The sequence below is a fragment of the Lethenteron reissneri genome, chromosome 38, assembly GCF_015708825.2.
Source record: "Lethenteron reissneri isolate LAM-NWPU_2019-01 chromosome 38, ASM1570882v1, whole genome shotgun sequence".
NCBI classification, from domain to species: Eukaryota; Metazoa; Chordata; class Hyperoartia; order Petromyzontiformes; family Petromyzontidae; genus Lethenteron; species Lethenteron reissneri.
Genome location: NC_083816.1, coordinates 12,740,070 through 12,808,725, shown reverse-complemented (window position 1 = coordinate 12,808,725; position 68,656 = coordinate 12,740,070). Strand labels below are relative to the sequence as shown.

Genomic DNA, 68,656 nt, shown 5'->3' with positions numbered 1-68,656 from the left:
CAGTGATCGGAGAAGTCTAGGCTATTCCTAATGCGTGGTAAATGAACATTCGGAAGTGACTGAATTCTGTTAACAATTAATATTAAAAATGTTCGTGGTGTTCATAACTAATTGGATACATTATATGTTCCTTTAGTTTAATTATGGGTCGTGTTAGGGTATAGGAAGTGCAGAGCGTATGTACAGCGATACAATACAGGTAGTGATAGAAAACAGACACCAGCACGATACAGTACCGAGAAAAAATGAACGAGTAATCAGGTAGGGGAATCAACTATTTCTGGCTATGGGATTTTATCTTGATTTTTGGGGGAAATTCTTCAGTTTCTGACATACGGTAAATGCGGGTTATGTATCGTTCTCGGGAACCTAACCCTTCCGTAACCTGGAAACTGCATGTATATATAATATAATTAAGATATCCATGATGTAAGAACAAGGAAGAGAGAGTTGCCACTGTCACATTTCACAAAAGCACGACACCAAGCAAATTAGTGCAAGAGAGCGATGCCAACGCCGTAAAGCATGGCACTTCGACCGTCCACACCTCTTCGCGCAAAGCTCGCCACCCATCAACAGCTTCTAACCCGACCCCTCGTGGCGAGGTATCAATCAGTGGCTGCTTTCCTCAAACGCAATTAGTATCAGCAAAAGAGCAAAAGAAGATTACCCCAGATGGCCACACAGATGGCAGATCTAATGATGCCGCATGATAAGAGACGAATTGCACAAAAGTGTAACCTTGCACCCACGGAAACCTGGGTGTGCGCCAAGTGTTGTTGAATGTTTGTCAGCGACTTTTATGATCGACGACGTTAAACGCGGTTTATCACCCCAGACCGAGTATGCGGAGTGCCCTGGAACATTGACGCTGCGTCCCACGGCACGCGTAGAGCGGCAGCAGTGGCGCACAAGCATCACGACAAGGAGGGAGCTGCTGCCATTCAACCTCGAAGCTGCTGGGGTAAGCACTGGTAAAGTCAGTGTCTCTGCTCATCTGAGCCTGTGGCAGTGCACGTCTCCTTTAGCGGCCGTAAATGGCTAAACCGGTGTTAGGAATTACACGTTCCCATGCCAGGGGCCAGTCTGTACATTGGAACAGCTGCTATAAAGGTCCCGTAAAGCGTGACCGATTTTCTGCGACGATAGGTGGTGCCAACCATCGGCTTGGAATTTGAACTGGGAATTGTCAGGTTGCAAAGGCAAATCCTGTAACCACGTCACCCAGAAAATGTTGTTAGCAAGCACAAGGTTGTTCCAAAACGTTGGTGCTGCAAAGGCAAGGGCTTGGTCACCGATTAGATGGACGTCTTAGGTTTCTTGGGTTTGACAATGGGGTTCATGGATTAGCTACGTGTAGTGAGTTCAACTGAGTCGCAGACGTACTCTTTGGAGGCAACACATTTATTGATACTAACACAAAGGGGTAACTGCCCCTTCACCAGATAACAACCTATGGTGATGGACCACCAGGCTAACTACACTAATTACACTGGGAGTAGCTACAAAGGACAGGACCCCAGCTTGGGTCCAGGTCCACGTGTTGGTGACTCTTCTCGGACGTAGAACGTAGGACGTAGATTCTTCAGGATAACCACAGCAGCCGGTCCCTCTCGGGGACCTGGCTTATATCCTCCGTGGTGTGTCTGGCTCCACCCTTAGCCACGACTACCTTCGAGAACCCTCGAGCAGGATCTCGGCCTTGACACGTGACCACCCCTAGCCCCCACCTGGGGGCCATGTGTAGACTTTACCGGTCACGTGTCCTTCGGGGTCAACCAGAGTGCCATGGCCCTTAGTAACCCCATTCCCATGGCCGGCACTCTCACACCCTATCCTGTAGGGTTCGGCACTGCACGCAGAGCGTGGTGCCTTCCAGCACTACCAGTCAGCGCTCACCGAGCCCCTCTTGGGCCGGTACTACACCCACATACACGTGGTGCCACGATGTCAAACATCGCACGCCGTGCCTCTCTAGGGCTGGCATTACACAGTGACATCCACAATGTCACTACATAAGTAAAGCACTTATTTATCATAACCACTGTGCCACCCCCCGGCTACATAAGGGTCTCAATAATAATTATAACTAATTATTTGTAACCGTTTATCAACCTACTGCTGGATGAGGGCCTCCTCACACCATGTCGGTCATAAAAGTTGAATCACCAGACTTAATTGGTCAAGATGGCATGCTGAAGGGTTCAGGGTGTGAATAAGCAGGAAACCCCATTCAAATCAATCATGATACAGTGCAAGCACTTGGGACAATAAAGGACGTAGTGAACTTTAAAGTCGTGCGTAGGAATCCAGCACACATTGTCCACATCCCTCGTGCCATTGTGTGGGAAGCCCAAAGCAATGAATACAAATGCCTTGACACTTGGCTAGCGTTCAGTGCACTCCATCGGTCACACCCAGCACGAACAGCTTGGGAGACCTGTTTCACATCAACACGTGTGGGGCTACAGAGTAAAGGCACCTCCCCGTGAGGCGACTGCTTCACAACAGACGTTCAAGATCCCGCAACGTAATTCGAAAGAATAGGCCATTGTGTGTTCCGGTCCAGGTTTGCCCATTTTTTTGTATTGTAATCCAAAGCAAACGTCGCCCACTACTTGACAGGATCCTCCTATGAGTCATGAAACTCAGCGAAGCTTTCCTGGGTAAACAAGTAGAATAAAAATTATTCGAGTCATTGTCGAGCTGTGGGAACCCAGAGCCAATGTGGATTGACACGTAGTTCCAGGTTCTGGTTGTGGTATGGGCAGAATCGGTCAGAGTTGTCGATAACTACCAAGAGGTGTCCCAATAGAAGCAAGAGAAATTGCTCTAATAAAAAATGTTTTTGTAATCTTTCACTTTATTCCAAAAGCTTATATGTGGAAAAATAGAAAGTAGCAAAACTAATGGACGTGTAAATATAAATCTTGAAATGGCATAGATTTAACCTGAGAAATAAGAGCTCTTCTACGAGCGTAGGCTTGTATATGTAGAGAGATCTGTTTGCATTTGGAGCTGCTGTTCTCACATTCACGAAGCTGCTGACACAATCATTTCTCCTTTTTAATTGGTCTTGGAAATATATTCAAACTTAACAAAAACATAATCAACTAGCACGTTGTAAGCAACAGGAATCTTATTATTGTCTTCAAATCTGCAATTGTCTGGAATGCACAGCCTCTGGATGGATGGTCTAGCTCCTCATGTCCGCTCCATGCGCTGCGACGGAGAGCTCCTGACGGCACTCCGAAGCACGTGGATCAAATCGTCGGACATCATTTTGAACAACCCCATGGCACAACCTAAAAACACATCAGAGAGCTTTACAAATTCAGAAATGTATCGTGCATCATTACCATCTGATGCCGTGTACTGGCAGAAATAGTCCAATTAACTGCGCCATATAAAAGCCATATTCGCCAACACAGAGCATCACAGTAGAGTCTGTTGGACAGCATAGCGTTGCTGCTCCATATAATGAATCTCAAGTATAAAAATACGTCAACACTATGTTATACATTTATGCGTTTTGAATTTGTTTAAATGTTCCATAGCTGGATTTTTTTTATGGGATTTGAAAATGTTGTTTAAAGCGTATTGACATTGTACGCTCTATATCGTGATTGTTACCATAGCGCAATATATTTCAAATTATTTTTAGTGAAGAGAATGTTTGGGTACATTTGCGGATATAACAGCATGACTCGTTTCTTTAAGCGAATTATATTTTATTTCCCCCGTTTATCTTCCAAAACATATCTCCTCTATATTCACATTCATTTTTTGTAAGAGAGATATAAGAACCTGTTATTATAACACGTAGGCTTTCGTGACCAATATCATCCATAATACAGTTTTTTAGGATTAGATCACGTAACTAAATAAATGTGCGGTTAAACCTGCCACCACCCGACACAGACAACTAGGAAGGTTTGTCACGTAAACAGAACGTGCCAATTCGTCACTAGTACAGCACTAACCGGTGTGTTGGAGAGCCAAGCCACAACATTTACAATCTGAGAACGACATTTCGCCACTAATTACAACCAGCTTCATCAGGCGACAGCCAGATTTGTGGAAAAGTTCACCTGTTTTGTTCCTTATTTCGAGGCGTAGATGTAATGACAACAGCGTACATTATGCATGCGCTGATGCATTAATCCACCCATCCCCCACTTTGCGCAAGAAGAGCGCACAAGCGTTGTCACCACATCTACGCCTCGATAGAAGGAACTAAACAGGTGGACTTCTCCACAAATCTGGGTGTCGCCTGATGAAGCTAGTTGTAATTACTGTAAAAATTTCGTACTCAGATTGTAAATGTTGTGGCTTGACTCTCCAACACACCGGTGTGCTGTACGAGTGACGAATTGGCCACATTCTGTTTACGTGACCACCCTTACTCGTTGGCTGTCAGGTGGTGGCGGGTTTAACGACACATTTATATATTTACGCGATATAACCCAAAAAAACCTGTATTATGGACCTGTTATTATGTATGACCTGGTATTTCATATAAATAAATACTACTCCCTAGAAAAACATTGTACTTGCATGTCATTTTAAATGATAGGACTTGCGTTGAGATACTGACAATGACCTGCGTTTGTGACTGATCTCGCAGTGTTTTTGACATCCATCCACTTCCCATAAGGCAGTAATGCAGTATTGTGTTTTCCCTGTAGAAATTACCAGGTAAAAGTGGGAATTAAATCTCTTCCCTCTATGCAAACTGGTTCAGGCTCAGGGCTTGCCAGGAGGAGACCCTCGGGGTTTGGTTCCATAGTGGATGCTGCTACATGCTGCTGTCTCTGTGCACGCTCTCAGCACTCACATACAGGAGTCAAATTAAGGTCAATGTGTCTCCGTATCTCAACGAGTAATGGAGCGGCAGCATTCATCTCTGTTGTTGACCCTGGGTTCGTTGTGGAAATTCCAAAGTTCTATGGCGCAGACCAATTTCTTCTTAGCACAATCGATGTTGGCTTCCCACAAAGTGATAATCTTTTTTTTATTACATGTGCACGAATGTGTCTTAAATAGCAAAGCAACAGGAATCTCGAGATGCTTTGCATGTCAAGATGGCTTTACTATTCTTTTACTGAATTAATTCTGTGCACAACGTCGTGATGGCCACCAGCTCAATGAAGCCGAGATTGAATTTTTCATTTAGGCAGCAGAAGGACAAAAAGGCAACTGTGTTACCATTTTTACCCTTTTAAGGATTCATGAGAAGAATATTTCCATCATTGCTGACTCTGTCAATTGTGGCTGAGGATTTTGTGTTTGCAAGCCCTGCTTCCAGATCGTGGGTGGGTAGGTGAGCTGCAATTCACCAACAAAGCAATAGAATGGCTACATCACTCAACTGAATCTCTTATTTCTTGCTCAGCCACATTCAAGCAAGTGTGACCCTGTGTTAAATATGACCACTACAATTGACAGCTAAAGATAAATTAAATATAATTAAATCAGGATACATTCTTGGTTCACTTTAAGGTTTTTGCCAAGCACATATATGAAAACTGATAATAATCGTGCATACTCTTTGGTTCTTTCGGTAAAGTCACGTAGGTAGAAAAATAATAAATCACGACGTTTCAATCGCAACACAAGCAATGGTCATCAGGTGGGACAACTACAGCAAAAAAAAACTGCTAAAGTAGACGAGAGATCTGCCATGGCACGAGGTTATATAGGCCTCGGCAGTAGGGGGGGGGGGGAGAGAGGGGGTGGGGGGAGAGAGGGGGTGGAGTAGAAAGTGGACCCCCGCGCAGCGCTTGAGTCAACGGGAGCAAGTCCTTATTTATTAACAACTCCTATCATTTTTCATTGCTGGAGGGGTTGCCCCCAACTTCCTGAAAATCCTGCCTCTGCCATTGACTTCAGGGTCATGTGTTTATTTTATAAAATCGGCTAAAAATTACACAATGAATAATTCCAATGGTTTGGGACAGCATCAACTACCCCATTGCTCCACCATTGGAACCTCCAGAGCCAAAGGAGTAACGAAGGCAATTAGAAGAGAGGTTTAAAAAAATAGATCAACACTGTTCAAGAGTCTGATCTCCAACGGTATGGAGCTCCACAAATGGAGGTGGGGCTCACAATAAATGCCCAAACACCACAAGAATGTAGCCGAGCAGATCGAGGTGTAGCCCTGTCCTGCCTCTGGCCTGTCTGCTATACAAAATTTCATTTGAGTCCATTTTGTGTGCCCATTCAGATAGTGATAAGTGGATTAAATTGTGTCGAGTCAAGTGTGTGTTTTTGTCAATTACCATAAGTGTGTGTAATTGTTCACTCCCATTATGTGTTTACCCTGTCAGATTGCGTCCCACACCCACGTGCAGACCAACAACTCACAGCTGGGTGTGGTACAAATGATGCACTCGCTGAAGGCCGCGTGGCTCATGGCAAAATGTTCAGCAGCTAGATGCCAATGTCGAGGTATTCTGCCAACAAAGAGAGGGCTCCAGGAGAGAGTTTGTGTATTTTTGCTGTTTTTCCTCACCCGTTGAAGGAGTGCAGACTACAGTTGGCTCACTATATGGTCACTATTTTCGGTTGCATGGCCACAATCAGGACAGATCATAGTCATAATGATTGCTGTTGATAGTGCCCTTTACGCCAGGGCCCTTTACGCCGGGGCGTAAAGGGCAGTTTGCGTACCATAAGCGACTTATAAATACATAATGCTAATATCATGGTCATCATCATTATCAATTTAGTGTCCATAATTCCTCCAGGTATAGGCCTTTTCTGCAGCTTTAATCCTTTGTAAAGACGTACCTCCACCATAGGAATGTGGACATTCCACCATCAGTTCATGGCCTCTAAAAACTTGGAAAACCAACTCACGGTCATGGGCAGAGGCGGCTAGTTGAAGTGGACATTTGAAGATCAATCCCATTGGAATCATCATCTCTTTATCGAGAGACTGTGTTAACATGTTTAGGGAGGGACTGTATTCTTCAGCTTATCTATTTAGATGTTGCTGTGATGTAACAGTCGGCACGCTGGACTTACAATTCTAAAGACATGGTTTAAATTCGATCTCCCAGCACGACAGTTGAAACAACGGGCAAATGTTGCCCAAATCTCCCCGCCTCTGTCCACCCAGAGCTGGGCAAACCACACCACAGTTCGTAATTGGTAGGTCATATATGGTGGGACAAAGTGTGGGTAATCTCACTTCTTGCAAGACGTCTGGCCAGTCTGGAAAAGTAGGCCAAACACCCAGTAAAGAGAGTCTCCAAAGCTCCTCTCATGGAAGCCCTTCCGCCAACAGTGGCACGAGTAATTAGTTGCAAAGCTGCGCCTTACAACTCTGGGTCATTTCCTTCACCAATTACCAGATGTCGACGGATATCAAGCCCACAACCCCTTGAAAAACTGGCACTATTCTGTTCGTGCTGATGGATGTGCTACCCAGCCGCCTGCACTCTGGTCCATTTACTGCCACCGTTATATCGCTATATGCCAACCCCAAGCATTATTAAACCTCTGGCAGTTGTGATTACCCCATGGCTCTCCCTCCAGGTCAATACTTGACAGACTTATGAGCAGCAGCAAATAGGTTTTGGAGTTAGAGTTAAGGATAATTGAAGTGCTCGCACGCCAGTTCATTATTTTTCAATATGCCGTGCTCACCCGTCTCTAACACGAGTGCCCTTATGTTTCCATTAGTCCTTGTAGGTGAGACCTGCATACCCTTTTCTATAACACTGCACACCGACACTCGCTGTGCGAGGGGTTATAGCCTCATGACAATTATAAGGTATAACCGTCTAATTAGCGGGACGTTTTTGCCTAAGAAGACTAAAATATTTATATACATTTTGTTTGTAATTGTAACTTTTTACAATTTTCTTCAAAAGTACTGCCATGGTTATAACTTTTTAAAATCCAGAGGTTGCCGATGCAATTGGATCTCTCGGCACGGCAGGTGAAACACTGGTGCAGTTTCCTTGAATCCACCCACCTCTGCGGTATGAATGGGTTCATCACCGTCAAATTGGCAGATCGCGTGTCGTGGGGTAAAGTGTAGGTACTCCCGACCTCTTCTAAGACGTCTGGTTAGAATGTAAAAATTGCTCAACTACACTATGGAGGGGCTCTCTGAGCTTTTTTCAGTAGAGACCCTTCCACCAGCAGTGACATGAACAAGCAGTTTCAGGGCCTGTGCCTTTTTGTAGGCACTTTAAGTATTGCAGTGGAAAGATGGTTAATTGGGAGACAGACTCATTAACTTTACATCATAGCTGCAAAGTATGCGATCGTTATACATTTTGTATAAACTATCACGAAATCTCTTCAGTTGTTTCTTTATAAATTATAAAAGGCCGTTAATCCAGACGTACGTTTATGACACTGTATGCACGGTATTATATCCAAAACTTTATTTCTGTCACCAACAATGAAGCAGCAAGTTAAACACATCCAGGATTAATGGATGTCATTTGTCGGCTAAGATGAAGGAATACAAATTCAAAGGAAGCATATGTGATGCAGCTTAGGCAGAAGACGTCTAAGCTAAAGTGATTGACCCTCAAGCAGAAGGTTGTGAGTTCAAATCCCAGCTGGGGATCAACTCAGGCCCATCTTCTTTTCAGGGATGATAAATTGAGTACCACTTTGTGGGAAGCCTACTGTGTTTGTCCTGTGAGAAGAGACCAGCACTTGTCATAAGCATGTGTAATGTTCACCATAGAACAGTGGTTGTTCTATGGAGAGGCTGGGTCGCTTTTCAGGAATGTGGAATTTACACTGCTGACTTAGGGTGGCAGACATGTTGCCGCTCCTGCTCTGCTCCACTCACTTTTGTCTTTAATCTTCACTTTCTTTTTAAGTTCAACTTATTTAAACATTCGAATGACTTAAATTAAACTTTTGTTTTAAAGTCGGCTTGTAGTTCTCGAGTTTTGCGCTGTCGAGTGGTTGTTTATAGGTTAATCAGGGGCCTGCTCAGGCCTCCTCGCGGAGAGCTTCCACAGCCTGTACCTTACAGTGCGGTATTGTACAATCCGGCACATACATGTGTCGTGTGGTGAATGACGACTCGGAGGCAGGTTTCCAGGTAAGGGCTTGCGCCGGTTTATTAACACAAGGGAGCAATGACTGCACCAGAGGTAGGTGCCCCTACACTGGGTCCTTCACGGGGAGCTCGGGCTCTATCTGCTGCTAGCCCAGCGATCTCGCCTCACCTAACCCTCGCTGGCTCGTGCAGACGTCTCCCAGCCTTACCCCTGGCTATCTCTCCAACCCCTCTCTATCCCGGGCTCCCACAACGACCCCCCTTTCGTCACGGCGCCCCCCTTAAGTACCCCCTGGTGACATGACATCCTCGCACCTCACCGCGCGTATGACGTCACGTCTCCATACTACTCTACACATGCAATACGTTTTCACTACTTTCAGTAACACTGCACATCATGAAAAAATATTTAAACAACACATCTACTCCTATACATTACAGTACTATTAGTGTCGAAAAAACGGCAGCCATGTCTGTACCTTGGATGGTGGGGCACTCGTGGGCGCAGGATCTGGCTTGCTCGTCAACCGAACAGCCTCCCCAAGCCACCCTCCTCTGCAACGTCAGCGCCACTGCCGTGAGTCAGCCGGGTTGCCTACCTGTGGCTGCCTCAGCGCTGCTCTCTGGAGGGCGTGCGGCCTCCGCGGGTTGTGCCTCCTCGCGCGCCTTGGCAGGGGCGCGCCATCTGGTCGGCAGAGCATTGCTGAGCTCGGTGCGGGACCAGCTCTGCCAGCCCTTCTCTCCCGCGGTCTCCTGTGCATCTCCTATACTCCAGCTGCATGTCTCGATTCCACATGGTCAGCGCTCTGGTGGTTATGCACAGCGGTGTGTGAGCCAGAGCACTGACCTCTTTTTCAGCTACCTTGGTACTGTTCAGCTCACCTGTGCTTGTGAGAGAAGCCTGCTGTTCAGTCGTCGTGGGAACTACAGCAACGACTGCTAAAACTACAGTAACTTCCAATTCTCAGCCCTATGTTGCACACTCGAGATGAAGGACGTGGGCAGGTGGTCCAAATCGAGGGCAAACACATTTATTGTGATCAATCTGTAAAACTTAACAGCAGCACGTGTGTCACAGCAATCCTCAACCGACGAGTCGCCATTAACCACGTGACTGGTGTACAAGTCCGGTTAATCAATAACCCTGCCAGCCACCCCCAGGCCCATCTCAGTCACAGTCATCGCATGCTGGTGTACACACGTGCATTAATGTACTGCACAGCACATAAGGACTTTCACAAAACCACACTTTACTCTCTTGCTGCTGAGGAAATAATTAAACGTCATTAACAAAAACTCTTACCTGAGCATTGAGTGTTCTCCTCCACCAAGAGACACAGGCTCACAATCTGCCATTCATGTACTTTATTTTATATTGTCATCGTAATGGTTTTACGATACGCATCTCTGTTTTTATCAAGCTTGCAATGTAGTACCTTTGTGACCACCATCCCATCTGGTACGCTGCTACCACTGTCAAGGACAAGAGCAGACTGCAGAGTATCATCCGCACTGCTGAGAAGGTGATTGGCTGCAATCTGCCTGCCCTCGAGGACCTGTACACCTCGAGGACCCTGAGGCGAGCGAGGAAAATTGTGGCCGACTCCTCCTACCCTGGACACTCTCTGTTCCAGCTACTCCCCTCCGGCAGAAGGCTGCGGTCCATCAGGACCAAAACCTCACGCCACAAAAACAGTTTCTTCCCATCCGCTGCTGGCCTCTTCAACAAGGCCAGGGGCTCAAACTGACTTTAACACTCAAACTGACTTTAACGCTCAAACTGACTTTAACACTCAAACTGACTTTAACGCTCAAACTGACTTTAACACTCAAACTGACTTTAACACTCAAACTGACTTTAACACTCAAACTGACTTTAACGCTCAAACTGACTTTAACGCTCAAACTGACTTTAACACTCAAACTGACTTTAACACTCAAACTGACTTTAACACTCAAACTGACTTTAACACTCAAACTGACTTTAACACTCAAACTGACTTTAACACAATATCTGCACAATGACACCCTGCCATATTTGCACTATGTTACCCTATTTGCATTTTTGTAATTTTACATTGTATATTATAGCCATTGTATATTTTAGATTTTATTTTATTAAATTTTTACATACTTTAGCTCCTTAGTATTAGTTAGACTTTGTACCTTTAGTATAGTTAGACTTGTAAACCACTTATTTAAGATTTAAGATTCCTATATGTTGAATGTATGCACCCTCCTGCCAAAGTAAATTCCTTGTCTGTGCGAACTTTCATGGCGAATAAAACCCTTTCTGATTCTGATTCTGAAAATTACCAATGGTATCAGAAAACGTGGTCTCTTACGCAGACTCTAGATTTGAAGCTTTCGTGACTGCAAGGATTCATATTCTTAGGTTTTTTCGGTAAAGTCACGTAGGTAAAAAAAATTAATAATAGTAAAAAAAAATCACGACGTTTCGGAGGCAACACAAGCTTCCGTCTTCAGGTGGAACCGTCACAGCACGATAGCTGTATCAAGTAAATGAGAGATTACAAGAGATACCATTCCGTATATATAATGGTTGAGGGGGGAGGGGATGGGCCAGGAACGGCCCACTTTTTATTATTATGGTAAGGTGCGGCTTGAGACTACGGCTAGACTACATAACAAATGACTGAGCCTTTATTATGGTGAGGTGCGGCTTGAGACTACGACTAGCCTACATAACAAAATGCTGCAAATGAGACCGAGCCTCTGCCATGTAGATGGTAAAAGCACAAAAGCAGGTCAGGAAGAAACAGCCTCCTGCTATGTTGTTTAGTGGGTAAAACTTATAGCAGGAAACCAGTGTGTGAAAAAAGAAGCTAAACCTGGTAAAACAAAACTGGCTGTCTATCAGTAACCTGTACAGTAACTCAAGAATAGTTGTCTGTCAAATAAGATGGTCCAAATAAGTGTAGTTAAATCTTTTTTGCATGGTTAATCACATCTTTCCAATGATTACTCAGTTTGTAACCATCATCACGGTTGAAATTATGTCTGTGTTTCTATATTTGTATGGCTTCGTGTACAACCCTTTGATGGTAGCCAGGAGGTTTGCAGAGCACCTTGGTCTCGGAAAAGACAATTTCATGACTCAAGTATGTTCACAGGGACTCTGATCATGGTTCTATTGATCCCTTTCCGGGCTCCATTCAGAGGATTCAGCGGGTCCCCTTTTGTAAACTGGTTCCCAGGTACAGAACACCGGACTTTATCTACAGTCTCACTGGTTGTTGGGAAATCCGTTCTTGCTATTGTAATGAGAGAGCGCACTGACGGGCGACGGAGGGCTGCATAGGCACTGCTGAATCAGTCATAGCCAATTAGAGCTAACGGTTCCATCTGGGCCAAAGTTAATGGGCGGAGCTCGTGGGTACATGCGGGAACCATCGGGAAGGTTCTGAGGGGGGCCGTGGCTAGAGGCGGAGCTTAGCTCCGCCGAGAGGTGTCTGTTCCGTCACCACTGCTTTTCAACGTATATGTTTAGGTGCTGGGGGATATTATCCGGAGGCATGGCCTATGTTGCCACCAGTATGCCGATGACACGCAGATCTACGTCTCGCTTACTGACAAACTTGAGTTGCATGTCTCTGCATTGTCCGAATGTCTGTCCGAGGTAGCAACATCGCTGGAACAAAATTGTTTAAAGTTAAACTTTACAAGATCGAGGTAATGATAATTGCCTCTGATGCTCGATTCAGGCTGGGCCAGTGCCAGATTAAACTTCCGCTTTTTACCAGAGTTCAGCTTCGCACCTTGGCCAACGTATGCAACCTCGGGGTTCTATTTGACCACAGCCTAAACATGCATGCGCAGGTGGCGGCTGTGGTCAAGTCTAGTTTATTTCATCTCTGCCAACTCCACGGTTTGCGCCCTTTCCTGTCAGCCCGTGACCTTGAGTCATTAACTCATGCATTCGTATTGACTCGTCTTGATTACGGTAAAGCCCTATATGCATGGCTTCCACGTATCTTGTTGTGGCAGCTTCAGTGCAAAATGCGGTGGCCCGAATTCTGAGGCGTGTAGCCCACATCGAGCACATTACTCCCACTGCCCACGACCTGTACTGGCTCTCAGCTTTCGCATCCAGTATAAGTTAGATATTCCAGTCTATAAAGCTCTGCATGGTCTTGGACCAATGTACCTGCTCGCCCGACTTATCTGTAATACGACTGGGGTTTATACACTATGCTCTTCAGAGCAGGACCTACTACTCTCCCAGCCTCGGCTCTTACGCTCGAAGCTGGAAGGTCGGGCCTTTTCAAATGTTACCCCAAGGATCTGGAATGCCTTGCCGGCAGTGATCCGGCACACTACGAGCCTCAGTGTGTTTAGGAGAGAGTGCAAGACTCACTATTTTATCATGGCTTTTACTTAAACATTGTTTGATTGTCCTTGCATTTTATTTTAGTGTACAATGTTTGAATACCTCCTTGAGTGGAGGTGAAATTGCATTTAAAATACGGTTATACGGTTAACCATACCGACACGTGTATTTAATAAGATGCTTGTTTTTAACTTTGCAAAAGACAGAACATTTAAAATTGATTTTATTTTTTACACAGGTATACAATGTAATTCATTCTCTGCTAGCATTTGAAAATGGTTATTATAGATAAATGTCCATGTTTTTTTGGGTTGCTTGGCTAGTTTTTGTGACCTTGACAATGCCCAATTTTGGCTTTCCAGACACACACCCTACCAGCTCAACAACAAAGAAGTCACTTTTTATTATTTATAATGCACAAGTGCTGCATGTTCTGATGTATTACACAGCCTACAGCTTAGCACCTGATTCATGGTGTGGCCATTAAATATTCTGAAATTCTGCAAGCACAAGATTTTTGTAAGATATCTAATTTTTGTTATTTTGCTTTACCAAGTGCCTCATAACGATTACCACTGGCTCTCCAAACAGCCATGTGTCGCGTAGAAAGGAATATTTTTCACTTCGAATATAAGCAATTGTCGGCGGTTAGGATAGCTGAAAAAGAATCATAAATTGAATGTTCATTTACCAAGTTAAAGAATTATATTTCGGGAAAATCGAAATGGTTAAAATGCACCGTACAATGCATCGAGCACCATTCAGAAAATGAAGTTAAAATAAAACGGGTTTTTATGGCAACAAATCAAATAATAATAATAAATGTTGATTTAATGAATTAATTCATCATTGAACTTAAAAAGGACATTCAGAGGCTCGGAGAATAAATTATTCATGGCCGGGTGGATCAGGAGGATAATATCTGTATTATAATGCAACCAACAGTGGTTACCTTGGGAGTGTGGAATTTCCGAAATTGTTACAGCTACTAATATAGACGACCAGTGACATTAGTCCAGAGCTAATTTGAATATGGGCTTACGACTTGAGTAGTGTCTTTCACTTGGCTGAGATCTCTGTGATGTTTACATTCATACCACTGTGGATTGGCCAACTCTTGCAAATTATGTCACATGATCTTAGATGTCCATTTTACAGTAGATGTTGGGTGCACGTTGCCAAGTCAGACATTGTCCACCAGATGTGGGAATTGAACCATTGACTCTGCGCGGACTGGGTTTGTGATGAGCACTGTACCACTTGGCTATTTGGCCTCATAACCAATTATAGGCTTGAACGATTTGATTTGGACACAGTGCAGATTTGTTGTAATTTCAAAATTCTGTACACAAGCATGAAATACATAAGCGCGTAGAAATTCAATAAATAAACAGGTAAAGAAATTAAACCAAACAGCTTCTGCTTTACCCATAATTTCGCTTGTTTGGATGTACATTGTTGTTGAAGTCCGTTTATTTTATTATATCACTTAAATGCGTTTCAAGTAATGTTTTGAGAAGATATGTGTTGCATTAAGGCAGATGAATGGGCCCCAGCTGAAGCGTGGTAGCAAGACCAACTCTGAACAACTGCAGATATCGCTTTCATGCGGGGTAATATTGGATGTACGCTCCGCTCGCTTCACACCGCAAATGCAAACACACGTTTTTCACGCCTGTTCATTTACACACTCATCTAAAGCTGCTCCATGAATGACAAGTCCATAAATCTGCACTGCCAATGCTGTACAATTCCATAAAGGCAAAGCAGTGTAATGTTGTTAGATATCCAAATCCCATTCTATGACCACTGGGCCAGAAAGACTGAGGAAACGCTATGATTGCTTGTAGTGCATTCGCTAAGCAGTGGCCAACTTCTACCAGTATTGTGAATGATCAGGAATGGAACTCAGGCTGTCGCAGATGTAGTATAATAAGACCTGTAGTGTTGTGGGGGGTGGGGATTTGGATGTGGCTGAGCCCCCCCTCACACCCATCTGAAGTCTTAACCCGCCTCCCATCTGAATGTATATAATCAAGGCCGATCGCATCGTTACTCATTCTCTTTAGCGTTGAACATTTGCTTAAGAGTTTGGTTAACATTGACTGTGTTGTGCCCCCCTCCTCCCCCCCCCCCCGAGGTTTATATGCTCCCCCTCTATTACACAAGGTCACACTACTGGGTTGAGTGCAATGCTCTTACCACTAAAGCACAGCACCTATGTACACAAATGCATCCACCATACATGCATAAATACACTGGCACGTATACATACTGTAAATACTGTGACTGTATAAATGAATGAACATAGAAGGATATGTTTTGTTAGCATTTAAGTCAACCGATTGGCCTTGTGGCCCAGTGTGTACCCGCAGTATTCGTGTAAGCAACAAGCCCTGCACTCAGCATACATAAACTAGCCTCCGTTCTACATCTCCATGTAGTTAACATGTTTTTAGTCAATTTATCTATTGGCTTTCCAGATCAACGTTAATCTGCAGCATCAGTTTAAGTAATCAAACTCTGGGCCGGTATCAACTTCGGTCTGATCGGAAAAGTCAGACTCGTAGAACAGATATTGGCAAGACTGCTCAGCCCCACATTTTCAAAATCGGTCCAAGAGTTTGCATGCCTCAAACAAATGCTGCTGGATGATATTGATTTTGGCACCCAAGAAGCTGTACGTGGAAACACATTACGGAGATCTGCTTATAACTGCCATTACCCGTGGCTCCACAACAAGGCAAGATTAACTTGGATACAACTCTGGACTGGTTTGCCTGATTTTGTTGGGACACGCTCTGCCGAGGCACATCAGCAGTGTGTGTTCCATTAACATCCCACTGCAATTAGTACAGAAAAAAACAGCTATTGGAGATGCGTACCTCTGGAATAATTTATCTTGATGATCACTCGTCAGATTTTTCGTAAAATAAAGTAAACAAAAAATCCCACTCCTCTCAACACCAGTGGAACTGCCGACACGTATTTACGACAATTCTGACAAAAACTAGCAGTCATTAAAGATGGGAGCGATAGCCCGAGTCTACGTATCCCGGTGCAGTTTTTGAGATTTGTAAGAGAAACATATATATTAGGTCATCCTCTGGAGCGCTACTATATAGGGTTGCCACCTGTCCGACTTTTCCGAAGATCGTCTTCTTTTGAGGCAGCTACTGTCCTGGAAAACTGTCAGTATTCCCAGAACATTATAAGTCCCGGTCTTCCCAGTTGTGAAATGAGACACCACTCAAAACAATGATTTTACTTCCCGTCTTGTGCGATACGCTTACTCTTACCCTGACACATCCCAGTCTTCTGCATCTCAGAGGTGGCCACGTTACTGCTGCCATAGCATGCTCTCATCACGTCACTGCAGCAGTGCAATTCGTCTGCGTGGTGATGCAGCGTGGGAGCGCTGCGCTTCGGGTTATTTGTGACTCGCCAGTTGTTTAGCCACTGGATGTCGATGCCACCACGGAATTCCAACGCAGAAATGGCTTTGTCCCAGCTGCGCAGTGATTAGGCTTGGTTTCTGGAGTAAATCGGCAATTTCCCATTGACACAACAGGGGAGTTTTAACTGGCGCACTCGTGGACAGGATGTTCTTTTTATAACGAAATATAAGCTATAAAACAAGTCTGTTAAGAGAGCCTTCATTTGTTTGGTGATTTGACCGTACAAATGTAAATTCGTAAGTACGCAAACGTGCTTCCGAACAAGAACATACCCATTAATTGCACAGGTATGCAGCAATACAGATGTCTCGTTTAATGAGCAAAATACGTTCCGCGAAGATTTTTAACGATCACCGTGTTCTCATTGAATCCCATGTGTAACATCCTCAAAATGTTCCACCCTTGAACAACGTGAGAAATACCAATTGTAATTTTCAAATAAAGTAATAACACATCAAATGTAACACTTACCACACGTGAAGAACCGCAGTGCTTGCAGGTGCCTGTCCTCAGCGTCTGCAATTAGCGCCGCCGCCACCCCACACCCATTACAGTACCACCACTAGACCCCCTCCCCATACGACGAATCATGCGGGAGCACAGCACAGGAGAGCTGGTAAACAAACAGCTGCGGGCAGCCGTGCCGCCCCCTGCCACCACGGGACGCATTTAATTGATCGGTCTCCTCTCGCAAAGCGAAAATTTTGCTCGTTTTGCGAACAAATTGGTCTAAATTTAAATTGCTCATTATGGGGAATTCTCGTAGAAAGAACGCCTGTTAAGCAAAATACACCTGAATGTATTTTAATGCCACTATTTGCCAAAAATGGTAAATATACGGACCTTCGTATTGGTACGTTGTTTGATATGTTTCATGGCAATTGGTTTATCGGTTTTGTTGCTTTCGTGAAATCACCATCGCCTTGATCGTGTAATAGTTAGTACCCCACCTACCATGCAATGCGTCTCGTGGCGGCTGAGAAATTTGGAGATCCTTACTCAGTGGGGAAGCGATTGCCGACCAAATACAACGTTCAAATTTTTTTTTATATAGACAATACACGTGATAAACGAGAGGACAACATTTTTATTCTAAAATGTGCTTGAGTCGTCTCTATTTTTTCCACTTCATTTGAATTATTATCTGAGAATAATTACTGTTTGTGGGTGAGCTGCTTCACAACTTTGGTGCCAAAACAACAAATCCCCTTTCAGTAATTGTCAATCTGGTCCAAAGATTTAACAATAAAAACGTTCTACCACGAGAAAACATATAAAGTGTCCTGGGATACTGGACTGATAGACGGGCAGAAAATGGACAAAATGCTTCCCGAGCATAGGAATCAGCAGTCATTAGATTTACAAACAAAGCACCTCCAGTTACGTAGCACCCTATTGGCAGAGCAGCTCGCCTACCCATAACCCCTTGCACGACACAGACGCAGTGGCGGTTCCTCTGTGGTGAAGCAATGGGGAGAGATCTCCCCCCACCCCCAAAACTAAAAAAAGAGACATTTTATCGATACTTTTAAAGTTTGGATAAAAAAAAAATCTTGAAAGTTCAGGAAAGCCCCCTGGGAAATTTCTAGACCCGCCTTTGCACAGATGCTTTAATCGTTTCCTGTTCTTAGTATAATTTGTTTGTTAATGAGTTGTCCGTCTCCAACCCGTATTGACCAAACAAGCTCCATGACTGACAATGAGCTGTACATTATTAGTGACTATTATATACAGTAATGTACGGGAAAAGTAAATGTATTTATGATTACAGGCATACCTCTTAGAGCGCTGCCTCTTATAGTGCTGATAAGCGCACACATGGAACTGGTGATCAGGCCGCGCGTGAATAGCCCGACACCCTGAAGGCGATCATCCACCAAGGCAACTACAGGACGTAACTTACTTTTATTTTTATGCCATCATTAAAAGTTCAAATTTTCATTCATAATATGCTTTAATACATTTATCATGTATACCGTATCATTAAGGCTGTTACCGATACACCAATGAAGCTCTCATATATCGCTCATAGTTAAAAAAATAGCACTGTCGTAACGCATCTCCTTTGGAACCATGTTATAGTGACTTCCTATAGTGCTGTTTCGTGTAGCGCTCCATTTATCAAGAATGCATCCTGAGCGCTGTAAGAGGTATGCCTGTATATACTATTTACCTGGATATACTAATGATAATTTAAAGCTTTCGTCACTGCAGGAATTCATATTATTTGGGTCTTTCGGTAAAGTGAACCTATCTACGTGACTTTACTGAAAGACCCAAAGAATATACTAATGATACAAATACAAAATAAATTTGGAAATGCGTACATGGCTACTCAAGCGGAGAGAGGTCTTGGGCCTTTAAAATTAAGGAGATGATGCACAGATGCAGGAGACAGTAGAGTAGATATAAACGTGTGCCCGGTGTTACAGGAAAAAAGAGCCATTCACGAGCATCGAGAGTGAACGGCTGAATTAGGTGGACCACACACAGGAAATTAGGTGGACCACACACACAGGAAATGTCAAATGGCAGCTTACCACTGGGGTCCCATGGGGCTCGGCACCACTCGTGCAATCGCAAAAGGGGAAGAGAAAAAAAACTTGACAAACCTGACCTGCCCATTCAAAATATTACACACTGCTTTCCACACAGCCCTTTCCCCATCCCCCCCTCTCCTTTCCCAACCATCGTGGGTTTCTAGGCCGGCCAACCGGCCGCCACTGCATTCGTCCAACGTCCATCCGAATTCATGGTCCGCTCAGGTCTCCGCTCCCAGCCAACAGCTCGGACAAAACTAGCAGCATGAGCCAGATGACGGGGATGACGCGGCGGAAAGCAGGCGAGCCGGAGCCCACGTGGGTCTGGCTCCGCTCGTCCACGCTGCAACGCGTGCCCACCCAGCCGCTGAAGCAGCGGCACTCGAAGTTCATCCTCCAGCGCGCGACGTCACGAGCCGGGAGTCTCCCACTCACCACGAAGCCACCCCTGGCTCGTGGGACGTCGCCGGCATCACCACCTCCATCCTCCCATGTCCACGGCCGCTGAACCTCAAAAGCGTCGTCGCTCAGATGCAGAAGGGCGCCACTGTCCGGGTCTTTGCGAGCGCAGCGTCCGTTCCTGCGGCACAGCGTCTGGCCACAGAGTCGCGCCGCGGATGTCACATTCACCACGTATGGGCCCAGCCGCTCTGCAATGTAGCTCCGTAGTTTCTCGCAGTTTGCCTGCGAGGGGGCACACCGGCAGACGGGGCATCGCCAGGATCATTAGGCGTGAGAAAGGAGTGGTAAAGGATGCGCTCGCTGCTGCCCGTGATGTAATGGTCAGCACACTGGACTTGCGATCTAGAGGTCGCTGATCCGATTAAATTAAAACAATTGGGCCACTTTCTTAAACCGCCACCCCCCCCCACCTCTGTCCACCCAGCAGTATAAATGGGTTCACCACAGCTAGTTTATCAGCAGATCACGAGTGAAGGAGTAGAGTTTGGGTTTTCCCAATCCGTTCAAGATGTCCAGCCAGCGTATAAAAGTTGGCCATAAATACCTTCCAGAGCGGCTCTCTAGAGCCCCCTCTAGTGGGGGCCCTTGTGTCAGCAGTGGCGTAAACAATTAATTGCAGGGCTGTGCAGTTTCCTTGAACTGTAATTATAATGATGCCATTTATTTGGAAAGCCTAACTGGGTATCAAAGCCTCCTTTTCAGGATGGTCCTCAATTGGGATGTTCTCCCAATGCCCAGAGAACATCCCACTTGCTGTGCTGCCCACTCAGATGGGTTCACCACCACACCTGCAGTACTGCCATCTCCTGGCCACCTCAACCCTAGCAGGTTGGGGAGTTGCACAAACCTACGTGATCAACCAATACTTGCCTACAAATGACCGGATTGCATCCGCCACTGCCATACCACATTCCAAAATGATTCCAACACTTTTATTCCGCGTCTTTCAGTGAAAACTCACCCCAAGGCACCTTACGTTGATGCACATTTTGCACAAGTTTCTTATCTGCTCATTATGACTGCATTAAACAACTCACCACACATACACTGTGCACAATGAACATTCTTCACAACAACAGCCAGGTTTCGAAATGAGACTTACAATTCGACAGCTTTGCATCACCATAGGAGTATTTTGGGAGCACATTTGACAAAGATTCACCTGTACCAGCCAAGTGGTTTGGTGGAAATGTCAGGCGATAAAAGTCTGACCGTATCAGCCTTGATGGGTTGTGCAGTGTAATACGTTGAATGATATTTGCAGGTGGAAGGCCATGGGTTTCCTTAAACCTTAGGCATCAAGATCGTCAAATTGATGCGTGCTCTCACAGGGAGTCATCACTATTCCTGAGTAAGTGGTGTGCCATGCTTTATTACTCTGAAAAATATTGGAACAGCTGGATTTTGAACAAGCCGCAGCGTGTGCAAAGTTGACATTAAAAGACGAAAACAAATGGCGTCTACTTCATGAGAAACTTAATTTGTCTGTTTGAGTCGGTCGGTCGCAACGCTGGCGTGATTCGCGTCGTACAGAGTTGAGTTCAGGTTCCTTCTGACCAGGAGGAACCCATTAATAATTAGTTACACATCGCCAATGATTTTTTACTTAAGTAAAAAAGCCGTGTGCAACTTTTTTTCACGAGTAATACAATGAAGTTTTATAATTGCCTAGATGTTGCTGTTGCTACGTGTGTTTACCAATTTATTCATTTGCGGGTAATTTTTGTGTTAGGATGTTTTGGCCGATACATGTCAATTTGTTTTTTTAGCTATAGGAGGAAACCGAGAGAACCTGGAGGAAACCCATGCAGAACACTGGGAGAACATACAAACCCCACACGGAAAAGTTCCCGGGTTGGGAATTGAATCCAGGTCCTTATTGCTGAGAGGCACCAGGATCGTTACAACTACGCCACCCTGCCGCCCACTCATCTATCGCTGTAACGGTTCGAGTTGGGAATTTGTTTGTGGACGCACCCTGGAGCGAGCGTACTTGATGTCTCCCCACAGGATGACTCCAGCTGCCCCCAGTGCTGCGCTCTCCCCGATGCTGTGCTGCAAGTCGACCTGTAAACACAGAGAGAGATCGGCCGTTCACAAGAGGCTCCAGTGAAACGGATTCTATGCATTGCAACAGCTCTCTTGACTCGATGACAGTCCCCCACCCCACAAAAGTTCGTCCGAGACGAAGGATCAACCAGAACAGCCCCGTAGAGTCCCCCTGCTGCAGGCTCAGTGCCCCTTTATTCTGTTTAGTGTTTGACATTAGTTTAAACTTTGTTTGGTGTTGACTGTCAAGCCCCCCACCCCCACCTAGTGTTTCTACGTGCCCCCTTTAGACAAGATCACGCCGCAGAGTTGCAAGGCACAGAGGGCTGCGCAGCGTGCGAGCGGAGCCACGGGAGAGGCAGATCTCTCGCCTGCTGGCCCCGTGCCGCTGCTGCTGGGGTGACTCGCGAATTCACTCAAAAGAAAAAATTAATACTTATAAAATATTTATTTTATTAAATTAGTGTGTGATCTCTGCTATGAAGGAAACGGCCAACACACAGCCTTAGGATATATCTATAGTAGGCGAAATTTCGCGCAATCACGATTATATATATGTTTTCGTTTCAGACACTGTCCTTGGCGAATGTGTTGAGTTGTTTTGCAATTTGTGCCAGTGCACCACTACCAACGTAGTATCGAGTCGTTATTGGTGCGGTCCAGTCACTCACACGAGCGTAGTCGGCTCTGAGATAAGTGGTGAAGATTTCCCATTCCCATAAAGCGTCTGTCTTAGTGTTGTGTGGTAAAAGACGACGCTGAGGCAGGTCTTCAGGTAAGGTCTTGCGCCGGTTTATTAACAAAGGGAGTGAGTAACCACCAGGGGTCGGTGTCCTACACTGGGTCCTTCTCTTGGACCCTTATCTCTCTCTACTGCTAGTCGGCTGGCCGTCTCTTCGGGCTCTCTCGAGCCAACACCTACCTACCGACCGAGGAGAGCAGCACCTTCCGTAACTACAGCCACTTCTTCAGCTCTACCCCTAGCTGTCTCTCCAGCTCCCTTCAATCCCTCTCAATGCAGGACTCCCCCAACGACCCCGCTTTTGTCACGGGGCCCCCCTTAAGTACCCCTAGGTTACATGACGTCATCGCACCTCACAGCACGAATGACGTCACGTCCCCATATTACTCCTCTACATTACCCCCCCGTGAAAAAAATCAACCGACCCGGCTGTGAATGATATGGAAGCAGAGCCCCGTTAACCTGAAGAGGAGACAACAACGGATAACAATGATAACAAACATGTGAAGCGCATGCGAAGGTGAAGTCGTCTGCGGGGAAACCGAACAAGAACATTAGGGCAGCACGACAATAAGGAAGGCCATCATCACGGCGATGGCTGGAGGCCGATGACAAGGGTCCCAATGGCCATCATCGGAACCGAACGCTCCTTGACCGCGTGTGAACTGCAGGTCCGCTCCCATGTGCGGTGTCGGTCATAGGGAGAAACAACGCGCCAGTTGGCGACTGGCTCGATGTCGGGGCCTCCACAGGAAGAGGCGTCGCCTCAGGAACTACTGGTGGGGGCTCTGTCGGCGCACACACAGGGCAGATATTGTGCTCAACATCAAGACCCGTGCGGCCCGATGTGTCGGACGAATCAATCACCGGCCGCTCAGGAAGTGGGGATGAATCAAGGAGGCTAGGTGGTACATGTCTTTTCAGCCACGACGGGTGTACGATTCAGTGCCGGTGACAGAAACGAATGCGAATACATTGTGGGTGTCGGACCTCCACGACCTCAACAGGGCCTTGCCAAGGGCGGTGCAATTTAGGGGATGTGCCAACAGGTACTTGGGGGCAGGGGAGCCACGTCTCTGCCCCTTTTCCCATGGAAGGCCGGAGGCCTGATGTTTCGGCAGGTGCTTGTTAGCCGCCTGCCGGCTGGCCGAATTATACACAGCTGCCTGCTGTGCCTCGCGCAGCCGGTTGAGCGTGGCCTTCATTCGAGCGGCCACTGCAGACCCCTTCCTCGAGGATCCCAGGTCCATCTGTACCTGAATCGGGGGTTCCGTATCTCGGCCATACATTAGATAGAAGGGCGAGAACCCCATTGAGGCATGAGGGGCCATCCTGTACGTGGCCAGGGCCCCCGGGACGAACAGGTCCCAGTCCAACTGGGACGTGCTCACCTGATGGCAAAGCATAGACGTGAGGGTGCGGTTTAACTGTTCAACCATGCCATTGGACTGAGGGTGATAGGGCGATGTACGAATTTTCTTGGTGCCAAAAAGGTCACAGACCTCCTCAAGCAGTATTGAAGAAAAATGTCGGCCCTGGTCCATTAATAGTTGTTCTGGCGCACCCTTGTCCAACACATAACCCTGCACAAAGGCCTCGGTGATGGACGAGGCCGACTGGTCTGGCAAAGCCACGCCATAGGCCAGCGCGTGAGGTATTCGACCCCAACTAAAAGATATTTGTGTCCCCATTGGGACATCGGAAAGGGGCCCAAAATGTCAATTGCCACGAGTTCATTTACACGAGCAACCCGGATGGACTGCAGCGGGGCCCGATCATGGCCAACCGGGGCCTTCCACCGTGCACAATCATGGCAACCTTTCAAAAACAGTGCCACATCACTCTCCACACCTGGCCAGTAGTAGTCCCGTTTAAGGGTCAACAAGATCTTATGATAACCCAGGTGCATAAGTTTCTCGTGAATGTCAGGAGTCAATTTTCCTCACAAGCCAGTGGGTACCACCACACAATAGCGCTCCAATTCAGTATCTCAACACATGAGGAGGCCGTCATGCACAACCGGACCCGCCGACGAAGCTGAGCCCCGGGCGTTTATCCCAACACAGCGTCATAACTCCAACAAAGAGGAGTCATCTATCTGCAAGTTGGACCACACCTCTTGGGAGAGACCCAGGCCAATGTCCGGAGGGGGGGCTGCTTCGGCCGTTGCAACCAACTAGGCCGCGGTGTCAACCGGGGTCCTACAGCGACTGGAACCCAGGGTACACGCGCACCCGCCCTCCGTAGGCAATCTGGACGAGCCATCTGCGTTTCCATGCTGTGTCCCCTTCCTGTGGATGACATTGAAGGAATATTCCTGCAGCACCTCAAGCCAGCGGGACAGCTGACCTAAGGGCTGATCTATCCGCAGGGAATATTTCAGGGCCACATGGTCAGTTCGAACGGTAAACCGCTTGCCATACATGTAGGGCCTATACAGCTGCACAAAAACCACAATGGCCAGCAGCTCTCTCCGGGTCACACAATACCGCTGCTCAGCGGGGAACAACACGCGACTGCCGTATGCAACGACCGCAAGCACATATACATGCCCGTCTGAAGTTTGCCAATGAACATCTGAATGATTCAGAGGACAACTGGGTGAAAGTGTTGTGGTCAGATGAGACCAAAATTGAGCTCTTTGGCATCAACTCAACTCGCCGTGTTTGGAGGAGGAGGAATGCTGCCTATGACCCCAAGAACACCATCCCCACCGTCAAACATGGAGGTGGAAACATTATGCTTTGGGGGTGTTTTTCTGCTAAGGGGACAGGACAACTTCACCGCATCAAAGGGACAATGGACGGGGCCATGTACCGTCAAATCTTGGGTGAGAACCTCCTTCCCTCAGCCAGGGCATTGAAAATGGGTCGTGGATGGGTATTCCAGCATGACAATGACCCAAAACACACGGCCAAGGCAACAAAGGAGTGGCTCAAGAAGAAGCACATTAAGGTCCTGGAGTGGCCTAGTCAGTCTCCAGACCTTAATCCCATAAAAAAATCTGTGGAGGAAGCTGAAGGTTCGAGTTGCCAAACGTCAGCCTCGAAACCTTAATAACTTGGAGAAGATCTGCAAAGAGGAGTGGGACAAAATCCCTCCTGAGATGTGTGCAAACCTGGTGGCCAACTACAAGAAATGTCTGACCTCTGTGATTGCCAACAAGGGTTTTGCCACCAAGTACTAAGTCATGTTTTGCAGAGGGGTCAAATACTTATTTCCCTCATTAAAATACAAATCAATCTATAACATTTTTGACATGCGTTTTTCTGGATTTTTTGTTGTTATTCTGTCTCTCACTGTTCAAATAAACCTACCATTAAAATTATAGACTGCTCATTTCTTTGTCAGTGGGCAAACGTACAAAATCAGCAGGGGATCAAATACTTTTTTCCCTCACTGTATATAGCAGGGGTCACCAAAAAGATTTTCTAAATCATGAGCAAACACAAGATCCAGGTTCGATTTAACACCATACATAAAATTCGTGATCTGATCCCATCTGTGAAGGATGTGATCCTTGACATGCAATACCCCGGTGTCTACAAACTAAGATGTGCCTGCGGCAGTAGTTACATTGGGGAAACTAAGCGACATGTCTCAGACCATGTTCGTGAACATAAGGCAGATCTGAAACACGGTAGGACCAATACGTCAGTCAGGACTGATCATTGTTTTAATGTGGTGGGCTCACACGAAATACATTTCTCCAAGACGAATGTACTCTGCAAACCCACTGGCTATCAACAAAGATTCGTTCATGAAGCCATCCATATATATAGACACAGACACACTTTCAACCGAGAAGATGGGTACAAACTGAACAATCATTGGAAGGACGTTATTAACCAGTTTACATCATAATTGGCTGTGATGTTTCCATCCTACCTTCCGATGTTAGCAGTTATTTTCGACTCTCTGATTTTACATTAACAGGTTCACACTAACATAGCCGCCGTTTACATTGACATGTTAATCTCTTACATTGACATACTAATCTCTCTCACTTTAACATCACAAGCCCCGCCTACTTCATTTATGACCCTTGGGCTACACCCATTTCAAACCTTTAAAACAGCCTGCCTCAGCAGCTTTCCCCCTCTTTTTAAATCCTTTATATTAAGTTCACTTGCTTGCTTGCTTGCGCGCTTACGACCGTGCAAATCTTTCGGTCGTTTTTTAACCCACTTCCCGTGATCCAACCGAGCTGACATTTTGCACACAGACTCGTTGTGCGTGACAATTTATTTTTGTGAAAATTTTTTTCCAAAATTTTCCACTTTTTAGGAATTTTTTTTTTCATATTTTATTTAAAATACCAATGTGATCAAAATGAAACTCTTACTCAAGAAAAACAGAAATGAATAATAAAATAAAACCGATGCCACGCATATAAAGGATTTATAGTGAAAAACTTTGTTTTTACGGGTTAATTTTTTTAATCCTTTATATTAAGTTCACTTGCTTGCTTGCGCGCTTACGACCGTGCAAATCTTTCGGTCGTTTTTTAACCCACTTCCCGTGATCCAATCGAGCTGACATTTTGCACACAGACTCGTTGTGCGTGACAATTTATTTTTGTGAAAAATTTTTTCCAAAATTTTCCACTTTTTAGGAATTTTTTTTTCATATTTTATTTAAAATACCAATGTGATAAAAATGAAACTCTTACTCAAGAAAAACAGAAATGAATAATAAAATAAAACCGATGCCACGCATATAAAGGATTTATAGTGAAAAACTTTGTTTTTACGGGTTACTTTTTTCTCCTGATGACAAACGTCGTGATATTTTTATTATTTTTGTATTAACTTTATTTTCATTTTTTTTTGTTCTATCTATGTGACTTTACCGAAAGACCCAAAGAAGAGATGGCTATACTTTTTTGGAGTGTGGCCTCTTGACATTGACTAAAGCACACACAGCTCTTATCTTCCTACAGCAGATTCCACATGTGAGGAATGATTGAAGAGTACATGGTCTGACATAAATAGTAATTACCAATCTTGATTTGAATGTGTTTTAGGAGTTATTTTGTTCCTGGCTCCTCTAGAAGTACAATGTAATTGGTTAATCGATGTTCTGAGATTTTAATCCCTGTCTGGCAGATTGCTCTGTCTTGCCCCGTCTTCAAATCAGGCGGGTTCACAGCAAACTCTACTTGATTGCCACTAAACAACTGTTTTCCCTGCAAGTGACCTTTTTGGAGGGCCCTGCCAAGTTGTCTCAGTTGCAGGCAAGCTTGCTGCTGCTGTGTAATCTAAGTTGAGTAATCTGCTGGTGATTTTTCACCATTGGGATGTTTGGCCAATACAGTACCAGTACATGAATTGTTCTTTTTAGCTATATATATTTTAAGCTATAAAATGTGTTTAAGCTATGTAACATTAGCTACATTTTTATTATTATTATATATATGAATCCCCTGTGATTGTTGGAAGTGATGTTCCATGGACCAAATCACAAGGAATGCGCTCGATCTCATTGGATATCAGAAGCTAAGCAGATAGTGATCTATTATTTTTCTACCTACGTGACTTTAACGAAAGAGCCACAGAGTATGGATCCCTGCAGTCACGAAAGCTTCAAACCAAGACAATGTAGTAGTACCGAACATTGAACCTTCTTGTTGTAGCTCGCACGCAAATCTTTCAACGTCGGTCCAATAACACGTAAACTTCACTACATTACCTCGGCCATCAGCTCAAAGGTGTAGGCGTAGGCGGGCTGGGAGTACACGAACACGGGCAGCGACGGCCGGGACGTTGCGGCCACGCGGAGCGCCTCCTGCACGCGGTGCCGCACGAACCTCTCGCCGTTGCGTGACGAGGCGAGCGTCCGCTCCATGTAGACAGAGGGGAAGAGCGCCGTGCTGCCCTCCCACAGCCAGCGCAGGTCGTCATTCCGCCGCAGCTCGACGGCCGGGCACCGGCCCGTGTAGTTGAGCGGCCGCTCCTTGTAGTCGTAGTTGTAGCAGTCAGGGAAGAGGTAAAAGCCCCAGAGCGTGCGCGGCCTCAGGCCCCTGGCCAGGCGGATCGTCTCATTCATGAAGGCGAGCGCCGCCGCGTCGAACTCCCTCTGGGCCTGCAGGGACACCCTGGGGCCCGGCCAGTTGGGCCGGCGCTCCCGCACGAGCTGCCGTGACTTCTGGCGGTACACGTCCTTCCTCTGCCAGTTGCGCACCCACTGCGGCCGCCACTCCTCCCAGTCGATGACGGCCAGCTGGCCGGGCCCCGAGCTGGCCGCCCGGCGCGCCACGTACATCTCGATGTCGAGCCGCGCCTTCTCGAGGTGGCGCTGGAGGCTGGCGTTCTGCGGAAGGCCACCATTGACGGGCGTTCCGTCCTCGGTGTAGAGCGGGTAGAGGCCCAGGCGGTTGTAGTAGAAGACGGTGACGCTCTGCGCCGTGATGCCCTCGCTGGGACTGGAGGACATGTCGAAAACGCCGAGGTTGAGGTCCACGTTGAACCGCTTTCGGCACTGCTGCGTGGGCGCGTTCCAGACCACGATGAACGGCCGGTTGGTCATCACTGGAGGCTTCGTCTGGTTGAGCTGCTGGGGCTTGGTCGATGCTGCTGCTGCTGCCTCCATCGTCACTAGAAGACTCGCGAAGATCAGAGCTTTGAGGGATATTTCCAAAACGCCAGTGCCCAAGGCTCTCGTGCGAATCATGTTTGTTCAGGCTTCTTGTTTTGAGGTGTCTAGAAATACAGAGCAAAAGAACAGGTTTTAAGTAAAGATTGCTCTCTGCCAATACACGGTCCACGTGTTCTGTTTGACCGTAGCGTTAATAATACATTTTCCATAAATAAAATAACTCGTTAGTGCGCGCCATTTTCTAATGAGTACACATGAATTTCGGGATCACTGTGATTCTGAAATTACGCATGTCATCTGGTTTATTTACTTTTGTATTTTAAGTTTTTTTTTACTCTAACACGGTATTACATAGTACAAATTCTATAGAAAGTAAGAGAGACGTGCAGGGTTTATGAATATATGGCGATCTGTGGCAGGCCACGCGTGACAAGAATGCGTTCATATGCCCGTTTGTGTCATTACCGCAACAATTATGGCACATTTACCCCACAGATCCCCTCACGGCTTTATAGTCCATTAAATTCCTGGTAAAAAGCAGTAATTACAATGTTGTGTGAGTCAGTTTTTTTATACAACACCAAGCACTACCTAACTGAATATTCATTACTTTTCCATGAGGCAATCACACGACCATTACGGTAATTCTGCGTAGAAACTCAAATGTTGCGTAAAAATTGGAGCCCTGTCAAAAGTTTCCTATCATTCATTGACTTTTAGTGGCGAGAAATTATCATGCATTAGGAGTGTAACCGACACGTGCACATGAACAAGTTTCAAGTTTGTTAAATTTGTTTAACCAGGTGAGAAGTCGAGACCAGCGGTCTCGTTCGTAAAAGTGATGTGGGGCTTGAGTCTGCCAGGAGGGGGCGATGACTACTGTTGTCTGTGTCATTCCAAAGAATGTGTCATTCCAATTAAGTAATTTGCACAACAGTAGGAGTTGCAAGAGTGCTGAATTATATCATGCACAAGAATACATTTGTACGCGCGTATCTGTACCCAAATCACCAGGAAAGCGCCTGATCTCATTAGATCTCTGGATAGGTGACCACCTTGCGCATAAGACAGATGTCCGAGGTGTGGTGGGCAGTAGGAAGTAATGACCGGCGTGATGAAGTATGGTCAAATATTCCCTGCGGCCCGCACGGCGTGGGGCGGCCTTCATCCAGCAGTGTGTTTGCAAGATTAGCTGTAAACATGTGTGTACACTCACGGTGAACGGTGTTCGCTCGATTTGAACTCTACTACACGACTGCAGTCTAAAATGTACAGAAACCTTTGCTTTTTTGCAAGAATGCTAAATGTATGCAAATTATAATTGAAATGCTAATACACAGATTGTTACATAATTATTAAACGGCGGGCACTAAGCGTTATAAATTACAATTATACACCGAATTCAAGAGATTACGGTTAAATATGCATAAGGATTCATATCCGCCACTATCCAGAGAATATGAAATGGCAAAGGGTTTCTCTGAATTTCTTTATCATTGTGTTAAGGGGTGGGTATAGAGTGGGTGGTGTAACAGGGCAGCAGTGGCGCAGTCGATGGCGATCCCACTAACCTGGTTTCCATTCTTATCCATGGATAACGTCAGTGCCAAGAGGACACTGATGATATTATGAAGTTTCCATTTGTCCTGGTTTTCCCAGCACGTAAAACAAACGGCTTCTATAGATGCATACCAAGCGTATCATTTCCATACGGATAAATGCTCATCTTTATCAGATTTCTCACGAAATAAACCCCCCTGTCACCATATTTCTGTAGTGACATCAGGGATGTCACTGTATGGTGCCGGCCCCGAAGGGTCGTGGCCGTTCGATGTTCCTACATTGTGGACAGCACCGTGTGGGTGGCTGTGTGTAATACCAGCCCTAGCGGAGCTTGGCGAGCACTGGGATAGTGCGGGCACCACACACGGTTGCCCCGGGCCATGGCACTCTGGTTGACCCCGTAGACACGTGATCCGGAATGTACACACAGGGGGCCCCGGGTGGGGGAACTGGTGGGTGATCACGTGTCCAGAGAGAGTTCTTGAGAATGTTCGGGAAGGCGGGCGGGGCCAAGCGCGGTGCGGCCCCAACCGGAGAGGGATATTAAGGCAGGTCCCTGAGAGGGACCGGGGTCGCTGCATTCTACAAGCTGGAAGCTCAACATCTACAAGCGGAAAGCTCTACGTCTCAGGCTGAAGCTCTCCATCCTACGAGGCAGCCACGTGGTTGGAGACCCGTGTGAGTGATCGACCCTTCGTAGCCGTAACTCGCTGTAGTCTGGTAAAGGGGCAGTTACCCCTTTGTGTTACGGTGTTACAAATAAAGTGTTGCCTCTAAAAGGAACAACGTCTGCGACTCAGTTGGACCCACTACATTTCTGACAAAACAAGCAGTCATTAAAGATGGGAGCGATAACCCTTGTCTCCGTATCCCAGACTGCCCGGTGCAGGTTTTGAGGTTTGTAAGAGATAAATATATAATTTATAGTTACGCACTACAGGGTTGGCACTTGGCCTGGTTTTTCAGGATCATCCTCTGTTTTTGCGAGCTGCCACCTTAGAAAGCCTGTAAATCTTCCCGAATAATTCACACATCCAGTTTTTTTTGTCAAATAATAGCAATATTATTACAATACATCACTTCAGAAAATGTACGTGTAGTTTTCCCCTCTTGTATTGTGAGATATGCTTCTTCCCAAGATGTCCTGGTTTTTGTACTTCGGAGGTGGCAACATTCGTGGCAAGTGGTGTTTTAACCTGTCCTGGGCATTCCGTAAGCTGTACTCTGCCTCAAGTGGGGACCTGTTGCTGTGAACAAAACATCAACGCGAGGGAGACAACGGTGACCAGACCTACTATTCACGCCATTCAATGAAATGCTGAACTCTATCTGCACTATATGTTGTCATCTTCATAGTGACGTTTGATGCCCAGGCCAGATGTTTTCTACATTTTGCGATCTTCAGCATCTCTCCTGGAGAGTTCTGTCCGTCCCATCAGCTGATCCGTTTCCTTTCTCCATCCCGTCCATCGTTCCACGTTCACCTCCACAATGAAGGAAAGTGATGCTGCTGCTGTTACGGGCAATAGGCAGTCACTAACAGCACAGCAGCACTTGATCCAACAGTGTATACAGCTAAAGAGGAGGACTTCATTTCCATATAGTATGTCGTTTGTTGAATTCAATATCCCAGCTGCACTGGCAGATGTAATACAGCACCGTTTAAATTGACACTTCGAGCCAACATCACATGTTGTTTGAAATACGTAAAATATATATACGGTATTTAGGAAAATAGCACCGGTGCTTAAAGCAATCGTCTTCTTTTATAGTCTACGATCAAATCACCCAGAATGTGTCCAATCTGCTTACATTTCGGAAGCCAAGCAGAGCTGAGATTGGTTGTTGTTACCGAGATGGGAGACTGCCTGGAAATGCCAAAAGTGTTGTGGGTCATGGGCTGCGAGGTGGCCAGGGGACAGCAGCACACCAGTGGATTTTAAAAAAATGTGTGTAGATCTTTCGATGTTGCCACCTCATATCTATGGAATTTCTCCAGGTATTCCTGCTTCCTCCCACATGAAGCCAACCATTCTCACCCTGTGAGAATTCTCCAACATCCCAATGCAGAGTCTCCCTCAATATACGAGCGCAGAGACTCAATGAAGCTCTCCTGGGTAAATAATGTGGATTTTAACACTGTTCTTGTAGTTGTGCTGTATGGCTTTGGTGTGTGTGTTAGAGTTGTACTGTATATCTTTTGGCACAATATCTGACGTTTTGCTCCATATACCTGGGAGCTTCTTTAGGAATTGAATGTATTTAATCGATTTACTTTATTCCTGAATACATTTCCAGCCTGTTATGCAAAACGTTGTAAATCATGCCAAACAACAGACGGTACAATTCAAAAACACATCGGATGGTATTTAGTATCATTATGTTTTAAAATAGTTTTTTTTCCCCGATTGCAGTGTGTGTCCCAATTGTATTATCTACATGTAAAACCAATGCACTGAAATCTTCTGCACAATGTTTCACAAAGTGTACAGCCACACCACAAGCCCTGGACGAGTCCTAGAACCACTCAAAATATCTAAGCATCATAGCAGGGCTAGTATCGGATGAAAACACAGCATATTTCAACATCCGATATTAGTGCAGTAACTTATAACTCGACTTTGCAGAACGTGCAAGTGTTACCTGTGTTGCGCACCTGGGTTTCAACCCTTCCGTTCCCTCCTGCGCTGTCTTCTTGCTATCCAGAATTGGTGAGCCATCTGGCCATCTGTTAAATATCACTGTGGTTTCCCAATGTGAACCAGTTATGTAATTGCAGTATTTAATGTTTATCATGCACCAAAATTAATCTGGCCAGGTGGCACTGTGGTTAGAGAGCACTCGACTCGGAAGGTTTACACCTCGATTGGGTGAAGGTGCGCACTTGCAACCGCATGCACAGAGGCACTGCTGGCATGAATGATTGTGTATGCCGGTAACTCGGTGTTTCTCCAAGTATCTGCTCTCCCACAAGATATAGGCATCTTTACTACACCTCGCTACAATACATAATGCAGCCTGAACGATAAATAATTTGTGAAAATCAATGCTACTGATATGTGTTAATTGTGATACATTTGGAAGAATTTCACGCTCTGGATCCACGTTTACTACACCCGTGCGTGCCTCTGCCTTTGGGAAATTGCGAGTTCCTCATTTTTGGAGGGCTTGTGACTTTAAACAAAAGTGGTATTCATCCGATTATTTGCTCCAAACAAAATTAACTTTCATTAAATATTTGGCAGTGGTTTTATTTTGCACCAGAAGCTCGTCTCATTTTTTACTCTGTGCCAGAGGGACGCTGACACCCAAAACAGAAGACTCAACCTCAAACACAACGATGAATATCATTAATACGATACCGCAATGTAAATAAATTTGGCATGGAAAACTTCACGCTCTCAGAAATGCAGTGATTTTTTTTACAACTTTAGGAATCATTATTTCTGTCTTGTTTGTATTGTCTGTTTCAGTAATTCCGTCTTGTAAATGCTGTCCATAATTGAATTAGCCTAAAGGTACGTTGACAAAGAATTGGAATATAATTTGTGTAAATACAAAATAACCACGCATACGAGTATCATAAACTACAGAACTTTGATAGATTAATCAAAGACTCATTACACGCGTGCTTGTTTGATTAGCAGCAGCAGACTTTGAGCTGAATAAACCCATCTTGGTGTTTGGGGGTGGTTAAGCCAAGAGTTGAGCCAAGCCTTGCCCTTGGGTTAACAGCATGACGCTTGGCATGAATGTTCATTGTTATGCCCTAAGCCAGCAGTCCTTAACCGGTGGGTCGTGCCTCCCCAAACCTTCATGGGAATGGGGCACAGGCTATGAAATTAATACCGTGCAGGAGAAATTTCGAATGTGCAGCAACAACAAAACGGGTAACACTAATACACAACATGTATGTATGTATGTTGAATTTCTTTCGCATCGAACGTAGCCAACCGTGAGATACAAATCAAAGTGCCACCAAATCAAAGATGTTGAGGACCACTGCCAGAAACATTTTCTGAAGTTGACCCAATATAGGAATGTAAGTTTCGCGCAGAATTTTTCTGAATAACTCAACTACATCAAACAATTTTCATTGATCATATATTATTGTCGTTGAAGCAGGTAAGAAGAGGCATATTACAATCAGAAACAGCAGCTTTGACCTATTCACTGAAGACGATGGGTAAAATTATATCCTGTTAGCCTACGATTCATATTGAAACATAGGATATACTGTGCAGAGATTGTGTGAAAGTCTGTACCCAAAATGTATCAAGTTAAGTAAAGCAACAAATCACAAACAAGGAACGAACCTGGCACATTACACCGTCAATCAACATAACCCCTCTGTGCAGGCCACATAATGTATTTACCCGAATAAACTGGTGCGGGTTTGTCTAGAGGCGAGTCCCCATCACAGAAATGTGGAATTTTACGCCACCGGGTCAAGACCCTCAACAGAGATGAGTGCCACCCAACACTTGTTTGAGAATGAGGACTTCTTAATTTGTCTGTGCAGTCTGGTGACCGGGCTAAAACCATTAACTCACTAAATTTGAATCATTCGCTTTAATCGCAGGTGACCCTAACAAAGCCCAGAATTACAGTGGTACTGGATTTATGCTCTGGCATCACCATTATGAGCCTCCTGTGCCACCTGGCCAGCTCCTCAAATGTCCTTCAAAGTAAAAATAAAAGTGGTGCCCTGGCTCAAAGGAGTATGAACCAGCACTCACCTCCTACCGCTCAAATCACGAACCAGCTGTGGAAATTCCGCATTCCTCTGCCGGAAGATAAACCTTCCATTGCACAACCACTCCAGGCTTACATATGTAGAGGTGTAATTGTGTATGGGCACGGATGGCTAACAAACACAAGGGGCGTGGTTAGGGCCGTACACAGAGGAGGTGCTCACACCGACGTCCGCACCTGCATCCCCCACGGGCCCCTCCCGGGGGCCGAGTACTATAAAAGGTGGTGAGCCGGAGGGCTCGAGGTGGAGTATTAGCTTAAACCAGCGAAGACTGAAGACAGCTAGAATAGGCCCCGGAGCTCCCCTGTCAGGGCCGACCAGGGCAAGCCGGTGGCGTGGCCCCAAGAGCCCAGACTGACGTTCTTATAAGAGCCGGTCTGGAGACTCAGGGTGCCGGGATCCCAGCTTGACCAGGGCTGGGATAGGTAGCCTCCCCTAGCTCCGTAGTAGAGGACTTGGGCGTAGGTTAACGGAGAATTAACAACAAATATACGTGAAAACTGGCTAACCCACTTACGCTCCAGCACAGCCCCCCCCCCCCGTTAGAATCACGCATGCAATGACAGTCACCCGTTAGCACCCCCCCCCGCCTTTCCGACGCGGCGTCACAACCAGTAGCACGCGTCGGCCATATCGGGGGGGGAATTTCCATGTTACCACCCCACCGCCTTTCCGACGCGGCGTCACAACCAGTAGCACACGTCGGCCATATCGAGGGGGGAATTTCCATGTTACCACCCCACCGCCTTTCCGACGCGGCGTCACAACCAGTAGCACGCGTCGGCCATATCGGTGGGATTTTAACCCAGTCTCTCTCCAAGACTCGCATCGCAGCATATAGCTGTACCGACCGAGCTGAGATGACCCAGTCTCTCTCCAAGACTCGCATCGCAGCATATAGCTGTACCGACCGAGCTGAGATGACCCAGTCTCTCTCCAAGACTCGCATCACAGTTTCAACGCGCCTCGGAGGGTCTCAACCTCCGAGCCGTCAGGTCAAGCTGTCAGCCATAGCATGACGGGACCACACTCCCTGAGCCATGTGAGCGCACAGCCCACAAGGCTAGACAAGCCACAGAGTGTCTCGATCTCCGGGCTGTCAGGTCAAGCCGTCAGACACAGCATGACGGGACCACACTCTCCGAGCCATGTGAGCGCACAGCCCACTAGGCTAGACAAGCCACGGAGTGTCTCGATCTCCGGGCTGTCAGGTCAAGCCGTCAGCCATTGCATGACGGGACCACAACGTTCATGTTAGACACGCAACACTCACTAGGCCATCCTGGTCAGGATCTGCGCCCCAAGATAAGTGACAGCCAGCACCACAATTCCAAATCCCTGGCAGCATGTCACCATCGCAATTTAACACCATCACAACACATACAATTTGAATTATGATCCCCCACAGAACTGATCCGATGCCGAACAGGTACACACAATTTGTGACGATCCCGAATATTCAATGGTCACAACAATACACCTCACATCCCGTATCCGTACACATCATCTCCGAGACTCGCATTGCAGCATGCAGCTGTACCAACCGAGTGGAGAGAGCAACGCAATTTGACGGCAATAAACGGAAACGCACCCCTGATCCATGTAGAACACAAGGAGCATTCCCGCACAAAAGACATCATCTGTGCAACAACGGACAGGAACCAACCAGTGAGTTTGAAACAAACCGAACCTGTCATTTCAAAATCCCCTTCAACATTAACCATGGGACTCAGGGCATTCGAATTTTGAGAGCAAAAAAACAAACCCCAAGGTACAGTACAACAGCCTTGCTCTGCGTTCACACCACGCTTATATCTGCTTTGGCGTGGCCGGCTCCGCCCAGGCGTGGCTGGCTCTCTCCAGGCCACGCCTCCCTTCCCAGGCCACGCCTCACTTCCCCCACCTCTGGGAAGGTCCGGATCCCTCCAGCACGTGACCCCCCAGGCACCCCCTTGGGGCCCCCAGCCCTCGTACGGGCCGACACAGTAGTGACCGTTCTATGTCACTACACATACATAGCGGTATTGTACTAATGTTATCACCGGCAGAGGAATAACTCAGATTTGAACTCATACCCTTCAGATTACGAGCCACTCGCTTTGGCTTGTGACGCCAGATCGTCTACTCTAGTCAAAATTACGGTAAGGCCACGGGTAGGACGACTGAGTGAACTAAAGAGAAAACCCGCATGACAAATATCCAGTCGGTGCGTGAAGAGATGTTCACACTCACTTGGTGCATCTCCCGTATTAGCCACGTGCACCGCGCTCTGCGTGTGCACGCAGCTAGCGTGCGAGTCAACGTGCGGCGTAATGCTCTATGTAACCTCCCCGTATCCCGCTATACAGATAGTCAATCTAAATAATACGAGCTGCCTTGTTCACATTCAGGAGCGTCATGGCAGACAAAAAAAGAACCTCGATGTATTTTTAATGCCGCAGGGCCCCCTTTGATGGTGTTGAAACTGCGCGAGGAATAATCCACACTCTCGCCGCAATAGCGAAACCTCGTCACATCAAAGGCTGTAAAAAAACTGGCTCCCTCGTTAAGAACAATACGGGCAATGAGAATCAATCAATGGTCGCTAGTTGCGAAATGTTACAAAAGGAGATAGAGAGCATAGAGCCAATGCGACTCACTCCATCACAGCGTGTGCAGCACAGCCATTTAGGCGACTGGGTTCTGATAATTAAGCCACAAATCACTGATGGTGGAACTTTGCGTATTGCTTTTTTCCAGATTATAATTAAGAGTAATAATATTCTTTGGGTCTTTTGGTAAAGTCACGTAGATAGGTTCAAATTAATAAAAAATAAAATAAACAAAAAACTTCGATGTTTCGATCGTAACACACTTGTGTTACCGGATCTAGAGGGGCACGGTGTGCGATGTAGCGACATCGCTGGATATGACCAGGATGTGGGTGTAGTACCGGATCTAGAGGGGCACGGTGTGCGTTGTAGCGACATCGCTGGATATGACCAGGATGTGGGTGTAGTACCGGATCTAGAGGGGCACGGTGTGCGATGTAGCGACATCGCTGGATATGACCAGGATGTGGGTGTAGTACCGGCCCTAGAGGGGCACGGTGTGCGTTGTAGCGACATCGCTGGATATGACCAGGATGTGGGTGTAGTACCGGATCTAGAGGGGCACGGTGTGCGATGTAGCGACATCGCTGGATATGACCAGGATGTGGGTGTAGTACCGGATCTAGAGGGGCACGGTGTGCGATGTAGCGACATCGCTGGATATGACCAGGATGTGGGTGTAGTACCGGCCCTAGAGGGGCACGGTGTGCGATGTAGCGACATCGCTGGATATGACCAGGATGTGGGTGTAGTACCGGCCCTAGAGGGGCACGGTGTGCGTTGAATAATAGCGTTGGATGGTACCATGCTGGAAGTGCAATGCCGGCCCTACAGAACACGGTGTGGTCATGTGAGGCCATGGCACACGTGACTGGTTAAGTTGACAGAGGGGCCCCAAGAGGGGGTTAAGGGAGGGTCACGTGATTGGGACCCCAGGTCCTTCCCAAGGGTTCTAGAAGCTTGACGTGGCCAAGGGCAGAGCCGGCCACCCCACAGAGAATATCAGCCGGGTCCTGAGAAGGACCGGGGTTGTTCATCCCGGGAAATATTTCTTCGTCTACGATCTCCGTTCTACGAGTCTTCCAGCACGTGGACCCGGGCAGATGCTGTTGGTCCCAGGTCCGTAATAACAGTTACGTGGTAACTAGTGTAGTAACTAGTGTAGTAACTAGCATAGTAACTAGTGTAGTAACTAGCGCAGTAACTAGTGTAGTCACCACACTATGTTGTTATGCTGTTAAGGGGAAGTTACCCTGCGTGTTGGAACTAAATAAAAAGCGCTGCCTCCAAAGACTATGTCTGCGACTCAGTTGAACCCACGACACATACAATACCGTGTAACATCATGGGGGCTTTCTTGGCAGTTTCAAAGTATAAGAATATGTTTTACCTTTTCTGGCAATAAAATAGGTCCTAAGATATCAAACACCAAACAAAAACATTTTTCAAAAAGAATCACGTTTGCATTAACCACACATACTTGTGAACGTGCAAACAAATACATGCTCTGGCAATATATGCATTGTCTTTGAAACTGATTGGTCTACACTAGAGACAGCTTTCTTTAGGAGTCTCAACCAGTGTTAGACCCAGAGAACGCCAAAAGACGACCAGCACGTTTTTGTTTACATGTTCACCACAAGTATGTGTGGTTAATGCAGACATGATTCCTTGCAAAATGTGTATGGTTGGTGTTTAAACATCTTAACACCTGTTTTATTGCCAGAAAGGGTAAAACCTATTCCTATATAACTGTGTACATATGTATATATGTGTATTATCATTCATGTAATGAGTGGTCTCCGACACGGTAAGTAACTTCAGTTGTTTATTCAATAATAGCTCGGTACAGCCACGTTGTCTCCATCTCTTTCTTTTGCGGACGTCCACGCTTCGTGTGGCTACGCTGCCCCGCGCCATGTGGCACTCACCCGCTCACCAACGCACCGCTGGCTGACGGTGCGCTAGGGAGCGGCTGAGCGGCTGAAGGACGAGCCGCCACGTGGCCGATGGAGATGGCGGGGCAACAGCGGCGGGGAGTTCCTCTTCAGTCTTCAGCACCGACCCCTCACGTTGCTCCGTGTCCCGCTTATATCCCCCTCCGGAGGCTAAGCCCCGCCTCTGGCCACGCCCCTACTGGAACCTTCCTGAACGTTCCAGAGGCTTCCCTGGTGGAACCGCCCCTCACCTTTACCTCAGATATAAACCCCACTGTGGATAAGCATGGACTGTATCAGTAATATATGCCCCCCCCCCCGATAATCCAGGCGATGGTGCTCTCATTACACATGTGTAGTAACATTGAATGAGTCACTGTAGCGCATGGCGCTGGGAGACTGGTAGACAATGGGATTGGGGTTAGCAGGACGTTCTACCACTTGGACCTGTGAGTGAGGCACGGAGCCTGCTGGGGGATCCAGAGGGGTGCGGGGCCGAGGGTGGAGCCTGGCCACGCTGGGGAGAATAAAAGGTGAGCTCCGACTCACAGTCGGGGCTGCTGCCATCTGGAGTGGAACTCGTCGTGCTGCCGTCGTCGTAGTCTTCGCCTCTTCAAGTTGTGGGTCTGGCAGCATGTTGGCTGTCCTGACTCGGTGTGTAGTTATCCCCTATGACTGTGAAGGCCGGAATTAACAAGAGAGAGTGCCTCTTACTAGTGTCTCTGAATTAGTACACTACATGATCAGATTTCAGAAAGTTTGGTGCAATTTGTCCATATCTTATTCAATGCTTGTGTAGTTCCATAAGAGGGGAGGGGCTGCTGGGGGCTCTGGGACCCTAGACAGATAAGCCCTCGGCGCCAGGCGCTAGGATCCCAGGCACCCCAGACAGTTAAGCCCCTTGGCGCCACCAACGGGGGGACTGTGTGTGCTCTGTGGGATATCAGGGGGCGCACACAACCGCACCCCTCGTTGGGGACGAGGCATAAAAGGGCAGCTCCCTGGCCGATCATGGTCAGTCGCAGCTCAAGATCCAAGACCCGCCAGCCAGCCAGCTTAGAACCCTGGACCCCCTCGTCCCACTTGTCCTTGTAAGGGCCGGGATGCTGTGAGGGCCAGTGGTGGGACTCTGGGACTCCCGGCTCTACGTCCTTGTAAGGGCGAGTTCCGAGGAAGCCAGAGTCCAGACCCGCACCTTGGCTGGGTCGGGTCAGGTAGCCTCCCCTAGGGTAATTGTAGCCGGAGGGCCCCAGAGCGTAGCCAGAGTAGTGTATCTAGGCTGTGTACCCTGGCTGTGTACCTAGGCTGTAACAGAGTATCAGGACTGTTGGAGTGTTGTATTGTAATAAAGAAGTTACCTCTACAAGTGTCTCCGGAACCCATTACACTTGTATAGAGTGCGCCGATGACATTTATATGGGGAATGTTTTTTTTGTTTTTAATAATGTAATGCAGACTGCCCCCCCCCCCCCCCCCACCAAAAGAAAAATTAAAATGCAATGTTTGATCAAACATTTAATATCCTCCCAAATAGCTTCCTTAGTTGAGACCACTCGCGTGACCCAAGGCAGTGGGAATCCACGTGTGAGATGCTTGCTGATGAGTAGTTGTTTTACTCCCGCATTCGCCGTGACAAGAGCCACCATCCACGGCGCCGGGTCAACACTGCCTGTGATCGAGCGCCGGGCTCCGAATGACCAGCGGGAGTGGGGGGTATGAGCGCTGGGTGGACAAAGTGGCTCGGTTCCCAGTCGAGAGCGAGATAACTAATTACTGCGCCGTATTCACAGGAGCGCACCCAAGCCTTTCCACACCGCGCGGGGGTAAATGGGCGGCCGTATCTAAGCAAGTTGGGAACACACAGTGGCTATGCCCCTGTGTTGAACACCCGAGGTAATTTAACGAAAGGGCTTTTTTAAATATTTACCGTATTGCTCACTCACTTTACCGAAAAAACCTAAGAGTATACTCACTCACTACTGACCGCACTATTATGCACCTCATGAACGTTTACAATGAGATGACTTGGGGATGAGTTCCAGATTTAAAATGTTCACATTTAGAATTTTTATGGAATTTTGTTTTTAATAGGATATGATTGATATGCGATAAATGACAGAAAAGCCCTTTCCTAAAATCAGTTTGCTCCCAGGATTAGCGTGGCTGTACCTCTTTCACTACTTGTTTCCCTTCGACCTTTGTAAACAATTTGATATATGTGTGATATGAGGCGAAACAGTACAACTATCCTAATTGATTTTATCTTACTTTGGAACAGCATAATAGTTATTGTGTCATTCCACAATGGAGGGCTCACATCTGTGCTCACGTTTAGTAAACTCCCCACGAGTTTTGTTTCAAAAGATGGTCTCACTTTTCGATTTAAAGCTTTCGTGACTGCAGGGATTCATCTTCTTGGTTCTTTCGGTAAAGTCACGTAGAAGGGAAGTAATAAAATAATATTATTTATATTTTTATTATGTTTTATTTTTATTATTTTATTACTTCCCTTCTACGTGACTATACCGAAATAACCAAGAAGCTGGTCTCACTTCTTTGATGTTGTTCACATTCAATTCACATTCAATTTGTCGTCTGGAAGCCTTCCTACTTTTTATCTGATAAATTACATGATTTCTCTCCTATGATGTATGGATTTGGTTGATATAGGGATCGGCAAAATAATCCTCCACCAGTTTTATGATTCGGGCTCTCATCACGCATTACTGTTGTGCCTCATTCCCTCAGAGATACTCTTATGAGCGACCAATCGCCAATGTCCCATTTTTTTATCTTCATGTTCCCAATGTCAATCATGACATCTTCTGTCACTTACCCGTTCTGTTATCTGATTTATAAACTCACTATTTTCCAATTGTCTTTTTTAGAGTTACATTTACGAAGTGAGTACTACAGTTGTTACTCTTTGGTTCTTTCAGTAAAGTCATGTAAAAATAAAATAAATAAAATAGTAGAATACGACGTTTCGATTGCAACACAAGCAACCGTCAACAGGTAGAACTAATGAAACGTTGTATTCTATTATTAAATTTATTTTCTTTCTACGTGACTTTATTGAAAGAACCAAAGAGTAATTCCTGCAGTCACGAAAGCTTCAAAGTAAGTTTCACGACAGTTGTATCTAGTCAGTCAAGCAGGCAGCCTGTCGACTATCGAGGCACTTGCCAGCAATCTCACCCTGCCACTGGGTAATCTCGGAACTCGTGCAGCAGCAGCCGTTACTCTCTTCCCAGCCCTGTGCATACGTGTCTCCTTCAATCGCTGCTGCATATAAGGATGTTAACTTGCAAAAGCAGAGACAAGTGTGGCAGTGCGATAGCAGAGGTGCGCTCCAGACAATGGCCGGACATCGCGACGGTGTGCCTGAAATAAATGATCCACACGCACACACACACGATACGTCTATGCTGCATTACACACGGGAATAAATATATCTGCTCACATTAAACCTACGAGCGAACCTATCCATCCTGCTGCAGCAGTAAGAAACACAAATGGGCCGTGAGAAATTAACATTTTAATGATACCGAGAAGATTTCAATAAATGCCCATGTCACCAAACGACAATATTAAAAACCATTATTCTCATTCTGCCCAGACCTTGAGGCAGCGCGTGGCCATTCCCGCATATCTGCCCACGCATCTCGATGCACAATATCGCGTTATCGTTGCTCGTGACAACATTCTCTGCAATGTTCCGCAATCGAGATATCTCACCCCTGAGGCAGACGTCACCATCAGCTTCCCACGTCCCTCGCGTAACCGAATTCCCTGTGCGGCCACGTGCAGGTTTAACAGAATGATCGTAAGGCGTAAGGCTGCGAGTTCAATTCCTGGTCACAGATACACTTGAGCCCATCATCCCTCTGGTGTCCGTAAAATTAGTACATTACCCCCCGTAACTTTTGAATAGAGACACAAGCTGCATGCTGCCCCCCGTCAACTAACGCTGCTCACGCAGACTCCGTGGCTACTCAACGTGGGACCACAATAGCCGCTTGCCCTTCCCAATTTTTTTAAAAACAATTCCCGTGCCGTTTGTGCGAATGTGTGATTCCTACCGCTGGCTCGGAACCCCCGCCAGAGCTCAGTGCTGCGCGGTGTTTATTTAATCAGCGAAACACTTTGACTTTGACTTCACACTTTGTTTTGCTATGTGCAGGGTTATATAATGTTATTGCTGCTACACCGGTTTTTATTATTTTCTCCATCTCCGCGTCCTTAGTCTCATTACTGCTGACCGAGAGGAAAATCAGAATTACGCGTTTGTGCAGCGATGCATATTTACCAGTGTTGATGTGATGGTAAAATAATGGTGGACGGCACTCTGGGCTCTGTTGTTGCATAAAGCATGGTGCATATGAAATGTTACGTCCTCATTAGGACAATAAAGGAATATCTTTATTTCTTTATTTCAAGATAATAAATCAATCATGTATTTCAAGAGGAGCTATTGCTGCGTGTTGTTTTAGCCCTTCTTTGAGATCAATGCCACATCTGCTTCATCTCAAAAGCCATTCTCCTTTTATCTTCATTCAGTGTCACTTTGAAATTGCAGCGAGATAGGATCTTGGGATGCTGGGGGTTATGTGGCAGCAGCAGGGTAGGGAAATGTCGAGATGATTTTTTTCTGTCGCCAAACAATTACCAGGAGTCAGAGATACCATGCAGCTTCATTGCACGTTCAATTTAGAAACTTGGCTTCATCCTGATTGTTTAATTAAGGCACGTGGTGTTCGTTACATCAATCAGAGTGCTTTGTGATTGCATTATCCCACGAAGTGGATTCATTGAATGATGCTCACGAAGCCAGCAGCATCAGCAACAGCATGACTTGTTGGGATAAATAATTATGAACGCTGGTAAGAAATCAAGGATGCTGTGATTCACACCTTTGTGCAACTTGTAATAAAACACAGCTTTCATATGATACTCATTCCACCAGGTGAAATAACACACTCTGGAGGTGATTTCTAACTGCACAGCCACAATAATGTTTGTGTTTTTGGGGAAATTGTGGTTGAAGTGGTTTTCACACTGAGCCACAATCTCACGTTCCATTCCCAGTTATACACATTATATTATCAGTGGTGCGAGTGGTGTTGAAACCTGTCCTGGGATTCCCATAGGTTGACTCAGGCATAAATTAATAATCTGGTGTGGCATGTAATCAATGATATTGGAGACATAGTGGAAAGGCAGGGTGCTGGTCCAAATTTGCCCTTTTGTACAATTGTTACGCCTTAATAGGAGCTCACCAACAGCATGCAGCTCGATATGTTCTATAAGGATGTTTTCTTGTTCTTAAATAAAATATATATGTACACTTCACCTGCCAGGCCCATTATTTTTATAGGTACCTCCATGCTGTTAAATGAACTATTAATTATAATTGCCTCACGGGGTTGATGGATAGCTTTTGGAATTGGAAAGATTTTTCTAAAATTGCCATTTACATTTTTGTCAATTTTATTTTATGAGCTTGGGCAGGTGCAAATCTTTGTTGCAGTTTTATATGCCAACCCACCCTGCAAAGAGTTTGTATTTTATCTTAGCAGAGAGAGCTATCCGTGTGCCCACTGCCATAACAACATGCTTCGGAGCGTTTAATAAATGCGAAAAAGAGCTTACGCCGTTAATTATAAATGAAAGTTTTTAGGTGTCCATTGATTGAAATGCAACACGCAATATGACTGTGTGCTTGAAGAGCTTAAGAGCTAAACATATTCTTTGTTCTTTGGTTCTTTCGGTAAAGTCGCGTGGATATAAAAAATGAAGTGTGTAAAAATATCACGACGTTTCGATCGCAACACATCAGGAGAAGGGGTTAGCCTCTAAAGGCAAACTGTTTATAAAGGTTTGGAGATGGGCATAGCTCAAGTTTATCAGCAGCACCAGCAGCATGGGCGGGGCAGCGATGCCAATGCAGTAAAGTGTTCGCCAGGAAATCACTGCACCCTGCTCCACACACCACACTGCTGATAGTGGAGGTCGATTGACAAGATAACACAAGTCAAGTCATGACCCAAAGTGGTTAATGACATTTTTCCAATGATTGCTGAGTCTATAACCTTCCTCTCAGTAGGAATTGTGTCTGTGTCTGTATATATGTGTAGAGGAGTAGAAGAGAGTAGTGGCGTCATGTGCGCTGTCCGGTGCGATGGCGTCACGGGACGTAGGGTCATGCACGCTGGACAGCGCACATGACGACACAGCTCCTCGAGGATAAAGGGGGGACCCCATGACGTAAGCGGGGTCGTAGCTGGAGAGTAGTAGGGTCGAAGTAGGGTGGAACGGGGGGAGCCAGGGGCAAGAGGGTATGGATAGGGGATAGCACAGCGCCAGGGCTGGACGTGGCTGTGCTCCTCGGTCGGCCGTGTTGGCTGATCCCACGGCCGGCGCAGAGGAGAGGGCACGGGGCAGACGGCTGTGTTGGGACCCAGTGGGACCTAGCCCGGGACCCCTAACCCCTGGGAAGTGGTTCACCCCCCCCCCCCCCCCGTTTGTTGTGTAGCCCTTAATAAACGGCGAAAGCCCTTAACCTTACCTCCGTCTCTGAGTGAGTCGTCGCGATCTCATCTACATATGGATGGCTTCATGAACCAATCTTTGTTGATAGCCAATAGGCTTGCAAAGTACCATCGTCTTAGAGAAATCTATTTCGTGTGAGCCAGACGCATTAACATAATGATCAGCCATGGCCGAAATAATGATCCTACCGTGTTTCCAATCTGCCTTATGTTCACGAACATGTCGCTTAGTTTCTCAAATGTAACTGCTGCCGCAGACACAGCTTAGTTTGTAGACCCCGGGATATTGCATGTCAGGAATCTTGTCCTTCACAAATGGGATCAGATCACGAATTGTATGTACTGTGTTAAATCGGACCTGAATCTTGTGTTTGTTGATGATTTAGGAAATCTTTTTGGTTACCCCTGTTATGTACGGCAGGTTGATGGTTTTTATTGGATCCTCAGATCGCTCCTTCGTCACGGTTGGGGTGATGGCTTTGCGGATTGTGTAGTCAGAATATCCATTCGCCTTGAGAGCTTGGTGTACGTGCTTGAGTTCACTGGTTAGGTGTTCATGGTCGGAGATACATTGAGCTCTATGGTGTAGTGTTTTGATGAGGGAATTCTTTTGGGATGGATGGTGGTTGGAATCAGGCTTTAGGTAGGCGTCCGTTGGGTTACTTTCCCGTAGACAGAATGGCTCATTCAGCCATCTGGTCTCTTTTTGATTTGGACATCCAAGAAAGGTATCATGCCATCCTTTTCTACTTCCATGGTGAATTTGATGGCTGGGTGTACGTACCTCTTCCACAAATACGGACATAGAGTGGATGCCTGGATGGCGTCTGTCTCAAAAAAAATTCCATGAAAACGTTGGCTCCAACTGGAGATAAAGGGGAACCCATTGGGGTGCCTTCAGTTTGTAGAATGTTCCATTCCAGGTGAAGTGTGTATTGGTGAGGCAGTGTCTCACCAGGGCTGGTACATCAGCATTCAATCCTTGTTGGACCAAATCTTCGATGATTGCAATGGTATCGGGCACAGGAACTTTGGTGAACAAATAAACTACATCGAAACTGACGAGTAAATCACCTGGGGACAGTGAGGTGTCTTTAATTGGCGATACCAGGTAAGCTGAGTTAAGAACAGAAGAGGTGGTCTTACCAGTGAATGGCTGCAAGGTTTCAGACAGATATCGGGCAGCTGGTAGGTGGGTGAGCCAATGGTGGAGACGATGAGACGAAGGGGTGTACCTTCTTTATGGATTTTTGGTAAGCCATATAATCTGGGTGGTCTAGCAGCAGAAGGTTTTAAGGAAAACCGTTTGGTCTGTTCAATTAATGAAGCTGAATCAGTGATGATGTTGTTCGTTTTTGTAATGAGGCTGTTGGTGGGATCTCTTTTAATTTTTGTAGGTCCTGAATTTTGTTATTGTACACGGTTTTGTCCATGATGACTGTGGCATTGCCAGTGTCGGCTGATCGGATGACGATTTTATCCCTCTTTTTTAATTGAGATAACTCAAAACGTTCATCCTTACTGATGTTGCTGACTGGTATCTTAGCGCTTTTGAGGGTTGCAGCGATTTCAGATCTTGTCACATCTGCAGCGATGTGTCACAGCTAAACATAGCCAGAGACCTATCTCTCTTAGTGTGTTGTCCTTCCTCCGCACCTTTGATAAGCACGATTGGCTTCATATGGTGCAAAAGAAGTTCAACATCCGTGCAAGTGAGACAACACAAAGCATAGCAGGTGGAAGACCAGTATATTATATTAAAGATTCACTTCGAAAAACAAATAGATAATCATACAAATATTCAGAGATGCTGCAGTGGTGTATTGGTCAGCACACTGGACTTCAGAAGTCGCCAGTTCGATTTCATCTCCCGGCGCGGCAGTTGGAACAATGGGGCAAGTTTCTTAAAACCGCACGGGCTCTGTATACACCCAGCAGTGTGAATGGGGTCCCCATTGAGTTGATCAGCAGGTCGCGTGTGGTGGGGTAGTGTGGGTACGCGCAGCTCTTCTAAGGCGTGCAGCCAATGTGGGGAAAAAGGCCAAATACTCTCTAGAGGAGCTCTTACAGAGCTCCCTGCAGTGGCGGTGCTTCCGCCAGCAGTAGTGTGAGCGAGCAACACGCAGGGCTGTACCTTAACATTTTGGTACATTTTACTATTGAATCAATATAAAGTGGGGTTCCATCGTTTATTGTGCAAGATAACAATTATCCGTCAGGGTGGCTCAGTTTGACCGCATCTATCATCTAGACGCACTCTCTCTGAACGTTCGCTTGGACCTAACTGGAGCCTCCAGCGTGGAGCACATCTGCGCTGGCGGTTACGAGAGTGCAGTTTTAGGAGCGGTGTCACACGATAGGAACAATTGGGGCACTTCCCCGCAGTTTGCTATATTGTCCGACACAAAAAAAGTCAGAGTAAAAGGCATTTAAGTTGACAAATTGCTTGATTGCCCAAAATAGGGGCCAATCATGGTGCATTACACGTATCGACGGCGTGTGCTCGCGACATTTGAGATGACATTCTTTGGCGCTGCACGCCGGGTGCGTGCATCCGCGCAACCCCACGGAATGTCCAACATTTAGTATTCCAGTCACCTCACGGCGGAGCAGCCCAAACGTGTGCGCGCATGTGGACCCGTGACCCTGTGGGGAGCGGTAGCGTGGCGGTTACCGTACTGCGCAACGAACAGCCACCAGTGACGACTATCTGAACCAGTCCTGGGCCTCCCCTAGGTCGACTCAGCCTGAAATTAGGACAAAACATGCTGCGATGTGTAAACATCGTCACTTAGGGAGACAAAGGCGGCCTAGCATGGTGCTGGCCACCCCACCCCCCTAGTGTCCCGTGCCAGCCTTCATACAGTGAGGGAAAAAAGTATTTGATCCCCTGCTGATTTTGTACGTTTGCCCACTGACAAAGAAATGATCAGTCTATAATTTTAATGGAAGGCTTATTTGAACAGTGAGAGACAGAATAACAACAACAAAATCCAGAAAAACGCATGTTGGCAATCACAAAGGTCAGACGTTTCTTGTAGTTGGCCACCAGGTTTGCACACATCTCAGGAGGGATTTTGTCCCACTCCTCTTTGCAGATCTTCTCCAAGTCATTAAGGTTTCGAGGCTGACGTTTGGCAACTCAAACCTTCAGCTCCCTCCACAGATCTTCTATGGGATTAAGGTCTGGAAACTGGCTAGGCCACTCCAGGACCTTAATGTGCTTCTTCTTGAGTCACTCCTTTGTTGCCTTGGCCGTGTGTTTTGGGTCATTGTCATGATGGAATACCCATCCACGACCCATTTTCAATGCCCTGGCTGAGGGAAGGAGGTTCTCACCCAAGATTTGACGGTACATGGCCCCGTCCATCGTTTCTTTGATGCGTGAAGTTGTCCTGTCCCCTTAGCAGAAAAACACCCCCAAAGCATAATGTTTCCACCTCCATGTTTGACGGTGGGGATGGTGTTCTTGGGGTCATAGGCAGCATTCCTCCTCCTCCAAACACGGTGAGTTGAGTTGATGCCAAAGAGCTCCATTTTTGTCTCATCTGACCACAACACTTTCACCCAGTTGTTCTCTGAATCATTCAGATGTTCATTGGCAAACTTCAGACGGGCATGTATATGTGCTTTCTTGAGCAGGGGGACCTTGCGGGCGCTGCAGGATTTCAGTCCACGGCGTAGTGTGTTACCAACTGTTTTCTTGGTGACTATGGTCCCAGCTGCCTTGAGATCATTGACAAGATCCTCCCGTGTAGTTCTGGGCTGATTCCTCACCGTTCTCATGATCATTGCAACTCCACGAGGTGAGATCTTGCATGTAGCCCCAGGCCGAGGGAGATTGACAGTTCTTTTGTGTTTCTTCCATTTGCGAATAATCACACCAACTGTTGTCACCTTTTCACCAAGCTGCTTGGTGATGGTCTTGTAGCCCATTCCAGCCTTGTGTAGGTCTACAATCTTGTCCCTGACATCCTTGGAGAGATCTTTGGTCTTGGCCATGGTGGAGAGTTTGGAATATGATTGATTGATTGCTTCTGTGAACAGGTGTCTTTTATACAAGTAACAAGCTGCGATTAGGAACACTCCCTTTAAGAGTGTGCTCCTAATCTCAGCCTGTTACCTGTATAAAAGACACATGGGAGCCAGAAATCTTTCTGATTGAGAGGGGGTCAAATACTTATTTCCCTCATTAAAATGCAAATCAATTTATATCATTAAATCCTTTATATTAAGTTCGCTTGCTTGCTTGCTTAGGACCGTGCAAATATTTCGATCGTTTTTTAACCCACTTCCCGTGATCCAATCGAGCTGATATTTTGCACACAGACTCGTTGTGCGTGACAATGAATTTTCGTGAAAAAAATGTCCAAAATTTTACACTGTTTAGGGGAAAAAAATATTTATTTACCAATTGGTTAATGCTGGCACACAATCATCTGACCCATATGTGGCAGCCATCTCAAGCCAGAGGACGAGAGGACTCTAGCCGCCCCGATGCCACGCATATAAAGGATTTATAGTGAAAAACTTTGTTTTTACGGGTTAATTTTTTTTTGACATGCGTTTTTCTGGATTTTGTTGTTGTTATTCTGTCTCTCATTGTTCAAATAAACCTAACATTAAAATTATAGACTGATCATGTATTTGTAAGTGGGCAAACGTACAAAATCAGCAGGGGATCAAATACTTTTTTTCCCTCACTGTAGGTGCTATTCGCTAATAGCACTTGCCTCAACAATTTGTTGAGGCTATAGGGGGAGTCTTTGTGACCCTGCCAAACCATCAGGCAGGTCTTGCTGTGCAAGCAGTGGCAAAATAAATTAGCCGTGGGACAAAATGTACGGAAATAAATTTTAAACTGATGACTGTTTGTTGACGGTGTTCATATAAAAAAGACCCCCACCGCATGTCTGGGCGACTCAGGGGAGTGAAGTTCGCGTTATCATTACTTCGTCAGCCCTTCTCACAGCCTCAACGGAGGGTTTCGTACAACAGCATTTATTGTACCAACCAAACACCATGCAACAACAATTTTCAGAACCAACCAAAAGGCTGCTAACAAATGTTTTAATTAGCGACATTGCCACATTCAAAACCGTTCCTTTCTCCGTGCCCCGTGTGGCCTGGGTGCCTACCCAGACGAGGTTCACCCCTCTGAGCGGGACTCTACAGTAGCTCTGGGGATTGCAAGTCAAGAGGTCGATACAAATTGCAGATTGTTTTAGACATCTTTTTTTTTTACAATACTTGCAGGCAATGTGTTTAAATGATAAATGCTAAAGCCAAAAGGCCCTTTTTACATTAAATGAAACGCGTGTGCATGCGGTATAAAGGATTTCGGGTCACTGCTCTTCCAAAGCGAGTGACAGTCACAAGGCAAAGTGATTTCTTGCTCAGATGAGCATTGAGGTGGTGCTTATCTCCCGTTTACAGCCCTGAGTCAGGAGTGGATATTCCACATTCCTGTGGTCGGGGGCAAATATTTCGTAGGACAACCACTTTTGACTTCCCCGCAAAGGGGAACTCAACCTATCAAACCTGGAGGAACGATGGGTCTGGGTCAACCCCCGTGCAGGATTTTAACTCGTAACCTTCCAGTCACTGCCACTCGCTCTAGCTCCGCACCAGCTGCAATGGATTCAGTGACAGTCAAACTGGCGTTAGAAGTGCATTCGATATGCACCGGTGCGCCACTGTGAAAAGCGCACTCCGCAGGTGTCCCAGCAGCCAGTGACAGGACCAGTCACTCGCGTGGTCAGGTTCCAGGTTAGGGTTGCTGGCCCGCCGGTTTGTGACTTTGCTGTCTCCTTTCCGTGCCCGCAACCAAACATCAACAGTGGCACCATACAAAAGACCCTTGGTACGGCGTGCACCGTGTAGGATGCATGCTTGGCCGTTGGTTGTATTTACTGTCCACCTGAGCAACATATCCACTGATATTTACAATCCTGCGTCGGACAGTGGGGTGCTGGCCCAATTGGGGGAGCCTAAGCAGAAATTATATTTATTGGGAGGGCCCCTTTTTTTATTTCTATAAACTCTCAGTGAGATAACAGTAGAGGTCGAGACGACAGTACGAGGTGATGTGATGAGATAACACAAAATCTCGCACAAACTGAGATGTCATGAAACGAGAAGAGACGTGTAAACAAGAACAACAAAATAGAGATGAAATATATTAACTGTTGTTTGTGTATTAATTGTCTTGTTTTTGTCATCAGAATGAAGCGGTCGATGCAACACTGTGAGGAGGTGCCTCCGGATAGCGGGGCCGGTGTTGAGAGCGATCACCATGGGCCTCGCAGCCCTCTTGCTCACAGCTGAGTGGGCAGCAACCTCAAGCTCTGTACTCAAGCGTGGATTCACACAACGGCTTCCGAGGAGGCTCAATGAATGGCTGCTGCTGCTGCTGCCTGCGTTGTAGCAGTGGTTTACAATGCGCCCTTGGCTTTGGTGGCCACCGGATCTGGCGCGGTGCACGGGCGTCGCGGAGTCGACCGCGTGGAGCGGCTCGGCACCGGAGACGCTCGCGGGCGGCTCGAGGGTCCCTCCTGCCCGAGGAGGGGCGGCGAGGGGTGCCCTCCGCTCCCACGCCGCATGCTCGCGGTTGTTCAATCGGCATCGCTTCCAGGCAGCGCCAAGGGCAGATTAGCAGCGTCAGGCAGTAGCGAGGCGTTTCGAGTAAAGCAGCCGGCGCCGTGTAACTGCCGTCGTGAAATGACCGACACACCGCTCGGCTGTGCGTGCATGGAGGGGGCTGGCGTCGTCCGCGTCGATGGGTCACCTTGAGTCAAGGCATTGAGTCAAGGCATTGCCTCGCCGCTCACTCTTGAGTACGTTTGCTGTCGGCGCGATTGTTCTTACAGCCGCGGCCTCTCCGTGGGTTCGCAGTCGGGGGCGGTTGCTGTGTGAAGTCCCAGTTGAGTAAAACTGCGGGGGTATTTTTTGTGAATTCGGCAAAATGTAGATCATGACGCCGGCACACAATGAATGGCGTCACTCTTGTGAATGGTGTCAGGGGATCTTTGATGACCCAGTGTGAAACAGGTGGCGCGGAGTACCGTATGGTAAATACACCCGCACGGTAATAACCAGGGCATCTTGCCGGCTTCATATGCTAAACCCATATGCTAAACACACACACAGTGAGATCCCCCGTCAGCCTGCATCAATTGTTGGGAGTTTTGATTGACACGCAGGGCAAGTCTTGCTTGTCCTGGAAGTGGCTGAAGGGCAGATAGATACGGGCCTCTTGTTCGGGGGGTGTTCATCCACAAGTGGATTGACCAAGAGCTGTAAAGCAGTGCGGTTTATATTGTGGTGGCAAGAGTGGGACAGTAAGGGTGGGGAAAGGAGTGGGACTGTGCCGATGTTCACGAGGAGCATCCTCAAGTGTCGTATGTGTTGGTATGTGTTTATAATGCATGAAATTTACTGTTAAACTTAGTAAACCCCACAGAGATTTTAAGTGGTGGTGGTTGTAAAAGCACAATTATCAGAATATTTATCCTGGAGGAATCTGATCTGAGCTATGAAGCTCTGTTTCACAGATGTCCAGTCGGGGCGGCTAAGCAGGTTACAATTAAGACTGAGTCGACCTAGGGGAGGCCTAGGACCAGTTCAGATACCACTTTTGATGTTAACCGTGGCCAATCGAATGGCATTCACTGCACTTGTACTCCCCATCGAATACAAGTTCTGCTAGCGAGTAGCACCCTTTGACGGTCGGCATCGCACATGAGGGGGTGGGGTGGCCAGCACCACGCCCGGCCACCTTTGTCTCCCTAGTAGCCAAGTTTGCACATCACACCAGATATTTGTTTGAGGCTGAGTCGACCTAGGGGAGGCCCAGGACCGGTTTTTATAAACGTCACCAGTGTTGGCCATGAGCGGGAATCGAACTCGGGTTGCCGGGTTTGTAGCACAAAGCACTAACCGCTACACTACCGCTCCCCATCACACACACATACACACATACACATACACATACACATACATACATACACATACATCACACACATACATCACACATACACATACATCACACACATACACACACATACATCACACACGCACACATACACACACACATACATACACATACATTACACACATACACACATACATCACACACACACATACACACACACACATACACACACACATACATACACATACATTACACACACACATACACACATACATCACACACACACATACATCACACACACACATACATCACACACACATACACATACATTACACACATACACACAGTCATACACACACATACATCACACACACACATACACACACACACATACACATACATTACACACACACATACATCACACACACACACATACACACACATACATCACACACATACATCACACACACACATACACACACACATACACACATACATCACACACACACACATACACACACATACATCACACACATACATCACACACACACATACACACACACATACACATACATTACACACACATACACACATACATCACACACACACATACACACACACATACATACACATACATTACACACACACATACACACATACATCACACACACACACATACACACACATACATCACACACACCTGTGTGTATGGAGACGTGTGCCTGACTATATTTGACTACTGTAAGTGCAAATTTTGACAGGAACTCGTTATATGCGGATCTACAGCAAAATGTCAAAGGTCTCTCCCCTGGCTCTACATTTAACAGCTTTGGGCCTTGTGCGCAGATGTCGTCGGTGCCCATCGGGTTCACTGCCCCCAAACCCTGCGAGCAGCCCAGTGCCCCAGGGCTGCCCGGGCCTGCGCCACGAGGGGGCGCCCGGGAGCGATTGGACTGCGACCTCCTCCAGCGCTCAGCGGATCCCGCAATCAACTCGAGGGCCCCTGTTGGGCTCACGTCGCGTCACGGCAACAGTTCGAGTCAACTCAACGTCCTTTGTTTAACCAGGCGAGCGCCCATTGATGTCCATTATCTTGCCCCCGCAAGTGAGATGTACTATTCGGTTAGTATTGTTTTGCTGTTCAACAGTCAATGTGGAGCCTTGGGAATCAGTGGTGTGGTGGTTAGAGATGTGCACCCTACAAACCCCAGGTACCCGAGTTCAATTGATGGCTATGGCTAACGTCAGTGAACCGGTCCTGGGCCGTGTGCCCCCCCCCCCCCCCATGTCTCCGTCACCAGTGGTGAAGTATGTTCTATCAATCCCCGTGGTTTACACAGTGGGGGAGTCCCTCCATTAAGCAGTCGATTGCCGAAGGGCTCAAGATGATTGTTTAATTATTTTGATTCCGCTGACGTTACATTTCAAAATAATCGCAATTATCTACTCTTGCAAATAATATCGCAAAGCCATTCAATGTCCGCTTCGCAACGGATTACGACGCGCTTGGGAACATCCCCGTAGGAATGAGCCAGGTGGCTTCTGTGGGAATTGTAGGAATGACGACATGCAAATAACCGACTCAATAATTGATGTTCGCGTATTTTCACACATGTTGGCGCTGTCTGTCCATTACCAAATCACCCGGAGGTGAGCAGGGTGGTCTCTGGAGAATGCCTGAACGGGAGACCATCTTGGATAACGGGCGACCACCTTGGATAACGGGCGTCAGAGGCTGCTTTGGGGGCTCCGTTGTGCAGGGCGGCAAAGGGCAATGTAGAACAACTGTACTGTACTCTTCTCCCATGTCTGTGCTCCTCACCTTCAACAACTCGCAGTGACCAGGGTGGTGAAGTATGGTCAAATAGCCCCCCAAGACCTCATTCACAAATGGATTGCTCAGAGAGCTGTACAGGTTCGGATTAGGGATGTCTCTGTTCTATACACGTGCACGACCATACTTTGGTGCCTTCACATCCCCTCAGAAAGATGTCACACAATTATAACTCTGCTGTAAACTCATTGCGATTCAAATGGCTATACATCACAGCAAGAAAATTAAGGCATCATATTAATTCATTCATCTGCCAGCCAGTCAGTGCCTCGTGCCTGTTTAGTCAAGGGCTAATTGTAATCCTCTACAGTATTCCCTCGTTATTCACGAACTTGCTATCCGCATTTTTGGCTATCTGCGAATCGCATCAGGAACTCTACAAGACTGCATTTTAAAAATACTATTTATTACTTTCATATTTATTTTGTATTTACTTTGTTTATTGTAAAAAAAATACGAAAATGTTCATGTATTTAATAGCTTATGTATTATTTGAGTTAATCCCTTAAAATATATAGGTTTTCGTAGACCAATATCATCATCTGCGAAATTTTCTATTCACGAGTATATCTGGAACGTATCCCTCGCGAATAGCGAGGGAATGCTGTATAGTACATTGATGCCGGATTCTTTCACCAGAATTTACACAAGGATGTGACTTGTTAATTTTATTGTTAAATTGTGGCATTGCAGATACTGCAAAAAAATCACTGCAACGTTTAATGACGTCTCAAACATTTATTTGTATATACAGTATGTTATTTTATCATACATTTGTTCATAGCCAGCGCTTTTATTCGTAGTCTCGCGGGCAACATGCTCAGCATTCAGCCATGTCAAGTTGGGGTGGACGGTTCAATTCCCACCATGTGTGCTAGCTTCTTCCACAGAGAATTACCAGAGCCAGGATTGCCACGGGAATAGCAGCGTGCGGCAAGAGACCAATGCTGCTGACATCACGAGAGGGCATAGAGCCGTGAAGCGACTCGTGAAGCCCCCACAGCATGGAGTGGAGCATTGTATGGGGCCAAGACGTGGACGCTGCTAAAGAAAGACACAAACTGATAAGTCTGGAGATATGAGTTGTGGCACCGCATTGATAAAATCAGTGGGATGGAGAAAGAGTGAGAAATTAGGACGTTCGATGGCAGGTTCAGGAGGATAGAACTCTCATTAGAATAAAAACATAGCAAAAGATGTGGACTGGGGGATATCTGCAGAATTGAAAGCTTTATGGAGGAAGTTCCACAAGGAAGGCTGTTGGGAAAGAGGCCAAGAGGTATAAAAATTAAAAGTCTACTCGATCACTGGAAGGGGGGGTCCATAGAGGGCAATGAAGACGTGAACTCCGAGCCAGAGAGGATGGAGAGAGTTTGAGACAAAGACGCTGCCGTCTGGCAGAGGGATTAAACGGGACTAAAGATGAATCTGCAAAGTGGTGGCTGAAGACTCCGTAATATAATTTGTAATTACAAAGCATTATTTGTCAGCATCATGGCTCAAATACACCATCTTGAAATTACTCCCAAAAGACATTGAAAATGTAACTTAACTATCTTTACCCATGGTGAAAATATGAGATGTATCGCAATGGGATACCACCTCATTAAATAAAGGATATCTGAACAAATGAATAACCATGCCTTTGGAAACACAGGCCCCGGGTCTACATCTCTCCAGACTCTCACCTCCAAAAATAAATGACAATGAGTTACATCATTGTCTATTGGCAGATTATACTCGTCAATGAATTGCCTTCGTGATAGCCTTGTACTGTAAGAATGGAGCAATTACCAACTCTTCTAAATCAGTTTTTTTTATATTTCTCTTTGTCAATCTACTGCTGGATAATAGCCTCCCCACGTTGTGCCGGTAATGGGGTTTTTTGACGATACTTCACCACTGGAGATTGGTGGAGGCAGAGCTTAGGACCAGTTCAGCTATCACTTACCACCGATGTTTACCGTTTCCAGGAATCAGGCTTGCCTGGTCCACAGAATGATATAAGGAATGTCTCAAACATCCTGGTGCAACGTCTCATTTGCAGTGCTGTGGCGATAGAATGTGGATCACATGGTATTATGCAATGATTACATGAATTCAATTGACATAGTCAGTACCAAAGGTGAGCCTGTGTTAGACAACGCCGCTTACTTGAATGGCCTATTTACGCAGGTGAACCTGCCAGTCATTTCCAGTCATTACAGCTCATTACGGCGATATCATTAAATGTGACCACATGCGCCGTTAATGGCCATAAGTGGCACTTTGTATGTATGGAGCGTGTAAGTTTACCCAGCAGCGGGAAAGCTCAATCACGTCTAACAATCAGCGGACGTAATTGCAATGATTTGCATTGTGTAATGTATGCACAATTGGACAGCAAACTGCTCGTGTACGGAGAAGCTTTGTTTAGCGTGGGGGACACAGAGGGCGAATGCAGGCTATGTGATTGGAATCTTAGGACCACACTTTGAGTCGATAACCCCCGTAAAGGATCACATTTCGGTCAGTGGTAGATAAATGTGCAGAGCTCTCCGATGCATTTTCAGCTTGTTGCGTGCAGAGAGTTTGGCGTGATGTCCGAATATTCAGTTTTTTTTATGAAACTCCCAGCAATGGATACAACCCGACAACTCATTGGAGAAAGCCTACAGCGGAAATACATTAAATGCATTCTTTTTTTAGATGTTATGGATAGCTACGTGCAATCACACAGTAATATTCACCATCAAGTCACGTCGAGGCATATCTCTGCCCAACATGAGCAATGGGGTGACACGTATCGATACATGAGCAGCCCTGAGGCAGCGTTGGAAATTCCACATTCCCACAGTCGGGACCAGGCTCTTCATGGGACAGTTCCTTCAGTTTGCCACAAAGCGAGTGTCGCTGGACTGAGTTGACTTTCTTTTTTATCAGGATTTGAACCTGCAACCTTCTAATTGTGAGTCAGACCCTCTCAGTAAAGTGTCACCAGCTCTACGTTTAAATGTGATTTACAATAAAGCAGCTGCTTTGTAATCAGCTGTTCTTCTGCGATATGTAGAACCATCTTCACGATGGAGGTGCATAAATTTAGCTAAACCTATCCATCTCTCTGAAGTTCGCTGTCTTTTTGGGGACAACGTTTTAATAGTTTGTGATAATGAGAGTGGCACAGGTGGTGGTTGTGATCGTAAAATGAAACGTTTTGCTCTCATTTGCGAAGCAGCATGCCACCAGGGCAGTTTGAACCATTACAACCAGATTATCACTCGAGATAGGAGCACGCACCGCGCCTTAGCGGCACGCTGTGCATGTCGCATATCACTGGTTTAATTTCGCTAGATGATGATAAGCGCTTTAATGTGCGATGAATTCATAATTCCCACTATTCGTTCTGTATTTTGGATATTAGACATTCAAAAACACTATCTTCATTATTATTTCAGTTTATACGTCTGTCACGTTAATAATACCTGCTAAAGTTGTATGCAGACAAATAACCTGTGATTGTTTAATTACACCAATAGACCCTTGAATAAACGTTATCCAAACCATATAATGTTGATAATAATTCCACACATTACAGAATCGTTCTAAATGTATCCTCTTGATATCAACTTATTGTACATATGCCATGAGCCATTGACAGTGGACATATGTGTACACTTGTGTTTTATATTGCACAACAATTTACAAATATGATTTACTGGCACAAAGTATAGCAAAACTTTGCACAAATGTAACCATAAGCCACATGTGTATCTACATACGCACTGTATATACAATACATACAACGTATGCGTTATATATACGGGAATTTGAAATAACCGGTTGCAAAGTAGTGTTTACAGAGATATGTCGGTGTATTGAGCTGTAACTCACCTGCGTTAGAAGAATATCTAATCTTCGTTGATGCCACCATTGCCTCTCCTTGCTCTGCAACTCTTCTCATTTCTGGCTCAGTCCCATTGTTGAGGATTTTCATTTGAAAAATAAAATAATCAGCCTTGTTGCACGCGTCTTGCGTGGGTGCATTTGAATGAGCTCTTAACCAACAGATAACGACACAGAAGCTCTTAAGTAGAGCAGCAGCGATCAACAATGCACGATAACAATTGTGAGGCAGTATTAATTCTGTGTATATAATTGCATGGACTGCTCTGTTCTGCAGGCAAATGCCCGGCTGCGTTGAGGGCTCAGACCACGTCGCCGAGCGAGCAGCTTGAGCGCTGCTCTGCTCAGAGTGGCCGCACGCGGCTCGTGGCTGCGAGGAGCTGTGCCCGACTGCCGGGGGGCGAGAGAACTCACGCGCGGCGCTCAGCCCTTCCACTAGGCGGCCACGGGGCCCTGGGTCGGAATTTCCTCGGCACACTCGTCACAACAAAGATCTCCCGCGTAGCCTTAAAGGGCTGTTGGAGAAAATGTCCTTAGCTATAACCGCATTGTTAACATCCATTTCAATGTGCCTCCCTGCTCAACAAAAATGTTGAGCAGTGCCTATCTCTGTCACCAGCCCTGAGCTAGTGATGGAAATTCAACATTCCAATTGTGTGAACAAGTCTGTCCATAGGACAGCCATTTAAAATAAATTTGGTTGAATGCAGATCTTGTACATACAGCATAACGTAGTCCCTTCTTATACTGAGAGTTATTTAACATAACATTCCAGGCTAAGAACTTTTTTGGTTAACCTTTTATTTTTGTTGTTAAAAGTGTAAACTCCATTTTACAGACTGTTATTTGACTTTTTTGCAAAAAAAATCTTTATCATTTGTATGGGCGTCAGAGTTCGACTGTCAACAACTTGTTTCCTGTGATTTTCTGTTTGTACTGGGGAATTTGTCAATTTATAGAAGCATTTAATTGGAAATTCCACTGGTACACACAGGAAAATTGCTGCTGCATGCGAGATATCTTAAAGGGCAGCAAACAGATGATACGCCAACCATAGCATCCCCCAATGATGCACCACTCCCAAAATGCCATGCTGCTAAGGTCATATTCTTCCAATCCCAAATTAGGATTCTTTAACTTGTGTGTGCGATTTTCCATCAAATTTCTCGAAGTGAGAACTGACTTGCCAGACATTTAGTACTTAACTCACAATCAACTTATTGTAAAATCGAATGTATGTATGTATGTAGAACTTCTTTCGCACTGTACATAGCCAACCGTGCTAATCGGAGGTGCGAGAGAAGGACAACAAACTAAACACAAAGCAGTTCAATAATGTCAAAAACATGTGTTCACGGTCTAGAGTTGACTTAGTATATCATGTTTCCAGGGCCAATAAAATTAGTACCATTTTGTGGGAAGTCCAGAGGTTGTCCCTTTGAGTGACTGGTTTCCAAAATAGGAAAGTGGAATTCCCACCAATGGCTCACAATTACGAAAGCAGACACGCACTTCCCATGCTTGTATGAGTGGGATATGCTGCTCAAATTGCGAGGCGTTTATCCAACAGTGGATTGATGATGGTGATCGCTGCAACACGAGCACAAGGAAGGCAGATTTTGTTTTTAATGAAGTGAATCTGGTAAGCTCCCACAGAAAGTTTGAGCCTTAGTCATGGCACCACTGTGCAATCTGCTATCCAACTGTCTTAAGTTGAAAATTAATTCCATCCAGAAAAATGTGGCCAGGTGGTACTTTTCCAAAGAACTTAACTCACAATCTGATTATGAATTAATGATCCAGCACTCACGAATGAACTTCAGTCGCTCGCTCACCGTTGGTTGGCCTCTTACTTATCTCTCTTATAACGCTACTACCATGGTCATTGTTCCCAAAAAATCCACTCCTTGATTCCTCCACCCATGTTGCAGAATCGGCCCGCCAGACTGACTGTTTCATCCCATCCACACCATGTTCACCCACCACCGCACTGCAGATGATCACAGCAACAAACCAACCCACAAACTCACCCACCTACTCACCACATTGCAGGTCTAAACACTTATTTTTCTGCTTCTTTGCACTGTACGACTTTGGAATTCCCTCCCACCCCCCCCCCCCCCCCCCCATTGTGTTATAACCTTGCTCAATTCAAGAAACGCATTAAATCTATTCCACATTCAATGGTGCTGTTTGTTGCTGACTGCTTGACATTTTTGGCTGGTGGGCCTGTGTTCAGCAACTGTGATTTAAAATAGAAATTGGGACTGTCCACTCGTGCCTTCATCGTCCGGGGGTCAGTAAAACAAAGAGTTTGTTCGCTTTATGGGAAGGCCAGTCTGCATGTGCTGTGGAGAGACTTTCCCCGACCAATGTGCTCAGTCTCCCAACAAACTCGGACTAAGACCTTCTTAAGTCTCACAGAGAAATCTATACCAGTACCTTTTCAGACCAGATGGTGACACTACTGTGTCTTAAATTGGGTTTTTAATGTCTGTTCTAGCTTTGATTTAGTTAAACCTGAACCACTGGACTGTATAGTAATAGAACACATGCAGTAATGAGACCCGTTTGTCAATCCACTGCTGATGAATGCCTCCCCGCACCACGTTAGCCATACTTCACTTCGCTGCTGTGTGCGGATTGATAAAGAGGTGCCTGTATCGGTTCAGGTATCACTCGACACTGATGTTAGCCGCCGCCGGGAATCGAGCTCATGTCCTCTGGAGTCATAGCACAGTGCGCTAATCACTGCGCCACAGCTCTACTCAAAATACTGTAGTATACAGAAATCAACATTGTTATAATTCTAAATGGACTAATTGAGAAAAGTCCTACACTACAAAAAAATGCCATTATGTCATTTAAAATTTAAATATTTATTTTCGAATTCAATTTGGACCAATTTTGACCACTACGCCAACACACACAAAGCATGTGGATTTTTACTGAGGATCTACATCTTTGCAGAAACTCCAGGTCATGCACATCCCCAGCAATAACTGCCTCCATACTTATCATAGACTTCCTGTAAGTCAACTTAACCTAAAATAGTATCAAATGCAACGAAAGGACAGAGGTGGCAGGGTATGCGAGGTTAGCTCCACCACTTCCTCTTGTGTTGTGCCAGCCTTCATAGGTGCTCACTTACCGCACTTGTTCGGTCTTGTAATCCATTGCCCTAGTCAAGTGAAGCCAACGTGCCTTCAAGGTCAAACAAAACATTTAAAGCATTGGCGGAAATATCGCATTCGTATAGCATGTATTAGTTTATCCATAAGACAACCATTATTGACTTTCTCAGTGTTTCTAATTTTATTGACTATAGAATGATGATCGCATGGTCGGTTTAGTCAACCTATGACCTTCCAACGTCGAAACACGCGTTCTCAGGAAAGGGCCTTTCAGTCAGATAGCATTGCCACAACAACTAGAAATAACCTGTGAAGATACAAAACAGGTTTAACATCTTTAAATAAATAAAAAGTCTGATCCGCACAAGTGTGGAATGTAAATAGACTACAGGAGTAAATTTCCATTGGTCGGTCTCATACAGTATAGACAGTATATGCGAGCTATGATAGGTACCGTGAATTTGGAATGAAGGCTCTCCGATTTGTGTTTGGGTCGTACCGCGTGCCGTTCGACGTGATGTCCGACGTTTCTCTCCATGTTCAGGGAACTTCTTCAGAAACTATTTAATTCAGTTCCTGAAGAAGCTCCCCTTAAGTGCAGTGAAACGTCGGACACCGTCCCGAACAACACGTGGCACAACCTGAAAACACATTGGAGAAACTGGTTGAAGTTAGTATTTATAAATTCCTTCAATGTATATATTTTGAAAAACTTTCACCATTTTCGAAGAAAGTTATCAGCAAAGCTTTTTTTAGAATATATAAATATATACACCTGTGTCAGATTTTTTATTACGTTTAATAATTTTGGCTTTTAAAGTTCATGCTGCCACAATAAAAATCCCCCCCCCCGTCTATAATATGTTAAACAGATTGAAGATGATATCAAAGGGTACGCACGTATGTATCTTGGTTGCTGGTAAACTGAACGCGTTCATAGCCATCGCCTCTGTGGCCCTGGGGAAAAACGCGCGAGGACTTCCTTCTTGCTGAAGTTTTTTAATCTCCAGCAGGTTTAATGATCTCAGCCCGGTTATCAACAACTACGAACATGGCATAAATCCAATTTGCTCGTGATCAGTTTTGAGAGTACTGGACAAAGCAACGAGAAATCAGATATCAGCGTCTGTCAAGGCACGCGTCGCATTAGCCGATGCACACACCATCAAAGATATCTCCTGCTCAAATTAGTTAATAATTAATTGTTTTCATTGGTTAGACTCTCATAAGTGGTTAATTACTTAACGTTTTGTATTTTTTATACCCACTAAAGTCGACATTCATATATACAGTAATACAAATACATCCTCACACCTTGTATTAGTACGGAAATTAAAAGTCAAATTAAAGTGGCTTCCTGTTCCAAAACCTCTCATCGACAGCCCTGTACCCGTGGCGAGAATGTGGCTGAAACTGGAAACAGGGGGTCCCCCCCACCCGAGTGTGCAACCAAAATGTTTCTCAAATTCGCACACAACTTAATTTCCTGCTCAAATGTATATCTCTGGTTCTCTGCAACATGCAAGCGAACCAGTGGCATACAACTGCTCGGCTGTGGACCTGGCTGATTTACTTGTGCACTCTAGCTGGTCAGCCAAAAAAACGACATCATATTATTGCAATGCCATTTTTTGTCTCAACTTTGAACTCAACTCTGCACAAATTGCAATTTGTCCAAACGCAGTGGCTCAACTTAGTTTGCAGAGAGAAATATATATCACCACGATATGCCATAACCCAAGCTATCACCGTGACTCCCAATCCCATACGTGATATCATTGGTAGTGGCGCTGTGCTTCGTGCTTTGCAGTCAAAGCACGAAGCAATTTTTAATTATTGATGCTGATATTTGTAGCAATCCAATTTATAGGACGTGCAAGCAATCAATACATATTTCCAAACTCACTGCACTGCACACATTTTTTTAAACCATCTCGGACACTGTTTAATGTAGTCTTATTTTCTAGCCATCCAGCCAAACTATCTAAATAACACTGGTTGACAAAGCTTTAACATAAGTGTCTGTAGTCAGTGGTTGCATACAATGCCTGCGTGAATATGCACGCGAATAGCATTCATTTGTGTTGCATAAAATGTGTGAAGGATGTGTGTAGTCTGACGTGCCTTGTATTTTTTTGTTTCCGTGTTATTTCATTATTCCTTGGATGTCTAGATAATATAACATTTTAAGGTATTAGTGCAGCCCAACAATTGCTTGCTTACACCACTGCTGGCTGAAGAGCCTCCACAATCGTGAGCTCCAGAGACGATGTCGTCTTCTCTTCCATGTTGGCCAGATGCCGTGGGAGTGTGGGAGTACCGACATTTTATCCCACCACGTGTGACCTGCCAATCGACTTAACCATCGTGAACACATTTACCGTAACACTACTGGGTGGACAGAGGCGAGGTGAGGGAGCATTTAATACAATTGTACCGTGGGAAATCGAACCGGCAATTTCTAGATGACAAGTCCAATGTGCTGATCGTTACACCACAACAGCATCCGCGTACTGTTATTTTCTTCAGAAAAAAGTTTTTGTATTTTATTATCTCATTCAGAGTAAAAAAAAACTACGTTATTTGTTTTACTGGGTGGAAAGGCATGCACATTTGAAACAACTATTTCAAGTTTGACATGCATGCGATATCATTTGTAACAAGCAATCTTCAGGTTAATTTATTGCACCTGGAAAAAGAGAGTTAATTGGGGTGATTATTAGGGGAAGCATTGATGCCATTAAGAGTGTAGCTTTCACCACGCGCATCTGTAACAAGTCAGTTGCGATGGCTGCCCGGGGAGACGTTAAATATCGCGAGATGCGGTGACTGCCCCCACGCACTGAACGCTCACTCACCAGGCAGACCTCTGGCCGACACTGCAACGTGTTCAGCAGTCCCACGGTCGATGTTCCCAGCTCAGTAAAACATCTCGGTATGCTCAGAGCTCTCATTATTAATCAGTCGATTTATAATTACATTATTGGGTGACGCTTCTGCATTCCCAGTGGTGCAGAGCTACGATTAACAAAATAACACACTTGTCAACAATACTGCCCTAAAAGAAAAATAAATTCGGTGACATTTCGGGCAATGGCTCTTCTGCATATCATCATTCTTCATGTGTTACTTATTACACGAACTCTCATCTGAAGCCCTCTCGTCGTGACTCGCAGACCTCGACATTGGTAGTTAGCTCCTGAACACATTGCTGCCATCATGCACGTGAATAGAATTTGATCAATATTAATCAATGAATTCAATTATAATTTACACCTCCAAATAACTCTAGTTTCTCAGCTCTTCCTTGCAAGACGTGTTTTTTTTTTACTTTATAAAAGCCATGACGGAGCATGCTGCCATCTTATCATGGATTCACAATCTCCCACTAGAGTCTCCACCTCTAAGATACAATCCACTGTGACGTATAATTAAAAGAACATCTCACAATACCAAATATGGGAGAACTACATGCAAGTGCATTATTTTTAATGGTGGATTGTATTATTATGCTACTAACAAAAAACGAGACTTTCAGTCTCCCAGGAAGATTTACAGATTTCCCTAAAAAAAGGATGGACCTTGGGAAAACCAGGATCGGGGGCAACCCTATCTCTAAATCATTATTAGAGATGCATTATAGATTTGAAGCTTTCGTGACTACAAATATTCATACTCTTAGGCTTTTTCTGTAAAGTCACGTAGGTAAAAAATTAGAATACAATTAATAAAAGTAATAATACAAATAAAATAATAAATCACGACGTTTCTGAGGCAACACAAGTCTCCGTCATCAGGTGGGACCGTCACAGCTAAAATTATTGCATCAAGTGAGGAAAAATCAAAACTATCACGTTGCCATACATAGCAGGCATGACCAAAAAGATCTCCAAAATTCTAAACAAACAAGATCCAAGTCCGATTCAGTACAGTACAGAGAGGATGACGATGTCATGCCTCTTTTTTTGTATTGCGATAGCTCAAAACGTTAATTCTTACTGATGTTGCTGATTGATGTCTTGGCGTTTTTGAGGATTGCCGCGATTTCCGATTTTGCTACGTCTGCAGCGATGTGTCCCAAACCCTTAAAGGGCTACATCGACATGGGCAATGATATCACCCACCGGGATGTGTATAGGGGTGACTGCAAAGTTCAACCCTTTAGCCAAACCCGACTTAATCACCCCAGTTATACACAACCAACCTCATGCTCCCTTTCTACATTTGTGATATAATTCCCACGCCCCACCAATTTTCTAATTGATAGGGCTGCCCATAACAATACTTGTTTAGTAAGGGAGACCTGAACAGCTGTACTAGGCACCATCTTATATCATAGTAAAGCTACGCTTATCTATACAATCTACTATACTTAATTATATCAGTGTCTTGAATATACGCAATAAGCACAGATTTTCATTTACAGACATGATTTGAGCTATCAACTAGTAAGTGTTGTCACGTAAACAGAACATGCCAATTCGTCACTAGTATAGCACTAACTAGTATAGCACTAACCGGTGGCTCTCCAACACACAACCGGTATGCTGCTGTACTCGTGACGAATTGGCACGTTCTGTTTACGTGGCAACCCTCACTAGTTGACCGTGTCGGGTGGTGGCGGGTTTAACGACACATTTATATATTTACAAGATCTAACCCAAAAAAACTCTGTTATGGCATAGAGATGGCTGAAACAATTACAGAGGTCTTGAAATAACTACACAAAGCGTTTCTCTTCAAATGAATGTCTATAATTTTAGTGATCTGCCACGTGAATGTTATACGTCTGGGAAGGGATGGAGCGATGACATGGGTTTGTGTACAGGTGCTGGATGAATAGTTGCTACTGGGGGTGGGTGCTAGGGCAGGCTTTCATGCAGCAGTGGCTAACAATCTTCACATGAATACTGTACCGAGTATATTTGTAAGAAGGGGCCACTTATTGGTGTGCATTGGATGACCATAGAAGTGGCGAGGGCTTTTGAGACATTGAAAGTGACAATTGTTACGAATTACGTAGAAGAACAAGATAATGGCATGCCTTCAGACATGACGAAGTGCCACTGGATTATATTCTTGGGTCTTTCGGTAAAGTCTGTGTGCCTATGTGTGTGTCTCTCTCTGTGTGTCTCTGTGTTGTCTCTCTCTGCGTATGTGTCTGTCTATGTGTCTCCGTGTAGGTGTTTGTCTCTCTCTCAAATTTAGCAATTTTTGGAAGAACGTAATCAACCAG

The 68,656-nt window shown here is 45.8% G+C and overlaps 1 protein-coding gene across 1 annotated transcript; it reads right to left on the bottom strand.

Annotated features, from left to right (window-relative positions):
• Positions 1 to 19,492: 19,492 nt before the first annotated feature.
• Positions 19,493 to 61,243, bottom strand: LOC133351718 (hyaluronidase-2-like). The gene is made up of 5 exons (XM_061567140.1): positions 60,275 to 61,243; positions 31,883 to 32,049; positions 28,334 to 29,343; positions 21,829 to 21,918; positions 19,493 to 20,073 (listed from the first exon to the last, which is right to left on the bottom strand). Exons 3-5 carry the CDS (start codon positions 29,312 to 29,314, stop codon positions 19,600 to 19,602), a joined length of 1,545 nt encoding a protein of 514 aa, XP_061423124.1. The 5' UTR covers positions 29,315 to 29,343; positions 31,883 to 32,049; positions 60,275 to 61,243; the 3' UTR covers positions 19,493 to 19,599.
• Positions 61,244 to 68,656: the final 7,413 nt, after the last annotated feature.

Bases quoted from the DNA above. Each gene is read 5' to 3' on its own strand.
- LOC133351718 (XM_061567140.1), bottom strand. From the start codon at position 29,314: ATGATTCGCACGAGAGCCTTGGGCACTGGCGTTTTGGAAATATCCCTC. The intron at 21,919-28,333 runs GTAATGTAGTGA...CTGTGTTTACAG, and splicing joins CCTTTGAGCTGATGGCCGAG to GTCGACTTGCAGCACAGCAT. The intron at 20,074-21,828 runs GTGCGTCCACAA...GCCCCCTCGCAG, and splicing joins TCAAGTACGCTCGCTCCAGG to GCAAACTGCGAGAAACTACG.